This window comes from Triticum dicoccoides, chromosome 5A (genome assembly GCF_002162155.2).
Source record: "Triticum dicoccoides isolate Atlit2015 ecotype Zavitan chromosome 5A, WEW_v2.0, whole genome shotgun sequence".
NCBI lineage: Eukaryota > Viridiplantae > Streptophyta > Magnoliopsida > Poales > Poaceae > Triticum > Triticum dicoccoides.
The window spans coordinates 313,674,276-313,746,364 of record NC_041388.1 but is presented as its reverse complement, the minus strand read 5'-3'; the positions used below and the strand labels follow the sequence as shown (position 1 = coordinate 313,746,364).

The 72,089-nt window shown below is 44.1% G+C and overlaps 2 protein-coding genes, 2 long non-coding RNA genes and 1 pseudogene across 10 annotated transcripts; 3 read left to right on the top strand and 2 right to left on the bottom strand.

The window, feature by feature from the left end:
- The first annotated feature begins 27,955 nt into the window (after positions 1-27,955).
- LOC119299476 lies at positions 27,956-29,079 on the top strand (annotated as a pseudogene).
- Positions 29,080-32,933: 3,854 nt separating this feature from the next.
- LOC119301203 lies at positions 32,934-36,635 on the bottom strand. Of its 5 annotated transcripts, none has more exons than XR_005146953.1 (5): positions 35,947-36,635; positions 35,554-35,673; positions 34,592-35,460; positions 34,041-34,475; positions 32,934-33,908 (listed from the first exon to the last, which is right to left on the bottom strand). It is a non-coding gene; the product is annotated as an uncharacterized LOC119301203 (long non-coding RNA). The 5 variants fall into 5 exon arrangements; XR_005146952.1 differs by having other exon boundaries at positions 32,934-34,132; positions 34,374-34,475; XR_005146950.1 differs by having other exon boundaries at positions 32,934-34,475; positions 34,592-34,688; positions 35,201-35,460.
- A 1,498-nt stretch (positions 36,636-38,133) lies between these two features.
- LOC119297262 lies at positions 38,134-39,815 on the top strand. Its single transcript, XR_005145597.1, has 4 exons — positions 38,134-38,167; positions 38,587-38,801; positions 38,888-39,031; positions 39,713-39,815. It is a non-coding gene; the product is annotated as an uncharacterized LOC119297262 (long non-coding RNA).
- A 2,827-nt stretch (positions 39,816-42,642) lies between these two features.
- On the bottom strand, positions 42,643-46,677 carry LOC119301202 (SURP and G-patch domain-containing protein 1-like protein). Of its 3 annotated transcripts, none has more exons than XM_037578127.1 (9): positions 46,579-46,677; positions 45,878-46,267; positions 44,845-44,971; positions 44,621-44,727; positions 44,393-44,536; positions 43,875-44,012; positions 43,609-43,788; positions 43,138-43,316; positions 42,643-43,047 (listed from the first exon to the last, which is right to left on the bottom strand). In XM_037578127.1, the coding sequence occupies exons 2-9, from the start codon at positions 46,263-46,265 to the stop codon at positions 43,021-43,023; spliced, it is 1,290 nt and encodes a 429-aa protein (XP_037434024.1). In that variant the 5' UTR covers positions 46,266-46,267; positions 46,579-46,677; the 3' UTR covers positions 42,643-43,020. The 3 variants fall into 3 exon arrangements, with proteins under 3 accessions (XP_037434024.1, XP_037434025.1, XP_037434023.1); XM_037578128.1 differs by having other exon boundaries at positions 45,878-46,277; positions 46,579-46,670; XM_037578126.1 differs by lacking the exon at positions 46,579-46,677 and having other exon boundaries at positions 42,643-42,901; positions 42,993-43,047; positions 45,878-46,265.
- A 167-nt stretch (positions 46,678-46,844) lies between these two features.
- LOC119301200 (meiotic nuclear division protein 1 homolog) lies at positions 46,845-51,971 on the top strand. Its single transcript, XM_037578125.1, has 10 exons — positions 46,845-46,985; positions 47,500-47,580; positions 48,447-48,563; positions 48,913-48,951; positions 49,212-49,319; positions 49,392-49,454; positions 49,534-49,585; positions 49,748-49,792; positions 49,890-49,969; positions 51,665-51,971. Exons 1-10 carry the CDS (start codon positions 46,983-46,985, stop codon positions 51,698-51,700), a joined length of 624 nt encoding a protein of 207 aa, XP_037434022.1. The 5' UTR covers positions 46,845-46,982; the 3' UTR covers positions 51,701-51,971.
- The last annotated feature ends 20,118 nt before the right edge of the window (positions 51,972-72,089 follow it).

Sequence of the window (72,089 nt, the reverse complement as noted above, 5' to 3'; positions counted from 1 at the left end):
GCACACAAAGGCAGAGGAGCGGTGGGGCCGAGAGGGATGAGGGGCACGTCGGGGGGATGAGGATCCCCTGACGCGAACAATCCTACCATTCTGTCACTGACATGTGGGACCCATAAGCGTGGGTCCCACATGTCAGAGAAGGAAAGGTAGGGCAAGGCAGTGATAGCCACATCAAAGGATCCACGTCCACGTCGGGGGACGTCGTGCCATGGGTTGGAGCGGCGTCATGGGAATCGCGTGTGGGTGTGGCAGTGGTAGAAACAAGAAACGTGATGGTCACCGTGGTTCAACTTCCATGGACAAGCTGTCATGTCTGCTGACACATGTATATCAAAACTAGAGTGTTTATATTTCAAGCACGTGAACAAGTATTATTCTACTACTTTGGATCCATTGCAACGCACGGGCCAACACATTGGTAGTAGTAGTGCCCATCTCTATCTCTAGAGGCCTTCCCTCGTTCATCCTTTTCTCTCACAAGATAAACTACTCATACAAATGCATCTTGATGTTCCGTGGAACGCACGAGGATGTTTCCTTGGGGGTCTCTCCAGCGCGGCGTGGCCGTAGTTGCAAGTTGACACCCCTTGAGATGCCGACGTTGAGGGGCACTCGGATTTCCTCCGATGAGCAGGTAAGATGAGTTTGATCACGTAGTAAATGCATTCTAAAGACTACTTCCGTGTTCATTTCCTAATTCTCCCCCTGCCCACTGTTTCACAGGTTAGGCTCGGTGCGAGTGGAGATTGGCTTGCATATGTACGGGAGGGTACCAACATCAATTTGCACAACATTTACAACGGTGAAACCGTTCCTGTAGAACCTTTGTCCAACATTGGGATCAGCCATGCAACGGGCCACTGCATGAATTGGTATGATGGAACCACGGTGAGATTGAATAAGATAGCACGGACCTTGCACATGGCGGTCAAAGGCGGACCATGCTGTCTGCGGCCGATTTGTTGCCGTACAAGTAGGAAGACGCTGTGCTCCTTTCTAACCGCATCTTCGCGGTGACAAACCAGGGGACTTATTTTATGGGACACATCCTACGATATCTCCCTCTCTCCTCGTTTATTTGTTTTGAATCTTTTCGTTTTATAAGTTTCAAATTCAAATTTAGAGCTCCCCATCACATGTTGAGATTACAATGTTCATTAAATCGTTGTGTGCATGTATAGTAAAGAAACAAATCTCGAGTTTGGCACGAGTTTGTGCTGCAGGAGCACCACAAGCCCTGGCGCAGGAGTTACATTTCCCTCTCAGGGCCATCGGGACTGAGCTTCAGCGCCTTACTACACCTACCTTTGATTCAATAACATGTGGACCCGATAGGTGACTGGTCCACATGTAATGCTCCCGTAGGCAGAGGGGCAATGGGGCCAAGAGGGGTGAGCCGCAGGTCGGGGAACGTGTGGTTTCATGGGTTCGAGCGGCATCGTGGGAATCGCGGGTGGCTGTGGTAGAAACTTGATGCTCGCCGCATTTTAGGTGGCCCACATGTCATGCACACAAAGGCAGAGGGGCGGTGCGGCCGAGAGGGGTGAGGCGCACGTCGGGGGGCGTGGTGCCATGGGTTGGAGAGGCGTCGTGGGAATCGCGAGATGAAACGTGATGGTCGCCATAGTTGAACTTCCATGGACAAGTTGTCATGTCTACGGACACATGCACTACATACCGATCACTAGAAGGAGTAGCAGAGAAAGCTATATATGCAGATAAATAGTTCCTTATAGTCAAGCAGACCCACGCTACTACTCTGTTCCAAAGACATGCACACCATCGAAATAGTCCATCTATATCAATATACACCGAGAGGGAATAATTTTTTTTACAAGAGAGGAAATAGTTCATCCATCCATAATGCCCTCCTGCTGGTGCAGCATTTTCTTCTTCTTCTTCTTCTTCTTCTTCTTCTTCTTCTCTTCTTCTTCTTCTTCTTCTTGTTCTCATTCTCTGTGGGAGACGCCTTCGCAACAAGCTCTTTGGACCTTGCAGCTATCTCGAAACTCACACGGGCATTGAGGGCAGCATATTTTATCCGCTCATACGTCAAGGGATAATTCTCCCATCCAGACGGCCTTAATGCCACCGTCTCGTCACCCTTTTGAAGATTTGTACCAAGCACAAAATTTGCTACGTCGAATAGGGATGGTGTCTGTTTATCACAAACTTCTACAGGAATTTTGATTCTGGTTTGTAGGTCAGCGATGCTATTCAAATCAAGGTTGTACGGCTCCAGCTTCTGTTTGTCCCCTTCGATGGTTGCCCCACAGAAGTATACGTCCTCCCGAGACAAGAAATCATGAAGCTCACCTGGTATGGAGGGCGAGTGTATGATGTGGTACACCAAAACATCATCTTCGAGGCACAGCTGAAGGACGGCGGCGCGCTGGATCTTCCCAGGGGCATGCTCCGTGTACTCTGCGTCGAGACCGATGACCCTCGTCTCTACCTTTTCGAGGGAGTTGGATACATTGTTGATCCACTGCTGAACAACCCTTGGGTGGACGGTGACGGTGGCAACTATGCGCATCGAGCCTTCGACGAGGACATGTTGGACGCTAAAAACCTGCATCTCGATCTCTATTGCCATTTGGAACCGCTGGAATGGAGGGCTATGGTTTGGAGAATTAGGATTAGATGGCTAGTCTAACTGAAGTAGTAGATGATTATTTAAAGAGGTTAAAACAATGTGAACGCAGTGGGGTTTGGATGCAAATGAAGACGAAGGGGAGGTGAAGAAGCCGAGGAGAATCGGTTTCGATGGAGAAGTAAATGGGAGAAGTGGCGTGCGGGCAGTTGATTAGACGGCTAGGTAGACTAAACGAAAAGGCTATGCGGGTAGACTGATGAGTCGTACATGTTCGTGTACGTGCCCATCCTTCCTGATAGGTGGGACCTATGCAAACATATAAAAATGTGTCGTAGTTTTTTTGAGCGCGTGAGTGGGAGACACAACATTCTCTGGTTAAGGAATACTCCCTCCGTTTAGGTGAGTATAAGTCACCTTATGAAAATCAGGTTTTCCCAAAACCTATAGGCGTGGAGCATTAACTTCCTGCTCGATCCCCTCCCAGCCTCGTTAGCCAGCATTCTCTTCCTCTGCTGCCGCGTTCTACCTTTCCATTTTCCTCTTCTCAAGTGTGGAACGATCTGCATGTCATCCTTGATGCACCAGAACGACCACTGCATGCATCGCAGCAGAGCATTGATTGGGCATGCACGAGAATTTGGTTCTGCTCACAATATGGATGATACTTGAACGATGAAGTGAACAGGCATGCTAGCACGGGAGACCTATTTACGCTATACAATACTTGAGTACTCATGTACCTACTAGTAGTAGTAGTACAACTGTGGTACACTTGATGGTCAAAATACTATTCATCCGGTCCTCACAGTGAAGTGACAACACCCTGCGCTTGACACTAGTCCAGGCGATGTGTTCGGGTTACCAAAGTCAGCCTCACCCTGTGCACAGTGCAATCTGTCACCGCTGCTGTACAGCACATTGGCGCCTCACCTCGTCTCCCTCTCCGCTCCCATAGCACCACTCCATCTCCATCTCCTTCTCCGTCTCCATCTCACTGTGCCCCCGTGTGCCGTCGCCTCACTCGCCTCCCCCAGTACCACTATTCCCTCGCTAGCCGCTCCAGCACCGACATCCTTCTCCCCCGTAAATCAAGCCCCCTTCCAAACTCCACCGTGGTCGAACGCGAACCGTGCAACATCCATATGAGTTGCGATTGGAGCAATCTCCCCAGTGACATCCTCGACCTCTGTTCTTCGTGTATGGATATGTTGAGCGCCCTGCGGCTGGTTGCATGCTCGAGGGACATGCACACGGCCATCGTCGAAGCGAGGCCTAAGCTTTTCAAGACACCCTGCTTGCTGCTATCTGGTCTTACGAGGTTGGCTCACCATGATATGGAGGCGTGCATGATGCCCCTCGACTTCAATCCGATCTCCATTAGCCGAAACTTCTTTGCAGGTATGTAGTGGGTCGCCGTACATCATTTCCCTCGACATCGATCCGATCACCATCGCCCGAAACTTCTTGGCAGGTATGTACTGGGTTGGCATGAACTCCCATTGGATGGCTGCCTTCAGAGAAGACGGTAAAAAGTTGGTGCTCGCGAACTTCCAGACCTCCCATGAGATTATCCTTCCTCCGTTGGATTATATAGAGTATTACCATCGCGGTCCAAGTCATCTAGATTACTACGTCAGTTGGACGGACATTGTTTTGCAGAAGATTGTAATCTGCCAAGTGTCCACACGACATGCGAATTACACAGACTTCAAGCTAATTGCCTTGTTCAACCGTGGACTCGCCTATCTTTACGCCGGTGCCTTCTTTAGCTGGAGACAACTCGGCTCGCAGTGGATCATCGTCAAAGCTGATACACACTTCTGTGATGCTATTGAACACAATGGCATCATCTACGCAATCGACAAAGCAGATGGCACCGCGTATTGCTGGGACGGCGCGTGTAAGTTGTTTCCTCTCATGTTAATGATGACGCCATGACACTGTTTGAACTTTTTGTGATGATTGGCATATCTCTGTTTGAGCAAAATTTGAGTAGAACTATGGCAATGTATTAGAGACGCCGTAAATCAGCTATATTTGGAATGAGTTAATTCATATGATTGTGACCATGTCATTATAGCCAATTTGTACCCTGAATAATCAAATGGTTAGGAATATATGGATATTATCCTTATTTTACAGTAATCTATATACTAGTACTAAATATGAGTGTGATCAATGGCCATGTTAGTTTCCTCATTTTCATGATGTAGAAACATGCACCACACTGTTGGTTTCATCTAACCATACATTAGGGAAGTAAATGTGCATATGGAGAACTCTATATTTGGAAGTAGTGAAATCCTACAATGCTTACCATGTGTACATACCTATTTTCGCCCTTCAGCAATCAATGGCTAGAATAATATCCTCACAAAATTTTTGCCCATAGAACACGAGTATATAACAATGCATGGTCTGTTAGTTACCTTGAAGAATTTGTTTGTGAGGACAGAACATGATTACATAACATGCATGACATGGTAGTTTCCTGTGAAGAATTGATTGCGAGATAACATGAGTATAACCATGCATGGCACTTCTATATTTTCGAACCCAGTATACATTTCCCTGTATTTTCCTCCCAGTTCCAACAGGGACATATCAATGTTGTTTCTTGCATTATCCTACTCATACTCTGAACAATGCTGATCTTACATTAACAATGCATGTCCTTTTTGATATGATGTAGTGTCCCTACAGTTACTGCCCTTTGTTATCACACCACCTTTTCCAAAAACAGGGAAGCACAACTGGTTCCTCGCTCGATCAGACGACGGCAAAAGACTGATGATCATTCGGACACATGAGCCGGAAAAGTTATATTGCAAAAACCCCACTGTATACAAGCACCGTGTAATACGTGAGTATCCGGACAGTGGTTGTTACGTCTATGAGCAGGATACCAGCTTGTTGGGGCCTTTAGGATTTTTTAGTTGGAGGCGGGTAAACAGCCTTGGTTCACACTCTCTGTTTCTCGGACTCAATTATCCGATTAACCAGGAGATCACCGTTGGCAAGGACCTTGATGGCAGAGAGGCTCTGTTTGCTATGGAAAACTGTGTCTACACAGCGAGCCCTAGGAGTTCAGGAGCAAACTCCCCTGATTGTCAAAGATACAGCCTGCAGCCAAAAGAAGGTGAGAATGACAAAGGCATCCGAATTAACTTTGATCCTTGGATGTCTCAATTACGACATGCAGTGATGTGGTTCGAGCCTTCAGGTTAATAGGTAATTGGGCTGTTGCATCGAAAGGGTGGAGTACTGGTGTCTCCGGATCATTGGTCGCTGAAGCGGGGCTGCAAATTATGATGGTGTTGGATCATCTCTTTGAATGACTTTGTTGTCTTTGCTGCTGGTTCTGGATGGGTAGTTCTTTCTTTTGTTATGCATATTCCTTGTCATTTGGTCATCCTCGTCTATGTCACTCTTACTATGTAATAGTTGCTTTTGTTTAGAATGTCATTCTCGTCTGGATCACGAGAGTCTGAGCGCTGAGATGGGTGCGTTTTGGTGATGTAGCAAGACTTCTTATGAACTATCATGTCTTGCTGTTTATGTCAGTAGTAGTCACTAGTCAGTGTTTGAATGTTGTATATATTGTTGTTTCGAACTGTTTATTGTCTCGAACTACTGGTGGGCTCAATAAGGGCATCACCATTCTCCAGTGTTCAGAGTATATCTCCTTTTTCAAGTTATATAATTTGAGCTCAGTGTCTTTTCGATGATGTACACTTGTTTGGGCCAGTGAGGTGTCGTTGAATATGGGCCGAGTAGTAACGCAATGCCAAACAGGTCAATTATGACTCTCAGGCCGGGCTCTCAAAAGATCCTGAAAAAAAAGGTCGGGCTCTCCAAAAAGAATGAATAAGGACTCTTAGGCCGACATGTGGATGCCACCGGTGTTTTCGTGCGCTTGCGCACCGAGAGCATATTGGCGCGTGCTCGAAATCCATGCTACCTTTTCATCCGCAGTCTCCTGCCCCTCCCCCACCTCGAGAATCTTGATTCCTACTCTAGTTCCCCCAAATCCCCCTCATGTACTCCCTGTACTCAAGCGCACTATCATGTCGCCAGTCAATGCGGATCTCTGAGCCGGAGATCCTGAGGTCCGTCCTGCCTTCGGTCGCTGCGTGCTATCGCTCAACAGTGGCATGGCGGCGCTTGACGACTAGTTTGCCGGCAAAGTGCTGATGGTAACCATCAACGGCGACCGGCCTCCCGTCTCGCCGGATGACCTTGTCAAAGCTCTTGTCATTGCGCATGGCATCCAAATAAGTGACTTGCTTGTCAAAGTCTGTCCGCCACCGGCTGATTTCTTTGTCAGGTTCCGGACAACTTTCGACTGCAGTCGTGTGTTCGAATCTTCCTGGCGTTTTTTCTGCGATGGCGCGCTGGTGAGCTTTGATCGGTGGCACCCAGGATGGGGCTCGGTGCCCTCTGAGCTTGAGTTTTTAACAAAGCTTACCTTCCACGGCATGCCTCGACGTGCTTGGAACAGTGAGTCCATGAACGAGCTTATCAACGACCTTGGAGGTGAGCTCGTAAGTATGTTTGTTCCTCCAGATAGCTGGGCTCTAACGGTTATGGCATGGATGAAGAAGCCATCCACCATACCGAAGGTGAATGGTGTTGAGATATCGGTGCAGGAACCGGGGTTGTACTATTCGTCGCCACCAAGGCCGCCACGGACCACGTTAGGGATGTACCTGTATCGAGTGTTCGTGCATGTCGAAGAAGTGGTCAATCCATCAATCGAAGTCCTGTCGCCGCCGCTGGTGCCAGGGTCCGTCGACGACGTCCATTACAGGAGTCAACGTCAGACTTTCCTCGTGTTGCTCGGAACGATGGATGGCACATGGCCTACTCCATCACACGGCGGAGGCCACTGCTTCTTTGGGAGAAGAGGCAGGGCTGGCTGCCTGGATGTGCTCTAATTTGAGGTAACAATTGAATCTTGTCAGATACTAGTTAAATCCGAGCTATGGGTGTGAAGCACTGATATGCCAGTACATTTGATTGTGACCTATTCTAATTTTGTATCTGAACTTTTTTTAGAAAGGGTTGTACGTCAACTTAATGTGCTAGGAGAACGTATTGTGTTGTGTGTCTGTTTTCTTTGCACAACATTCAAGATATTTCCCCGTCATTGATAAAGACGATGAACCGTTATGTACGACTTCGTTGGTTTCAACATAGCCCTTCCCGTAGCGATCCACTGCTTCCATCCTGATTGTGTCGCCTGCGTGAAATTTTTATATGCAAGTTCAGTGTGCTATGATGTTCTATATGATTGTGTCAACTATATAAGTTTTTACCGAGCATCAGCAATGCATATGGCTGAAAGATGTATTTACGAGCATCGGCTGATGGGTCTCTCTCTCTCTCTCTCTCTCACACACACACACACACGCACACGCACAAGTGGGACCCATTGAATTATTTATTTGCTCGTGACAGCTTTTAATTAGGTTCCACTATAATCTAACTTTTTTCTTAAGTTATTAATTGAGCTCACTGACTTCAAAAAGTTGTACACAAGCCTTGTTTGGGCCTTTCCGGCGTCGCTGAATGTGAGCTGAGTAACCATGTTAGGTTGTACTGTACTACACAGGCCTTTTTCGCTATTTTTTAAATAATACATTTTTTAAATAATTTTCATAAATATTATGCTGGGTAAATTTTTTTCAAAAATAATACACCGTCGGCCTGCTGCAGGCCGACTAGGTCTAGTCGGCCCACAGCAAGCCGATTGGATTCCAGTCGGCCTACAGCTGGCCGACTGACCCCTGTCGGCCCACTGTGGACTGATTGGGTCATGTCGGCCCACTATGGGCCGACTGGAGCTAATTGGCTCGCTGTGGCCTAATTGTTTTTGCAAAAGTGTTAATCATGTATTTAAAAAATATGTGTATTGTGACCTCCTCCTCTTGCTGTGGGCCCACTGCTAACTAAAAAATATTTTTTAAAAAGTGTTAATCATGTATTTAAAAATTGTTAAATGTGTGTATAAAAAATGTTCCTTATCTATACAAAAAATGTGTGTATAAAAAATAGCTTTTTTTCAACATTAGCAATGCAACTGGGCCGACGGTTGTACACAATATCCGGGTCAACTTATTATTCTCTGCCCCGCTGGGCAGCAAACTTTTCTAGGAGGTATGCATTAGGCTTAAAAAGAAAATGGACTTTAAGAAATAATAAATGGGATGTAATTATAATAACTGGACAGTTACTATGCACCAAACACATAATTAGTTTGAAAAATATATTATTTTTGGAATTTGAAAATTTTAATTTCATTACTTGTTGCGCGCGCAATATTTTGTTGGATTTTAACGTAATACAACTTTATTTTGAAATTATATTTAACCTGACTAGAAATTTCGGATAAAAATATTTCGGATCCCATCAAAATGTGGGAATTTTTTTAATTCTGTTTTGAGCGGTTGTTTGAAATTATTAATCGTTGTCCTAGCTAGAAGTTGGGCTGTACTTTTAACAAACTATAAATGGATTGTAGTAAATTCCATTATAATTAAAAAAAATAGGCTATACATTCTTAAAAATCGCAAATGGGCTATATGTTCTCTGCCAAATCCGAGCTGTGGGCCTACTAAGTTGACGCGTACCAAGGGCTTTGTCAACTTAGTCAATATAAACGATTCTAGATGCAGTGATCGTACGATGTCCATCCAACGGCCATAGTGCTTCTTCAACCTCTGGTCTTCTTGCTCCAGCCGCTCAAAGCAGCGTCGGTCGTGTCGCGTGCTCCTGCCTCCCGTGGCCGGCTGTGATGCCGCGGAGGCCTCACCGCCCCGTACTACTCCCACCGCTGGCCAGGCCATCCCTCTACTCACCCACACCCCTTGTTATTCTGCGGTGACGGTAGCCTCACACCGCAGCCGAACCAGTGAACCCTTGTACTCCTCTCCGCGCGGGCTTCCGTTGTTGTGGCTTCCCCGGCTCCGCGTCGTCCCCTTCCTAGGCCTCGCCGTGTCCAGACCACCGCCTTGGTGCTCTCGGCGCGGCGTGGTTAACATGGTCAACGACCGACTTCCATCGGAAGAGTACTGTACGTGGAGAGGCTGACAGCTGGGTCCACGGCAGCCGCAAGGAAGTGCCTCCTTATTACGCGCAAAATAATTATTCCTCCACCTGACAGCGGGGACCCACAGGACGGGCCACCGTATTTCGCGAAAAAAATGATTCGCCCCCTGACTGCTGGGACCCAGGAGCTACATCTTCGCACGCAAGGAAGTGCGTTCGGAAAAAAAATGATTCGCCCCCCTGACTGCTGGGACCCACCAGCCCCCCGACTGCCGGGACCCACCAGCTACACCTTCGCACGCAAGGAAGTGCGTCCGGGCAAAAAAATGATTTGCCTCCTGACTGCTGGGACCCACCAGCTACATCTTCGCAGGCAAGGAAGTGGCTGACAGTCAGGACCCACCTGGTCGAAGCGTACGTAGCGTTGTCATTCTGGTCGCGAACGTGTACGTACATACTAGTCGATGTAGAGGCGCGCACGTGTCGTAGTAGAGGTGCACACGTGTCGTAGTAGAGGCGCGCACGTAGCATGTACACGTACGTACATCGGCCAGGGTGCAAGAAAGAAAATACGGCCACGTATGTGTACATATGGGCGGGGTCTCGAACGCCTACTCGCGCATACGTACGGCCAGGGCTCGTGTACATGGCTGGGTCGAAACAGAGAAACAGTGTCGTCATCGTGTTCATGGGGAGGCAACGGAATGCGTCGTGTTCATGGGGAGGCAACGGAATGCGTCGTGTTCATCGGGAGGGCTTGGACGGAACATGTGATGGAAACGAGGCCTGGCGTACCGCAGAACGGAGGAAACGGCCTTGTGTTCGACCGGCCACGTTTGAAACGGGATCCTGTTCATCGGGAGGGGTCTGGCGTACCGCAAAACGGAGGAAATGGACCTCCTACGGTCGAAATGGGGGTCCTGTTGATCGGGAGGAGTGTGGCGTACCGCAAAATGGACGAAACGGACTTGTGTTGGAGCGCTATGGTCGAAACAGGGGTCCTATTCATCAGGAGGGGTGTGGCGTACCGCAAAACGGGACTCCACGAGATACTGTTCATCTCCATCGTCGACCTCCTCCAGCCTCCACGGGCTCCTATTCATCCAGCCTCCACCGTGCGCTACTCCACCAGCTACTGTTCAACCACCCCTCCATCGTCTACTGTTCATCCAGCGTCCACACCACGGGGTCCTGCCGTCTACTGTTCATCCAGCCCTCCACACCATGGGGTCCTGTTCATCCACCCCTCCACCGTCTATTGTTCATCCAGCCCTCCACCACACTACGGGGTCCTGTTCATCCAGAGGCAACGCCACCGCTCACTGTTCATCCAACCCCCCTCCCCCCGCAATGCTCACTGTTCATCCCATCGATCGGCTTCATTTAGCAGTAGTAGCGAAGGAATCGCTCGATCGGGTTCAGTTAACAGCCATCGATCGATCGTCCGGGTTCAGTAACGCGTAGCCTGCAGTGCAATCACTCGGGTTCAGTTAGAGCCCAATGCCTCGCTCGGGTTCAGTTAGAGCCAACGCCTCGCACACATGCGCGTACGTGTACGTGAGAAACGCGCATCGCTCGGCCCCCGACCTCCCACCGTAACCGGGAACTCCCCGAAATTTTCCTCGCCCTCGCTTCTACCACGGTTCTTTCCGTCATGGACGGCCCAAAGAATGTCATGCAGCTGCGTCTCCGGCGCGCCCAGGACGAAAAGCCCATTTTATGTCATGATTTTTTGTCATAGAAGTAGGAGCCCACCACATCTATGATGATACCGGGTTTTGTCACAATTATCATCATAGAAGTGTCATATGTATGACAGAAAAAAAAATTCGTTCGGCCCAAAATGCCACGGATGTGTCTTTTTTTTGTAGTGAAGCGAGGTGTTTCATCAAGCCAGCTCTCGGCCACATTCAAAGTGCAACAAGCACGGTTCGCACAAAGATGCGCTGCAAGGTTTGCTAACCTGTTTACATGCTGAATAACAAAAAAAGAGGAAATATTACCGAGTGCTCCTATTTGTAAAAGGATCTGAGCCAGAATTAAGCGAGAATTGTGGCGAGTGTTCCATGCAATCAACTTCCATTATCACATGCGAGAAACCTCAAAGAGAACCAAATGTGTTGAAGATTGCTTTATCATATTTTTAAAATATAATAAGAGTGCAGACTCTCCTCCATCTGGTTCCTAGTATAGTATAGTGCATACCTCTATAGTAGTGGTACTAGTACTAGTAAACTTTGCGCTTGGCTGTTTGCCTCTTCGGGAAGTCGGACAATAATACTAATACTAGCATAGTGTATGCTTCTAGCAATCTGACACCGAATTAACTATTGCACGTCCACCGCCTGAGCGAGGGAGAGCTTGCATTAGTCAAAAGTTTCTCCTTCTCCTGCGAGCCACCGCGCGTAAGCTTCTCCCATCCCGCAAACTTCTCCTTGTTCGGCAAGTTAACGGGACACAGCAAAGTAATGCTAGTCCATACTGCCTCCTTTCCGGTTAATATGGCTTAATTTCAAATGAGATAAATACACTATCTGTCACTATATATTTGTAAAAATACGGTTAGTGGACTTCATAATATGCTCATTGCGCTCAATATATACATTTTCCGGTGTTTATACGGTCACTAGCTCACCCTGGCTGAGTATGTGTGTGCATGCACGTGTAGGTTGAGAACTTGAGCATGAACGTGTGTGTTTCATCGTGTGCTCGGACATGCATGCATTAGGACGTCGCGCGCGTTTTTGCGTCCATGTGTATGTGTGACTGTTGCATGCATGCACGAGGTTGTAGTCCCTTACATTCACATGTTCATAAGTCAATGCTTTGTCAAAACGTTGCATGCAAGGTTTAATCATTCGTTGTTCACGCATGCATTCCCGATATTAATATGTTGGTAAAGACAATTTCTTGAGGAAAACGGGCCCACGAATTGAGTACAAAGGAGACCAATAAGCCAGGATGGAGGGAGTACCAGTAGTGAACTGGAAGGAGGGAGTAGGTACTAGTAGTATAGTACTACGTAACAACGTGCAGTAACAAAATTCCTCTATGCGCATCCTGTCTACTCACGTGTCATGCAAGAAAATAGAGATAAGTACAAGTGAGACTCAGGAACGGTCATACACGTAGGGGGAGTACATGTAGGGGGCACTAAGGAGCAGTCAAATCACACAGTAAGTTAGTCGGAAGAAGCAACCATCTTTCACTCTTCAATGACACGTACGCAATATAAAATGGTTGATATGGTGAGAAAAAGAAAACCACTATATATAGTTATATACACTAGCAGGAGCCTAAGCTACAAGCCTGCTTGCTTGGGTTGCTCTCTTCACAAGCATAGAACGGCGCTGGCCACACCGCTGGTCACATATCCGGCCTGATCCCGCCGCTGGGGGAAGGGAACAATGTTCTGCATAGTCGCGGTCGACATCGGCGAGGGAGAAAACCCACAGTCGGTGCGTCCCAATCGGGGGTCTCCGTGGTATGGGCTGATGTCGCGTCCCAACCGCCCTTCTAGCTACAGCCCGACGCCCTAGGTAGTACATCTTCCTTTTGGAGCCGGCTTGCTCCACTGCCGCAGCTCCCCACGTAGCTCCATCTCCATGTCGATCTTTCTCTACTTCTACCGGCTTCTATTTGTGATGAGTTTATGTCTCATGAACTAGTGTCAGTACTATTATTCTAATCACACTTCTTCAATATCTTTGCCATCAAGGGTGCTCAGCTCAATTTTAGTGGAACTGCACAAAAGCATCGTATGATCCGAGGGTGCCAGCCGTCTTTCCGTCGACAGGTTCTACCTCGCCAGGAAATTAAATCTTGTTTAGGGTTTAGGGTTTAAGTCGTAGTGACCCCATCAGTAGTTTTTGTTTTGTACATGCTCTCACAACTTTTGTCTTTAGTTGTGAAGTAAATATTGGCTATGATCTGTGAATCATTGAGATGCATCAGCATGCGTGTTAGTTTTCCTTTGTATTTAATGGAGTGTTGTAACGGGGCAACCTTGGAGTAGGAATGAAAATGGAGAGGAAAGTTCCCATTTTTTCAGAGAAAAAATGGAAACAGAGAGAAACTAACGTTTCATTTCGTTGGATCGCGCCATCGAGCAAAACCAACATTTAAATCATGCCTATCGCGTTCGTGTCTCACCCTCCTCCATGGCTCGACCCCACACGGTCGCTCGGCATGCCACTCACCGCAAACCGAGTATACGATAACTTTCCCGCCTGCTTGTCGATGGATCGCGCCATGGAGTACTAGCACTACTGGAAGAGATTGACGAGTTGGGGGAGGATAGCTAGCTGTAGCACGGACTCCCATGAACTTTATACATGCATGTTGTGGCCAGCTATTGCAACCTTTGAACACGGAGCAGTCGCATGCACCGGGAAGCAGCGCGGGCGACGCTCTCTCGGACGGTGCGCCGCTTCAATGCCGGCACCAGTGAGAGGTCGCGTCCGCTCTGGCCGGGCATGAATGCGGCACTGACCGTTTCGGGCGAGAAGCACACGCGGGTGATGAAGAGGGTTCGGGTTGGTCAGGAGCAGGCGTGGCAGCAGTCCGCATGCCCGCAAATAAGAGATTGTGTACTTTAATATTGCTGCGTGTATAATTAACAACGTAAATAATGTGCCAGTTGGAGAAATATGATTGGAGATAGAGATGGAATTTTACGTAAACACGGATATGCATGTCTATGTCTTTTTTTTGCGGGAACAAACTTGTATTACTCACGTAGCCAGGCTACACTCGGAGTTACAAAGTTCGACAATGCCATCATGGCCTGTATCTAGCCAAACAGCGATACGACCACTAATCCTACCATAATGAGCTAAAGTATGACTGATAATGTTGTTGGTTCGTCGAACATGAGCAATACAAGTATTTCGGAGTGCCATGAGCGATCTAATCTCACGCACCAAAAAACCAAACCGAGATCTATCAAGATCTTCATTCCTAATCCTCACCATATTCGTAGCTTCAAGGCAGTCGGTCTCGATATTGATATTTGGAGCTTAGACTCCCCATGTACTTCATTATATTAATATAATTTACCGTAGAACGATTTTTCTACAGTGTGTGGGTCAAAAAAAGATTACTCCACTACAATGCGAGCGACAAACCCTCTTTGATGGCTAACAATTCTGCTTCCAGTGCGTTCACGCAATAACACAAGCTTCTACATGAAGAGAAAATTATAGCACCCCCATGATCCCTAGTATCATGCATGTACCAGCAGTTCTGTTCGCTGGCAAGAAGGAACCATCCGTATTCAGTTCTACCCAGCCATCCTCAGATGCATGTCTATGTCTATGTGTGTGTGCGCGACGACTCTCGCGACCTGGAAGCGGGGGCGTGTTTTTGATCGAGTTTTCTTTCTTGATACGTTAAAAAATTGTCCGCCAGTTTTTGCTTCTTTTTTCTTGGAACACGCGTATTCTATTTAAAACCATTGCTATGGAGATTTTTTACTCCATTGTATATATAGCCTCTTGTTTGATAGGGTTTCTCGCGTCTCTCTCTCTCACCCTCTCCATATCAAAACAAGATGACAGTGTCCACTCTATCTCTCTCCTCATCGGTGGTCACATATCCGGTTGAATCTCTTCTGTTGCGGGAGGTGAGGAGGTGCAACATTGACGTTGTCGCCGTCTGCGATGGAGGAAGCCGATGCGCACCGTCCTCTCAGAGCCGGCTCTGGCACAGTCGAAGGTCCTCCGCGCCCTTGTTCACTGCCGTCGTGTGGGCAGATCCCGCCTGCCCGCCTAAGCGACATCTCGCCCACCTGAGGTATAACTTCTTGTACTTGTCCAGCTCCCCAGGTCGCTGAATGCGGGTTTTCTTCTATGCGACTACTCCCCAGCTCCCCATGTATAGTAGCTAGGGTTCATCGGCTGGTCCAACATCACCTACTATTATAGAGGAAATGCCACTCAAAAAGTTGTCCTGATTTATGACTCGGTGGAGGTATACATGTTGTTTCGACAAAAAGTACATGGTGGTTGTGCGGTAATTGTCCATATGCTCCTATTGTTGCTGCTAATCTAATACTATCACTGGTTAAATGAAGAAATGCTTTTTTTCTCGGGTATCTTGGTTTAGTTCCCATCAAGATAATCATGATACTTCTGTTTGTTGGTGTACTTTTCATTAATTCTTATTGACAATTGAGATGTCATTGTTAATCTTGTACCACTGCCAAAACAAAGTAACAACACTATATCCATTTTTTTATTTTTGCAAACAACGATGCGTATCTCCATACCCAGACATGCCTTCCTCAATTTTAGTGGAACTGCACAAAATTGGATGGCCATTGTTGTTCCACCTCACTGTCCTCTGCCACGTGGTTCTTCCTTCCTCGAGCTTGATTAATGAGAAGAAACAGACCGCAGTGAGGATTTGTTGAACTTCATAGGTGCCTCGCCCAAACTTGATGCCAAATGGATGACGCATCACCACGATGACCTATCGATGCTCATGGTTGTGCCTCATGGTTGCGTCGGCTGGTGAAGCAGATCGATTTTTGACGAAAAACAAGTTGTCTTCCATCAGTGCTCTTTGCTTGGTTGCGTTGGAGACGCAGTCATCTTTCACATTGGTGCAATTTTATCACACAATTGGCTATGAACCAAATGTTTCCTCGAAGTAGGATCGACGTTGGTACTAAGAGCATAAGTTTTGTATTGATTTCTAAGCCTTCTCACAAGTTTGTCTTCAGCTCCCCTGTAATTTTATTTGTCCAACCATTAACTTTGATTAAAAAATTGTGTGGACTAAAACTCGGATGGACGTAGTAGCCCTCCATTTTTTATTTACTCCGCATATTAGATTTGACTGAAGTCAAACTTTGTAAAGTTTGACCAAGTTTAGGTCGAACACAACAAACCATAATTATTGAGAGAGGGCAAATTGTACATACTCTCAAACCTTTCTGATAATTGAAATTAAAATTCTTTATTTGTACACACTCTCACATGTTTCCGATAATTTGGCGCATGTGTGGTTGTTCACTTAAGAGAGGGTAGTGTACCGCACGCCCCAGACAGGAAGTATGACCAGGACACGTGGATCGTTAGTTCATCGGAAGTAGTAGTTTTATTCACTAGCATGTTAAATTAAGAGTTCTGTTTCGTACTTACACAACTTAAAATGATTGTTATGGAGAGAATAAGAAAACCACTCCACTATATATTAGTAGTATACACGAGTACTATATGGACGCAGCTTCATTGACTTAGTGCACCTGCCTTTGGGTTTATGACAGGTGGGCCCAAAATGTGGCTGGCCCACCTATCATACAGCCAAAAGCAGGTGCAGTTAAGGCACCAGAGCTCAGTCCGTACTACAATATATATGTAGTACTATATAAGCTGGAGCCTCAGCGCTTGTTCGCTAGAGTTTGCACTCTCCACACTCTCGCCGCACTACATATATATACACGCTGGAGGCTCAGTGTTCCTTTCCTAGGTATGCTATAATCACAGTCTCTCACCCAGTCACCCTCTTCACCAGATCTAAACAAGACTGCGTTGGCCTCTGTCTCTCTCTCCCCCCTCACAGCTAGTGAAGGAGGCGTCCGGATCCCGTCGCACTGGGAAGGGGAGGAAGTGCAGCGTTCACTCTATCGGCTTCGGCGAGGGAGGCAATCCACTGTCGGCTGCGTTGTTCTCTTTCACCCAGCGCTTGTGCGGGAGGACCACCGACCCCTTCTTCCTCGCTGTTGTATGTGGTGTGGGCAGATCGGGCCTCTCGCCGCACGCCTTGCCACATCCCGACGACCCTAAGGTATAAGTTTCTTTGAAACTATCATTGCTCTAGCTGCATGCGGATCTTTTTCAATTCTGTAGTCGAATCTAGGTCTTGGTTCAAAGAGGAAAGAAGGGTGCGGTGGGGTGGAGCATGAATCTAGGACGTGGTTCAATGAGGAAAGGAGGGAGGGAAAGTAGTATAGACTGGCTACCCAGCCGCTTTGTTGGTCGAAAAGGAAAAAAAGGGGTAACCCAGTACACACGTCTATAAGGAACTGATCTCTTTGTTGAAAAGGGAAAGAAACTAGGGGTCGGGTAGTTTGTGCAGGACTAGATTTGCTGCCCTCACATAGGAAAAAGGTTCAAAGAGAACAAATATGGGACCAATGCATCACCCATTTATACGTGTGGGCGCACATGGTCCTGGCATTTCCCATGTCCCATGTCCCATACAACTATTTTACTGTTGGTAATCTAAGAATGCTGCTGGAAAATTGAAGCAATGCCACTGTTAAAAGTAAATTACATTCTTAATGAATGTTGTTTTAAGAGAATGTCTCTGTTAATATGAATCAATGCAACCGTTTTAGAAATGCTATTGTCCTACTTTGTTTTCCATCAAGATAAGTTAGATGCTTCTTTTTGTCGCCGTTTGTTTCATCTCCTTTATTGGCCAGTAATTATTTCCTTTTTTGCCTCTGTTAAAACATGGATATCTATTCAACTTGTTGTTATAGCAAACTTAAATGTCACACTGGCAACTTTGCTTGATTTCAGTGCAACTGCACAAAACGAGATTGAATTTCCTATTCGTGTTGGTAGATTCGTATTTTATGTTGGTTGTCTCACGAAAGGTCAGTACAGGCCTTCATACACATGATTGTGCAGTGTGCTTTGAGATGATGTGCTACTTGTATTGGTACTGTTTTAAATAAATGTTGAATTGAAGCTATTGTATTGCTCTCTTTTCCCATTAAGTAGTGAACAAAAATGGAACCAACCCAGACATGATGCGTGTTGCTTTGTTACAACAAACTCTGCATCACCCCCTTTATAAGTAGATGGAAGCACATGGTGTTGTTGCGCCCACTCTCCCCTGGAACTGTTTATGCTTTTTGTTAATCTAATGCCACTGGTAAAATTAAGCAATGCCACTCTCATAATTAACTATTGAATCTTAGTTCAAAACTGCAACACTTGCTAGGGATTGGCGGAATTACTATTTTTGTGGCCGCGTGTTTCATCCTCCTTTATTTTGCCAGTAATTGATTCTTTTTTTGCCTCTGTTAAAACAGGGATATCTATTCAACTTGTTGCTATTGCGACATTTTGCTTCGCTACACGAAACACTTATGTTTTAAGAGTGTTTTGTGCAGTTCAACTTGAATGGCACGCCGGCGACTTTGCTTAATTTTGGTGGAACTGCACAAAAGGAGATCATGGATTTTCATATATGTGTTGGGATTTCTTTCAAGTCCTCCACGCGAGTTGTTTCAAATCTTGGTCAAGAAAGGTCAGTACCAACTTTCATCCACATGATGTTGCAGCGTGCTTTGAGATGTTGTGCTACTTGTATTGGTACTGTTTTGAATAAATGTTGAATTGAAGCTATTGAACTGTTGTCTTTTACCATTGAGTGGGCAAAAAATGTTCCAACCCAGACATGATGCTTGTTTCTTTGTTACAAAAAAACTCTGCATCACCCCCTTTATAAGTAGATGGAAGCACATGGTGTTGTTGCGCCCACTCTCCCCTGGATCTGTTTATGCTTTTTGTTAATCTAATGCCGCTGGTAAAATTAAGCAATGCCACTCTCGGAATTAACTACTGAATCTTAGTTCGAAACTGCAACACTTGTTAGGGATTGGCGGGATTACCATATTTGTGGCCGCATGTTTCATCCTCCTTTATTGGCGAGTAATTGATTCCTTTTTGCCTCAGTTAAAACAGGGATATCCATTCGACTTGTTGCTATTGTAGACCGGATTTCCATATATGTGTTGAGATCTCTTTTAGGTCTTCCTCACGAGTTGTTTCAAATTTTGGTCTTGAAAGGTCAGTACCGACTTTCAGTATCGACTTTCCTTAGAATTAACTACTGAATCTTAGTTCAAAACTGCACCACTTGTTAGGGATCGGCGGGGAGTACCATTTCCGTTAGGGATCGGCCGGAGTACATGTTTAAGAAATGTATTGTTCAGATAATGTCTCTGTTATTATATATCAGTCACAGTGTTTACAAATAGTACTATCCTGCTTTTTAGTTCTTTCTACATGTTTAACCAAGGTATTGTTAAGATAATGTCTCGGTTAAAATGAATCAGTCGCATTGTTTTAGGAATGGTACTTTTCTGCTTTGTTGTTCTTTATACATGTTGAAACAAGGCATTGTTAAGATAATGTCTCGGTTAATATGAATGAATCACACTGATGGAGAATTGCTACTCGCTTGCTTTGTTTCCCATTAAGATAAGGTAGATCAGTAGATGTTTTTCTTCTGGAAGTACAAGTCATCAACCGTTATTTCTCAGTAATTGTTTCCCTTATACCTATTGTTGCTTACAGGGATATCAAAATTAAATCTCGATTTTATTCCGACTTTAATTTTAGTTGAACTGCACAAAAGGAGCCAATGTGTCTAAGGCAAACTATTGCATTAGTGGGTCTAGTTGGTTTTACCACTTTGCAGAAAGAAGCAGTCACTGTTTGCGCTACATTATAGAAGGAATGATTGAGAAGCTTTACAGAGTATTAGTAGACACTGGTGACATGGCTAGTCTGCAGAGAGCATAGGCAACTCTACAACACATGGAGTGCACTGGGCAAAAAGTGCCCAAACAAGTACAAGAAGCCATGATAGGACTCCAAGTCCGTCAATATCATTCTAAGCAACAATGATGGGGCATCTGGGTATGGTAATCTATTTACCGTACTTTCAGTTTGTTAGTCCACCGATTGGTGGGTTGACACTGGGGCCAATATTCATGTGTGTGCTGATGTGTCTTTGTTTTCTTGCAACATATAAATACGAAATCCACAGGGATGTCAGCTTAATTTTAGTGGAACAGCACAAAATGTTCAGATGGTTCGTGTCCTCCATAATACTTCATAATGCACAATACATCGAATGGTTCTCTAATCATTCGTTGTCACCTTGAGCCACCAGACTATCAGATGACAAACCCTGCCCATTCCACAATCATAGGCATTACATATTTTGAATGGGAAAAGCTTGTCAAAGTTTAATCATTGATGTTAGCAAGAAGACATTAGTTTAATATATTGGAATTGGAAAACCTTGTCAAATTTTGCTCATTGATGTTAGCCAGAAGACATGCATTTGATATTTTTGAGTGGGACGTCCTATGATGTGAGCAACGCTGATCGTTTTTTCCTATTCCTGTCTTTAGTTCAGAAGTAAATATTTACTCTGCTGAGATGCATAGTCACATGAATGTTGGCTTGTGTAAGGTATTTTAAGAGTTTGTTCTGAATGTTGTGTATGTAATGACAGGCCTTGTGAGTTTGATTGCAAAGTTGAGCTTGGAATGCTGTGGCATGCGACATCACGAGCTGTTCACCATGCCTCCTGAGAATAATGCTTCATATTGTTTTGCATGTTGAGCTAATGCTTATGATTTGCATATTAAGAAGATCATCCTCTTCTGTTTTTTCTGTGCTTAAGAAGTTCATTGTCTTATGTTTCATTCATAGCCTATACGACAACTCGGGTAGGTTAGAGGTGAAATCATATGATCTTCCAACCAACTCATCATCTTAGGCCGTGATTGGATCGTCGTTTTCCAACCAAAACCGCTTGTAAAACTAACACTTGAAGATGGTCTCGGGTGAAGCGTTTGGTTGGTCGATTTCGACTAATAAAATATACACTTGTCTCTCAAATTACACGTGTAACTCGTCAGTTTTCGTTACAGACCCCAGACCCTCGGTTTCATTATGCATGTATTTTACGCGTTGTTTCCGATGACGAGTAAATTACACTTGTATCTTAATATAGGTGTGAAATAAACCAGAGCTCCCAAGCGCAGCTTTACCGTTTCATGTCGTCTCAGTCTCTCGAATGTGCTCATAGGTGTCCGATGATCCTGGCTTCCTGAATGAGCAGCGGGCGCTGTATCAGACCATCCCTAGGGCCCGCGAGGCCCTCTCCGTCATCCTTGGAGTTGTTGCGCTCGCCGTGGCGCCGAGCATTGTCAACATGGTCAATGAACATGAGGATTCAGGAGATGATTTTATTTTGACTGGATGACAGTAGGGACCCACTAGGGCCATGGCCGTACGTACGCAAGTGCCTCCTTATTATGTACAACTATATCTTTTTTGCTTCCTCCTGGTTTCCTGACATCATGGTCCCACACCATTGTCAACCCATGTAGTCAATAAACGAGAGAATTGCACAAGGAGCGGCCGATAGCTGGGACCAAGCAGCTCGAGCAATATGTGTGTTTTTGAGGTGTGAGCACTGCAGAGTTTTTCTTGAGCGATGTTTTCGTTGTTGTTCAGAGGAGAGCAGGGTATTAACTGGGTAGGCTGTGGCCCGTCTAGCCTAGGCCAGATATCCAGCCTAGATATTAATTTTTTTCAAACTGAAAATGGCTAGCCCGGCTATACTTTTTTTTGAGGAATACCCAGGCAAGGTCAACTTGTTATTCTTCGCCCCGCTGGGCTGCAAATCTTTCCTAGGAGGGATGCATTAGGCTTAACAAAAAAATGGGCTTTAAGAAATAATAAATGGGATGTAATTATAAAAACTGGGTTGTAACTATAAAAAATGCACCAAACACGTAATTAGTTTATAAAATATTATTTTTGGATTTTGAAAATTTTAATTTCATTAATTATTGCGCGTGTAATGTTTCGTTGGATTTTTACGTAAGACAAATTTATATTGAAATTGTATTTAATCTGATTAGAAATTTCGGGATAAAAATATTTCAGATCCCATCAAAATGTGGGAAATTTTATTGAATTATGTTTTGCATATTTGGTTGAAATTATTAATCGTTGTCCTAGCTAGAAAATGGGTTGTACTTTTAACAAACTGTAAATGGGCTGTAGTAAATTCCACTAGAATTCAAAAATGGGTTGTACATTCTTACAAATCTCAAATGGGCTATAAGTTCTCTGCCACACACTTGTGGGCCTACTAAGTTGACGCGTCCCCTAAAAAATTTGAAACGTATGCAAGGCTTTATCAACTTATAGTCAACACACGGTTCTAGCAACAGTGGCCGTTGGATGTCCATCCAACGAATGTCGTGCTTCTTCTTTAATCTCGGATATTCTAGCTTCACCCGCCCAAAAAATGATTCCTCCCCCTGACATCTGGGGCGCACCGTTTCGGAGGCTGACCTATGGGCCTACTAAGTTGACGCGTATCGAGGGCTTTGTCAACTTAGTCAATATAAACGATTCTAACTACTGTGACCGTACGATGTCCATCCAACGGCCGTCGTGCTTCTTCAACCTCTGGTCTTCTTGCTCCAGCCTCCCAAAGCAGTGCGGGTCGTGCCGCCTACTACTGCCTCCCGTGGCCGGCTGTGCTGCCGCGGAGGCCTCACAACCCCCTACTACTCCCACCGTTGGCCAGGCCCTGCGGCGACGGCATCCTCACACCATAGCCAAACCAGTGAACCATCGTACTCCTCTTCGCGTGGGCATCCACTGTCGCGTCTTCCCCGGCTCCACGTCGTCCCCTTCCTAGGCCTCGCTGTTGTCCACTGCCTTGGTGCTCTCGGCGCGGCGTAGTCAATGTGGTCAATGACCGACTTCTATTGGAAGAGTACTGTACATCGAGAGGCTGACAGCTGAGTCCACGGCCGCAGCAAGGAAGTGCCTCCTTATTACGCGGAAAATAATTATTGCTCCACCTGACAGCAGGGACCCACCGGACGAGCCACCGTATTTCATGAAAAAAACATTTCCCCCTGACTGTTGGGACCCACCAGCTACATCTTCGCATGCAAGGTAGTGCCTGACAGTCGGGACCCACCTGGTCGAAGCATACGTAGCGTTGTCATTCTGGTCGCGAACGTGTATGGTCGATGTAGAGGCGCGCATGTGTGGTAGTAGAGGCGTGCACGTAGCATGTACACGTACGTACAGCGGACAGGGTGCAAGAAAGTAAATACGGCCACGTACGTACATACGGGCGGGGTCTCGAACGCCTACTCGTGCATACGTACGGCCAGGGCTCGTGTACATGGTTGTGGTTGGGTCGGAATGGAGAAACTGCGTCGTTGTTGTGTTCATGGGGAGGCAACGAAATGCGCCGTGTTCATCGGGAGGCAACGGAACATGTGTTGTTCATCGAAAGCCAACCGGCTTGGACGAAACAGCCGATGGAAATGAGGCCTGGCGTACCGCAGAACGGAGGAAACGGACTTGTGTTCGACTGGCCACGTATGTGTACATACGGGAGGGGTCTCGAACACCTACTTGCGCATACGTACGGCCAAGGCTCGTGTACATGGCTGGGTCGAAACGAAGAAACAACGTCGTCGTCGTGTTCATGGGGAGGCAACGGAATGCGTCATGTTCATGGGGAGGCAACAGAATGCGTCGTATTCATGGGGAGGCAACAGAATGCGTCGTGTTCATCGGGAGGGCTTGGACGGAACAGGCGATGGAAACGAGGCCTGGCGTACCGCAGAACGGAGGAAACGGCCTTGTGTTCGACCGGCCACGTTCGAAACGGGATCATGTTCATCGGGAGGGGTCTGGCGTACCGCAAAACGGAGGAAACATGCCTCCTACGGTCGAAACGGGGTCCTGTTGATCGGGAGGGGTGTGGCGTACCGCAAAATGGGGGAAATGGACTTGTGTTGGAGCGCTACGGTCGAAATGGAGGTCCTGTTCATTAGGAGGGGTGTGGCGTACCGCAAAACGGACTCCACGGGATACTGTTCATCTCCACCGTCGACCTCCTCCAGCCTCCATGGGCTACTGTTTATCCACCGTCGACCTCCTCCAGCCTCCACCTACGACTATTCATCCACGGGCTCATGTTCATCCAGCCTCCACCGGCTACTATTCAACCAGCCCTCTCCATGGGGTCCTGTTCAACCACCCCTCCATGGTCTATTGTTCATCTAGCCCTCCACTAGCTACTGTTCAACCAGCCCTCCATCGGCTACTGTTCAACCAGCCCTCCACAGGGTCATGTTCATCCAGCCCTTCACGGGGTCCTGTTCATCCACCGGCTCGATCGATCGGGGTACTGTTCATCCAGCGGCAACGGCCTCTACTATCACGGGTTCATGTTCATCCAACCCCCACCAGGAACTGTTCATCCAAACCCCCAACAACGCTCACTGTTCATCCAGAGGCAGCATCGATCAGCTTCAGTTAGCAGCAGTAGCGAAGGAATCGCTCGATCGGGTTCAGTTAACAGTCATCGATCGATCGCTCGGGTTCAGTAACGCGTAGTCTGCAGTGCAATCGCTCGGGTTCAGTTAGAGCCCAACGCCTCGCTCGGGTTCAGTTAGAGCCCAACGCCTCGCACACACACGCGTACGTACGAGAGAAACGCACGTCGCTCGGCCCCCGACCACCCACCATAACAGGGAACTCCCCCGATATTTTCCTCGCCCTTGCTTCTACCATGATTTTCTCCGTCATGGATGGCCCAAAGAATGTCATGCAGGTACGTCTCCGGCCTGCCCAGGACGAAAATCCCATTTTTTGTGATGATTTTTTTCATAGAAGTAGGAGCCCACCACATATATGATGATACCGGGTTTTTTCACAATTATCGTCATAGAAGTGTCATAAGTATGACAGAAAAAAATTTGTTCGGCCCAAAATGTCACGGATGTCTTTTTTGTAGTGAGGCGTAGTCGGTTGGCAATGACCTTGACTGCCAACTTATATAGAACCGGGCAGAGTGATATTGGACGATATTGTGAGATACTCTGGGGGTGACGTACCTTAGGGATCAGTGTAATTGACGTGTCGTTGAGCCCCACTGGTAGTTCACCTCCGTTGAGAAAAGCCAACACCGCTTGAGTTACTTCATCTTGTAGCAACTTCCAATGACGCTGGAAAAAACCTGCCGTGAAACCGTCCACCCCGGCGCCTTGGAAGGCGCCATTTGAAATAATGCTCGGTGGACTTCAAGTGGCTCGTACGGTTTACATAACAGTTCGTTCATCTCCGGTGTGTCCCGGTTTGGAACATGCGATAATAACGCTTCAGTGTCTCCAGCACCTTGCGTCATATAGAGTGCCTGGTAGAATGCTTGGATTTCTGCCTTATCTTCCTCTTCATTTGCACAGGTAGAGCCATCCTCTCTTTTGAGACCAACTATCCAGTTGGTGCGTTTTCCTCGTCTAGCTTGTGCTTGAAAATATGTCGTGTTCTGGTCACCGTCACGGAGCCACGGAACTCGGGATGCCTCAACTAGACTTCTTTGAGCCTAAGGGCTTCTATGAGTTTCTTCATGATGCTTATCTCCTCGTTTGATGGGCCTCGCCCCACTGAGTGTTGACGTAGCTTGTCAAGTCGTTTCTGAAGGTTACGAACAGTTCTTGTCAGGATGCCAAATTCGCGGGCTCCCCAGGGTTCAAGCTGATGTTGTAGAGCCCCCAACGAGTCCATGATGCCCTGCAGTCCAGGATTGCGGGTCTGCTCCCGCCAGGTTTGTGCTATTAAAGGCTCATAATCCTGATGCGACTGCCAAACATTTTCATAACGGAACTGCTTGGCTCCAATCGGCCTCTGTGAGAATGCGTGGTTTCTGAACTCAACAATGACAAAACAATGATCGGACTCCGCCGCACACACATGCCGAACCCGCGTATGATCATACCTCTGCCTAAACTCATCCTTGGCAAAGGCCCTATCAATCCTTGCTTTAACATTTGCGTCTCTAGGCTGACGATTGTCCCAGGTGTAAGCAACACCCGACCGCCCCAAATCTTGGAGCACGCACTCACTGGTGACTTCCCGAAAATCTCTCATATGCCTCTCAGGGCGCGCTGATCAGCTAAAGTGCTCGTCTTGATACAAAGTTTCGTTGAAGTCGCCTATGCACATCCATGTTGCATGAGGAATGGCATGTAGGGTTCTTAGAAAACGTCAGCTGTGATGACGGTCTTCTGCTCTCGGCGCTCCATGAAACCCCGTTAACCTCCATGCATTTGAGCTCGGTAAGCCATCCCGGACCAAAACATCAATGTGGCTCTTACTGTAAGATTTAAGTTCCACATCCACTTCTTTAGACCAAAACAACCATATACCTCCGCTAAGACCGTCACTATCCACTGCAAAGTTGCCTACAAACCCTAGAGTATGCCGCAAATCCTCCACTCGATTACCTGTGATCTTTGTCTCCATAACAAAAACCAGCTCAGGCCCTTCTTTCTTCACCACATTGCGAAGCTCTCGAACTTCCTCGGGGTTTGCAAGCCCCCGATAGTTCCAGCTCAAACAGCTCATTACGACTGGCAGGGCTGACTAGCAGCACCTACCGAGTTCTCTGACGTCATTGGCGTATCTCTTTTCTTTTTTGGCGCACATTCTTCTTCTGCGCCCTCAATGTTGTCCTCTCCACTTGCTGGCGCAGGATCACGCTGGATTAAGGCATTGGTGTGGGTTTCCACATGTTCTTCTGTTGTCAGCAAGGGCATAATCACCTTTCTGTAGACCTGATTCAGAGGGCCACCTTTCCTCTTATTCCTGCCATTAGTATTCTTCTTCTTAGGCGAGGTGACCTCCGGGTTGCCATCTCGCGTAGAGCTGGATTCAGGAACTTCATTCTTTCCTCCTCTTGATTTTGCATTAGTCTGACTCGCCCCCGAGTTCCCATTTGAAGATGTCCTCTTTTTGTCTTCCGGTGCACGGAGACTAGTTTTGAAGGGGAGGTCGCCGTTCTCATCTCTAGTCCCCGGCATCGGACAAAGCAGATCCGAGTGACCCAAGCAACCACACGAAAAACAGAAGTTCAGGACGTTTTCATACTGTATGTCATACCAATCACGGCCGCCTCTAGCCGCTGAATCTATGAGGATCCACCTTCGCAAAGGTTTCCTGACATCAATTGTGACTCGTGTCCTCAAAAATCCTCCCATTGGATCAAATTGCACTGATTGAGCATTCTTATCAATTTGTTTTGCCACTGACAGCCCCCGTTTTTTGTTCCGAAGATTGAAGGGCAAGTTAGGAACCCTGGACCACAACTACAGCCTATCGAATTGTAATTCAGAAGGCTTCATGCAATCGGAGAACTCGGATAGGATGACTGCGTGCTTACTGATATGCCATGGGCTGCCAACCCACACGCGATCGCGACCACGCTTAGCGGTGAATTCCGCCACAAAAATATTTTCCCCCGCCGGCCTAAAGGTCGGGCCTTTAGGGTTCCCCCAAGCAGGACGAAGAGCATTGCAGATCGTTTGGATGTGGAACTTGTGTCGATGTAGAACTTTCCCTGTCAGTGACCACATCGTCGGTTCATCATTGTCGACATCGCCGATCACTAGCGGCGTGGCTTCCTCTTCCATCAGATCCATCTTGCCCATCGCCTCCTCCAGCCATGCCCTTGCCGTCCGTGGCGAGAGGGCGCCTGCCTTCTCCTTGCCAGCGTCTGACGAGTCCATCCCAGCGCTGCCCCGGACACGCCCCGCCGATCGAGATCGGTCGTGCGCCGCTTTTTCCCCTCGAAACCCTAATCGCCTGTCAGGAGGTTCCTCGTGGCCCACCTCTTGTACATCATATATATGTGCCTTTGCACATGACTAATACATGGTACAATTCCCACAACATACAAGAGGTGCCAAACTCAGGCGCCACTGTTGGGTGGCCTTCTTGATGAACTGGCTATTTCATGTCTGATGCGAGTTCCTCGAGTCAAGCACCTAATGGCATAATCTTCGTTTAGGTTGTAAAAGATGAAGCCGACTTTTATACGGGAATTATTATTACTCACTGCGGAAGAAATTTGGCATGGTAGAGGAATGGGTTCATGTCTTCAAAAGGGGTCGTGATCAGAACGTATCTTGGCATGCCTTTGATCTAGTGCATCAACTCTTGAAGTCGCTTCCTCCAGTTCCACCAAAGTATTCGGAAGCCGTGGGATTTGGTTGCGCGGTTCTTAGTGACTGCTATTTGTACTTATTTCATGGCAAAGACTCAATAAGAAGATCTACGAGACATGTTATATTTTACAATACTCAGACAAACAAGTGGCACCCTGCCCCAGATATGCTACAAAAGCGATATTTCTATAAGGATATGATTCTCACAGCCAGATTGTGAGCGAGGTCTATCTGCTGACATCAAACATGTGATCAACCACTTGTAATGAACTGGTTGCAGGCTTATGGATTCTGATCATTTCTTTTAACGGTCGTTTTTGTTTAGTGGATTGTCGGGACACCTGTAAGCTACAGTAATAGTTTATGATGCAAACACACAGACACGGGATTGTGGACAAGATTCATGGACTATACACGCCATCTGAGCACCTCATGGTCTTTTGAAGCCGTGGCTGCTTTGGTCTCACTGGATGGAAAGCCCTGTGTTATCCGTAATAACATGAGCATTACCCTTGTTGATGTCTATGACCCACCAACGCTTATTGAGATTGATAGTACCTGCATGTGGGAGACTTTTGCCCGGGAGGGCCAGCACAGGTCTTTTATGGCAAACTTGTGGTAAAAAATTGCAAATCATCATTTAAAGATTAGAATTGTATAATTTTTGTTTTGCAACCCTTCGCCGAATCTAGATTTGGTCCCTCTTTTTTGCGGGGCTAGATTTGGTCCCTCAACTCCGAAATCGGAAACTTGCACCCCAATTACTGAAACCGGACAAAGTTCATCCCTGGACTCGGTTTTGACTGTTTTTGGTGCCGACACACCCCCGTTTTGGCCGTGTTGGCTCAAATTCACATACTTATGAAAATTCGTGAACTTCTTAAAAATGTACCTAATTTTTCAAATCCATGTGCTTTTCCTAGTTCTTGTAACTTTCTAAAATTCATGTACTTTTTCAAATTCACGTATGTGTTTTCAAATCCATGAACTTTTTTGAAATTCGTGTACTTTTTCCAAGTTCGCTTTTTTTCAAATGCACATGTGTTTTTTAAATCTTCATGAATTTATAAAAATTACATGAACTTGAAAACAGTACACACACTTGAAAAAATATGGGAATTTGAAAAAAATACATGAACTTGAAAAAAAAGCGTGAACATCAAAAAATAAATGGATTTGGAAAAAATGTATGTGAATTTCAAAAAGTTCATGGATTTGGAAAGTGCATGGATTTGAAAAAAAATATGCGACCTCGGAAAAAGTACGCGGATTTGAAAAAATGGACGAATTTGAAAAAGATATGTAGATCTCAAAAAAGTTCATGATTTTTAAAAAATATACGTACTTGAAGAAAGTACGCATTTCAAAGAAGTCCTTGGATTTAAAAAAAACGTGATTTTGAGTTAGTATGGTCAAATCCAGGGTGAGTTGGCACCAAATACAGTCAAAATCGAGACCATGGATGAACCTTGTCCGGTTTCAGTGGTTAGGGGCGCAAGTTATCCGGTTTCAAAGTTGAGTGACCAAATGTAGATTCGGCCAATAGTTGAGGAATGAAAAGTATACTTTTCTCTTTAAAGGCCCATATTTTTCAATGCCAAGTGCTCCAAGTTTGAATATGTGTGTTTATCAAGTGGAAACATGTTCAAATGTATTTATTTTTTGGTGATAAAGATACTTAGTTTTTTATGAAATGAATAGAAATTGAACATATGACATTGAGCTACTAACTTATTTTTTTATTAAATAAAAAACATATGAGATTGGAAATTAAATGAATAGACATTAAACAAATAAATTGAGCTACTGAAATAATTTCAGCAAATAGAAAAACAAAAACATATGAGATTGAGCCACTGAAAAAGAAATCACTAAATCAAATAAAATATCACGATTTCATTTCCAAGTGCTTCGAGTTTGAATATTTGTGTTCGTCAACTAGAAGCATGTTCGTATTTGTTTTGTTTTGCGGGGAAGATAGTCAGATTTTTCAATAAACATATAGATTGAGCCACTGAATTTTTGTATTAAATGAAAAAACATATGAGATTGGCAATTAAATGAATAGAAAATTAAAATATATGAGATTGAGCCACTGAAATAATTTTCATTACATAAACAAAAAAATTTGTTTCATTGCCAACAATGCCAAGTGCTCCAAGTTTGAATCTGTGATTTTTCTTTAAATAGATAGAAATTAAATCATATTGATTATATAAGCCACTGAAATAATTTTCATATTAAAAAAATGGTGGTTTGTTATGGAAGGGCTTCGAATCTGTGTGTCTGTGATTTTTTTATTAAATGAAAAAACATATGAGATTGGCAATTAAATGAATAGAAAATTAAAATATATGAGATTGAGCCACTGAAATAATTTTCATTACATAAATAAAATATGATGGTTTCATTGTCAAGTGCTTCGAGTTTGAATATTTGTATTTGTCAACTGGAAGCATGTTCGTATTTGTTTTGTTTTGCGGGGAAGATAGTCAGATTTTGCAATAAACATATAGATTGAGCCACTGAATTTTTTTATTAAATGAAAAAACATATGATATTGGCAATTAAATTAATAGAAAATTAAAATATATGAGATTGAGCCACTGAAATAATTTTTATTACATAAATAAAATATGATGGTTTCATTGCCAAGTGCTCCAAGTTTGAATCTATGTGTCTGTGATTTTTTATTAAATGAAAAAACATATGAGATTGGCAATTAAATGAATAGAAAATTAAAATATATGAGATTGAGCCACTGAAATAATTTCATTACATAAACAAAAAAAATTGTTTCATTGCCAACAATGCCAAGTGCTCCAAGTTTGAATCTGTGATTTTTCTTTAAATAGATAGAAATTAAATCATATTGATTATATAAGCCACTGAAATAATTTTCATATTAAAAAAATGGTGGTTTGTTATGGGAAGGGCTTTGAGCCAGAGCAGGCCCATGGTGCAGCGGCCTGTTATCCTTCCACCGTTAGAAGCGGACAGTGAGCGCTGCTCCGTGAGACCAGCCTAACGCCGTGTGAAATTTCTTGAAAAAATTTACCAGGAAACGTATTCGTGGCAAAAAGACAAAAAATTCCTATGTGTAGAAAAAACTATTTGGATGGATTTTTTGTTCGGACAATATTTCCTTCACCACACATACGTTTCCTGGTATTTTTTCAAGAAAATTCACACGGAAGTAGATCGGGAACCCTGGTTGATATCCCAAAATCTTAGTTTTTTTGGATATTTTTTACATTTAATATTACCCAAGAGCTCCTGAATATTTTCTAGACCTGACTGTTTATATCACTATACGCTGGTTAAGGTAACAATATCAATCTTTTTTCCTAATAATAAAGCATGGGTTGACTCTATGGGTTTACCGTCACAATACGCTTCTTTCCGTAAATTTACGCTTTCAGTTTTTTTCACCTATATTATTTTCTACATTCGAGGTGGTATTATTAGTAGGTATAGATTTGAGGTGGTACTAAAAATTTGTCCATCTAGAATAAGCCGTACGTTGTCTAAGCAACGTTCAACTGGGCCGATTTTGTTTCGGTGTAGCAATGAACCAGGCAAGTGGGAGCTTAGATAGAACTCAGAACCTCTTCTCCTGTCCCACCTCGCTTCTTTAGATCTTTCTCAAAAAAAAAAAAAAAAACCCTCGCTTCTTTAGATACAACTAGCACAAATGCCCGTGCGATGCAACGGGAGAAAACAGGACCTTAAGAAAACATGGATGAAGATTGCCGCCTTCTATTTCTACACGGTTTCCTATTTTCAAAATAGTAACTGCTTCAAAGTTATTCAATCAAATACTAATGGGTTATCCCTATAGAATTTTTTTAAAACAGTTTCCAAGTTATAATTCACTTCTGTGATGCTTAGATTAGAGTACGTATAAGTATGTGCTTCGTTGAAGAGAAAGGGCGGGGAATGAATGTGCGTCGAAACAAGCGCTAAAGTTTCTCTCTCGCATCGTGTCTCTCCCCCGACCCCTATGCGCTTCATCAATCCATCGGCTTCACAAACTAATGCTTAAATTGTAAATCAAATTGGAAGATCAAATGCAAGCACCATGGAAGAGAAGCGAATGAGATGACACAAGAGCTAGCTAGCTTTTGTTTTTACGGTAAAAACCACTGTAATTGGGCCAATGAACCCTGAGCTTTTCTCAATGTAATCTCATAAACAGTGTAACTATTATTTGATACCAATAAAGGAACCACCATCACCTCCCCTAAAAGAAGCAGCAGACTGCCCACGAATTTTCATACTTTTGCATGTTCCACTTCAACTATCTGCTTTTGATCCTTCATCAAGAAACACGTTCCTCGATACCACTTCCTGAAAGTTGGAACAATATCACGGGCATAGGCAATACATCACTATTACTTTGTGAAAGTTTCTGCTGAACTATCCTTACTGTATGTTCTAAAAAAATAGAACTCTCATCCCTGTACCAGAAAAGCAGGAACACCAAGAAAGAGTGAGGTATAGAAAAAAAACATGTCGATTATTTTAAGTAACCAACAAAAGGGTCATGGGCAGCAAATATATATAGAAGCATCTCAAGAAAAGAAAAAGATGCACAACAATAAATAAATAAAGCTAATTTGTAAAATATTGGCAGCAAATGTAGAATATTAATATTTGGCACTTTATATGACAATGAGAAAATAAACCAGGATGGGTCACCTCAAATAATTTGACCGTATCATCTTCATTATGGTTCAAATGAGAAAGAATAGAAAGGCATTAAGCAATAGAATTATTAGTCAAATTCCAGTACAAAGTATGACTACCGCATCTTAAAAATGCACATCTAATAGCTTGTAAACATGGCCAAATTGATGCCTGCTAATTTCGCATATCTTTTTCCAAGCAATACAATATTTCTTTTCGCATACCTACAGTGCATATATTATTCACAAGAGAATGAGAGAAGACCATGATCTCCCCAGGCTCTGCATGTAAGAGGAGCAACAGACCTAATTGAACTACAGCTTGTTGACCGAACATGTGGCGGGTCGTGGGTGATGTTGGCGCCTGTGCTCTCCCAGGTGAGGCGGTGAGGAGGCAACGACGGCAGCGCCTGTTGAATGGCGGCCGTGGAGCTCCAAATTGGAGGAGGAGAGGGTGGTCTCCATTCTTGCTCCATCGGTTGGTAGCCATGGAGCCCCAATTTAGGGTTGAATGGATGTTGGATTCTGCCATACTCATCGAGAAAGATAAATGCAGTGTTTCGGTTGGACTGAACTCGGGAACTGTCTAGCTGTCAAAATTTGTGATGTGAGCATAACCATGGACAGATATAAACTGAAAACCAATACAGTTTATTTTGTACGAGTACGCTTTGAAAAAAAATGCACACGTAAAGAGGGTCCAAAGTTGATGATGAGAGACAAACTAATATACCCCTATTTGAAGTATGGTCATGGAAGCAACCTGCATTGGCAGGGTGTGCCATGGTCCAATAAGTATGACCCTTACGAAAATTGGTAACTGAACAATGCAAGGAATCTATGAACAGTGCATATAGAAATTTGAATGATATATAAATGAAAAATTATCACTTACTCAATAGGTCCAGTGAGATACGATGTAGCACTTTGGCAGCCAAATTATCTTGCAAAATGCAAATACACTACATAAATTATTGGATTTGCCACCTGAATAGCAAATTCAAGTTAGAATTTTATGTCGACAAACACATATCGGTTCCGGTAGGTAATATGCAGTGAAGACTCCGTGTTGCAAACGTATCACACAGCTGCTACATTGCCATTACGAAAGGACAGCAGAGTAGAGCTAGCAGCAACTGAAAGTCTGAGTACTAAAACTATCTACCCTCTGCACCACAGCTAGCTGTACCATGTGAACTATTTGCTACAGAGTTAATAAGTGTCTCACCTACACGAACATGAGTTGCATCCTCGTTTGATTTACTCCATGATCCCAATCCAATTACTTCACTCCTTGAAGCCACAACGTTTCACTTCCTGACATAGCATCCTGTTCATCAGTCATGTTCTTAGTGTACTGTACATTTGCCATTTGCTGAAGAGTTTCTACATGGTACATCAATTTAAACTTCAGACAGCAAGAAAGTTTCGACATAGACAACAAACCTCAAGTACAAGAAGCTCAATACCCAATCCTTTCGTCGGTTGATTAACTATGTATTGGAAAAGGTATTTAAGCTCCATGGAAAGATGCTTCTTGTAGCTGTTCAAGTTTATTGGTTCAGAATAGAAGCATGAAGATAAAGATTGAAGATAATAAACAATTCTAGGAAGGATAACACAAGAACCCCAGTGATTAGAAGGTATATAGAACTATTGCTTTCATTTTCAAAGCATTAGGATTGAAGACTAATCCAAATAGCCGTAATTATCTAATGCGATTAACAAAAATAATAACAAAAATCTGTAGTCTTGGCAAATCGGTGATATTTCGGTGTACACTTCTATAGATAAAAGGTTAATATTTTCTTATCATTGGACATTTGGATTTAATCTACATGCTTGCAAATTCAAAACAAAATCAACGTAGCAATTTTCAGGAACCGAGCAAAGGCAGATCGAGTGCATCTTTAGTAGCACGTACGAACTGAACAAAACAATTGACAGTAGCATCGACATTGCTATTTCTACAGCACCACCTAAACAAAGAAACCCGGATAAATTCTAATTTCACCGTGTTTTGCAATATAAAACCACAACTAAATTAATTCTAACTTGTTGGAGCCTGTAGTAGTCAGAGCTTGTCGTCGACCACGTTTCCCACATCAGAGCACACATCCTTGAGATCACCAAACGATTTAGCCAGTGGCTCATTCCCGAGCACCTTGCCTTCAAACAACAGAGACCACCATGTAGGCTCCCTTGATTGCAGACTTGAGCCCCCCAATTTCTTCTGCAAACCTGGCTTCGCAGACCCAAGGATCACAACTATCGAAGTGGGAGCTTGAGAGGATGGCTTAGGAACCAAATGCACCCTAAATTATTATACAGAAATTGGTTTATTTATGGATGTGCCAAAAAAAAAGCTAACCACAATACTTACAATACAATAGTTATGAAATTCTTACACAGGGAGGAAGCATGCAAACAATGGCTACCCTTCATCGCAAGTATTTCTTCGAGAATATCCAACATTTTCCATACTGAGCTCCTGTTGATTTTAGAAAAGCAAGATAGCCGTTCTTCTCCTGTTTGAAAAGGCAGTTCTCATAAATATAACAAAACGAATACAACTAACCAGGAAGTACTTGTTTGCTTGTGCAGTGATTGAGAGGAAATACACCCTTTTTTAAGGAGCTATGGGTCTCAGTCCCCTATTTCCAACAAACGCTCAACCTATTAGAACTAACAAGATTATTCGAAGGTTGCAAGCTAGTCACGCAGTAGAAAACTGGCACGGGAATGGAAACCAATATTCTTTTGTCGGTTGTCTGGAGCTAACAAATTAGGATTGTCCTCACCTGCACTCCCAAGAACGTCAGGATTCAGACTGCCATACCGCCGCTTGCAATGCTCAAATGTTGCAGGTTTCACAGGGCACATCCAATTGCTGCAACCAGAGTGTGAGATGGCCAACAACATGTTCCGGCCATCCAAGACAGGCAGTGTGGTATCGAGCTCGGTCCAGTGATCGTCCAGACCAGATCAAATGAGAGAGGGAGGGGGCAGCCTTGGGGATCAGCCGGGAGTGGGGAAGGGGTGAGGAGGGTGCTGGTGGGGGGATAGAGAGGAGCCATGGCGGGGGGCGGAAGAGGTCGCTGCACCTCGTGCCGTTGGCCATGGAGGGAGGGCGGGGGAGAAGAATCACCCAGATCCAAGCCCGCAACCGCGCGCCTCGGGAAAGCCAAGGCTCGATCCGGACGAACTAGCTCGTACCGAGCTCCGCCGCCTCAACAGGAGCTCACCTCCCTGCCCGTCGGCCGGTCACCGGAGCTGCCATCGCCGGCGACCGCCTCCCTCACCTTGTGCCCCTTCTCCTTCCTCTCTTTCCTCTCTCCCTCATGCCCTGGCTCCATCTTTCTTTGGATCAGCAGGACGCCGTCGCCACGGGAGCAAGACGTCGCACCCGCCCCCATTTAGCTCGCGGCACCGGATCGAGGCTCGTGCGGGGTGGGGCGCCTCCTGGCGGCTGGGATCGGGAAGCGAGGGAGAAAGAGGACCGCGGATTGAATCCGTGAAACTATAGGGTTTTATTTGTAAAATTTCTGAACGAAACGTCTTTCTCACTTAAGAAAGGACTGCGGGTTAATTTATCAGAAACAGCAGGACTTTTCTGTAAAAAAATCCGACGACGTAATAAAAATCTTTCCCTACTAATAAAGCACGGAGTGCTTCTGCCCGTCCGTCGTCGCTATCGATTTTGCATAAAAGTCCTTCAGTTTATTCGAATTCAACCCGCAGTCCCTGTTTAAGTGGATACTATGATATACGTCGTTCTTACAAAAAGGACCCTGCATTTTGTTATTCGGTTGCTAGCGAGCGAGACGAGGTGGAGATCAAGGTTGGCCGCGATGCAGACGATGCCCGGCGCGGCGGCTGCGATCTCCGGCCAGATCCGGTCGAGGAGGCGAGGCCGTGGCGATCTAGGAGGCGCGGGAGGAGCTCCAGCGGCGGAGCTTCAAGTCCAAGTACATGGCGGCGGCGTTCCTCGCCAGTTCCGAGCGAGATGGGGCTCCGATGCAGACGATGCCGGGCGCGGCGGCGGCAATCTCCGGCCAGATCCGGTCGAGGAGGCGAGGTAGGGGCCGGATCCTATTCCGGGGGCAACATGGAGGCGATCTACAAGGCGCGGGAGGAGGTCCAGCGGCGGGGCTTCAACTCCAGCGGGCCCCTTTTCGATGGACGGGACCGCCCACGTCGCCAGCAACTCCCCGAAGGCCGACAGGGCCTCCTCCTCTGCGTCCTCGACCGACTCGGCCTCCCGGCGCTCCCGGCCGCGGAAGGGGATTCACCTGCGGCGGCGCCGGTGACTATTGTCCGCTCAGAGAGGAGAGGGCAGCTAAGGCAACGACAAGGGCGCCGGTGAAGACGTGCAGGACCTCACACTGCCGTCGGGGATGTCCTTCGCGGCGATTCTCTCCCAGGTGAGCGTCCCACGCACACACATCCCGTATACTTGGTGTTAATTTCTTAGTTTGTCCACTGCAAGTTAAGATGTGAACAATTGCGAGTACTGTCAGTATGGAACGGTTGAAGTGCAGAACAAGTGGAAATCTGTTCATGTGTCTACGCTGCAGGTTTGGAAGGGGATCACTGATGGGGAGCTCGATGTGCTGGACACATTTGAAGAAGAAGAGTATGTGAGGGAAGTTGTTGGCATCTCACTGACCGTAAGTCCATTCGCCGGCCTACGTCTCTGCTTCAGCTCATGGTAGCCGGATTCATGTCGAGCTGCAAAATTCAGTGGAATGTTTAGTTCAAATCAGTTATCCTGACACCCCTTTTCATGATTGAGCCTTCTGTTTTGGAGCACACAGATAAAACTGCTATCAATTGGTTTTGTTCTATCATGAAAGACCACTTTTCGTTTGGCACTTAGAGAGCAATTCTTCACTAGACTGTTCCACGAAAAGAGGATTGAGTACTTCGGATTTGCAGGATTCGCGGGATACAGTGATCGACTATGCATACATATGGGGGAATGTAGATGATCCTGGCCTCTATAGTGAATGGGATTTTGATGTGAGTATTTCCCTTCATGCTAATCGTAAGCATATTTGGTATATTGATTGAAAGGCGGACAAACACTGCCACTATCTAACTAAGCAAAGATGTTGCTATGAGAAGCAAAGCTGTTGCAATGTATCTTTATTAGATTACATGTATAATGCTACTATTTGTTAAACAGTCTCCATTTTCTCAGCTGGCCCAATACTTTTGCTGATCAGAATTTTGGTACGAAGAATAACATCACTAATTTACTAGCTCTAAGAAAATCACATGCTTGATTTCCTGAATATGTCCCTATGTGCTGCCAACCCGTATATGTTGTTTGGTAATGTCTTATTTTCTTTGGATCCCATGGGCATATTTCAGTAGTATCCATTCAAGCACTGACCTGTACTACTATGCTGCTTCTCCATCACTTCTGGTTCGTGAAGGTCGACGGCTCTGCCGACGTGAGGGATCTCAGGTCGCCGTCGCCCTTTGGGAGCTCCCTCTCCTTCCTGCCTTCTTACCGTGGTGCCAGGGATCAACGTCCAGACGCCAACACGATAGAGCTATTGTGCTGCTGCCTCAGGTTGTCCAGGCGCGTCATCGGTCCCAGCTACCCATCATCAAGATCCGACGTCCTTTGTCCTTTTTTCCGATTGATGTGAGTAAGCCTCCACTACCCGCTTCCAACTCTGTAAAATTTGCTGTTGTAGTTGGCATGAGAGGCGCCTTGATGCAAAGCTACAGGTTTACGTGGGTGTTGCTGGCTGCTTCCCTCTTGCCCCCTGGCCAGCAGGGTCCTCCATGACCAGGGCCCCCAAGCTAAGGAGTAACATGCTGCAGCTTCTGCCCACCACCATGTATGAGACATCGAAATCTAGGAAGCTGCAGGTTTGTGAGACACTCATGCTCACCATGTGTTCTCTGAAATGCTCCCATGTAGATATATATAAATTGATGTTTATATATTATAAGCATTTGTAAAATGTTCATGTACAATGTAGTATGCAACAATAAATCACATCTCCCAGCAATGGCTACTTACCATTACTCTTATCACCTTAGACTAAGTAGTAGTATGAATTAGATGACTCGGCACTTATGTTTTCGTAGTAGGTTTTGTGTCCTTCGCGTACTTACAGTTCAGAGATAAATTTGGTACATGGCTGATTGACTTTGTTCGTGTGGATTACCAGTTTAGCAGCAATGATGGACTTTGTTTATGTGGAGTACCAATTTAGCAGCAACTCTGTTGTAACTTTGGCAACACAACCAACATCAAGTGTCACACTGGTAGTCTAGGGTCCATCATGTACGTGTAGTTCATCGTCCATTTCTGAATCACCAAGGATTGATTTTATTGACACAATATTCTCTACATGTTGTTTTCTATTAGGTAAAAACAATTATTGGCTCCTCATGTAATCTACAATAAGTATCCCTTTTGACACTCATTTAAGTAGAATTTTTTATTATTATTGTGGAAGCAGAAACACACTTCAGAAGGATTTCATGTAGTATGTACTTTGAGTTTTCAGAGTCTATTATTGACATGGATTTTCCTTCTGCTAGAGAGGCTGGTGCCAAATCTACATCAGAACAACGGCAAGTTAACAAACGAGGAAGCTGGAGTTGTACTGTGACTATTGTTAGATCTGTTTTTGCACTTCTGAATTTTACTTGAAATGAATCTCGAAGGTACAACTCCTGCAGAGTGCTAGCGCCCACCTACAGATGACAAGATTTTCTTCTTCTGAATGTAATGAGGCATGATCCACAAACTCTTCATAGAACTTTGAAGCAAAATATTGATCCCCTGCATGCATATATGATTGCGAACCAATTATTTTTCAATCCGTTCCTTTTTACCATAATATTTTTCTGGGTGATGTAACATAAGTATATTATTGGTACAATTAAGTGATATCATTAGTACTTCCTCCGTCCAAGAAAGCTTGTCCCTCAAATGGATGTATCTAGCACTAACTTGGTGCTAGATACATCCATTTGAGGGACACACTTTTTCGGACAGAGGGAGTACTTGATTTATCTGGGCATAAAAATGTCTGGGATAATAGCTCTAGCACTCATGCCGACAATTTGAAAATGGTAGGACTACCTTTACCTTTACCCATATAGAAGTGATAATCCCCTCCCCCTACATATATAGCGTTTTTTTCCCGTTGCAACGCACGGGCATTTTTGCTAGTAAAGATAAAAAGGTAAAGATAAAGATTCTACCGGTTCATATACTTAAGCAGTTTGGAGGATCAACAAGAATAATTGGGTACCCAAGGAAAGGAGGCGAAAAAGAATTAACCCAACAAGGAAACGAAGGAACACCGAGAATGGATCGAAAGGAGCAACTATCCCTGATTTTAGGTCGGATCAGGATCCGGCGAGGCGAGCTGGCGACGGTAGCATCAGCAGCGCGCCGGGCCATGGCCCATGACAGCACCACCTAAGACTGTGGCGGTCGGGAGCACCAGGCCTCCGCCCACTGCAGCGCAGATCCCTCTTCTCCTCCGCCTCTACTGCTCAGCCACACCACCACCTCCTTCTCTCCCGTGGTGGGTTTCCTTTGGGTACGCAACGTTAGGCAAGGCGGCGTGGCAGGCTGGTTGCAGCGGCGCGGCGACTTTCCCCGCTGGCTGATCTGGGGCGGCGCCGAAGGAGAATCCAAAAGCAGCTCGCGGCTGCTCTACGGCTGGCCGGGGGGAGAGCTTGGCAAGATATACCGAGGGGCTCTACTGCCTCGAGCATGGCATACAACCCGATGGCATCATGCCCAGTTAGCTTCTTTTATCTTTCAATTCTTGCATTTGTTCGTCTTTTAGTTTCAGAGCTTACAAAATCTTAGATGTTGCTTACAAAAATTGTGATACAATATTTTGATTGCGGACTGCATATATTCAGCAAGTAGATGCATTCCTATGCATGCATATTATTCTGCAAGTAGATGCCTTCCTGACTGAATTGTATGCCATGATCGAAGTTCAGTGCTATTGAAACAGAAGGCCAGATGATGATTGATTTGGTATTGCCAATCTCCCATTTAATCTCAGAATCTAGCCGGTTACTCGCCATGCATTATTTTTTCCAGTGTTCAAATATATCCGTCAATCTTATAAAGGACCAAAATATACGACTCAGTAAGTATGCTCTAATAATATCAGTTAGGAAAAATGCTTGAAACAATTGCACCATGAATACTTGAAATAACTGACAGCAGTATCTTGAATACATATGTTGTGTGAAATAGATGATTTTGTGCCAGCTAAAGTATTGACTTATGATGATTTAGCTTAGCTTCACCAGTAAGTTGTTCTTAATGCGTAAGAGAGAGAGAGAGAGAGAGAGAGAGAGAGAGAGAGAGAGAGAGAGAGAGAGAGAGAGCGCACCGGGAAAGAGAGTGATTCGATGATAAAAAAGTCCAAAATGCCACAATATGCATGGACCATCGGAATAGATCGACCCGCGGCAACTAACTAACCCGGCAAAGAAAGGAAGACACCTATTTGTCATGCGAGTTTTCTAAAAAGTCATAATCAGTGTTTTTCCAGCTTGGGTTAAACTTATTAGTGTTTGTCCAGCTTGGGCTGAAATTTTAATCAGTCCAGCTAGCTCTTGCTACGTACTTGATCCAGTGTACAGATCAATTAAGACATTTCTCTAAATTGGCTTTGCATGTACCGCAAAGTAATTCTGTTGATGTGTTTCTTCGTCCAAAAATACCGACTGCTGGGTCACACATCATGCTCGTCAAACATATACTACAACACCGACACCACCTTGTAAGATTTGAGGACCCGGTGAAATCAAGCAGACACCGCCATGGAGCGGCGATGTCGCATGAAGTCCATCGTGACTTGGTGCATTGTGTATGTGCGCTTCTACTCACCAAAAAAGGATAAAGCCTCTCAGAAAATCCATCCATTTGCACGTATGTACATTGTTGTGGCCAAAAGTACCAACCAGCAAGTTTGTCCGGGATAAAGGATAGCCACAATGATGGTTGGATACCCGTGTTGAAGATATATTTTTTCTTCCATGACAACGCACGGACATGTTTCATTAAAAAAAAAACCTCGACATCACTCCCCGCAGATGACGTCTATCAATACAATTCATCGTAGTGCCCAAGAACTCGCAAATTCAGGGCCCAGATTTCAGTTCCTTTAGCATTGCATATGTAAGTTACTCCATTCGCCTAAGTGTATTGTGTCTTCTGTACTTTGGGTCAAATTTTGACCATCTATATGACTAATAAAATATAATATATATGGTACATTAACTAATAAAATATAAAGTGTGTCACAGACATTACACTGTGATAGAGGTTATCACAGTGTAATGTCTGTGGCACACTTTATATTTTATTAGTTAATAAATCTATGGTCAAACTTTAACCCAAAATATGAGGCTGCCTAATAAACCCTGACAGAGTAGCTAAAAAAAGCAACCAACAGCAACTACAACCACACACACGCTTTGCACTGGCCAAAATAAGAAGCAGTATAATCAACTGAAGGAAGTCCCAGCAGAAAATCCATAATCACAAAGTTACATTGTCCACCAACAGAGGTAGAAATACATCACCATTTGAAACATCAACTTTGGCATAAAACACCACCGTAGGACACATTCGTAGTAGTACTTAAACAAACACTAAAACAGCAAAGCTACTGCAGAACCCCAGGAAGCCCCAAAGCTGTGGCATTCCAAGTTACTTGCTGAATAAATCAACCTCTGGGCTTCTTGCTGATGAACAAAGCTTTCAATACTGTTAGTCATTTCCCAAAGCAGCAGTTAGTTCTGTGAGCAAAACAGTGCAGCAAAATTGGTTTCTTACGTCTCCCCCCAGCTGACCTCCCCTTGTATCAGTAGTATTGTTTCCTTGGGTTGTTCTGCAGGAAATATCACAACATATATGAGACAAAAGTATATAACAGATCATTCATTAAAGAAGAAGGTCATGGCTTGGCTGGGCAGTATACCAGTGGGTTTGGCCTATGGCGGTAGCCTAGCATCATTCGCTTCTTGTATTGCTCGTAGATGTCATCTTCAGATGACACCTCACCAGGTTGGATAGCACCAACACCAAGGTGGTCCTGCTTCACATCTCCAGCCATAATGGGATCTGCACGGCCACTTCTCTCGCTGCCAAGACCCTCACCTGCACAGTAAACTACATTTAGCACCTACAACTGAATTGAGTACAATATCATACTAATAAGGTCACTGAGCGGAAGTGTTCAACAGGGCGGAGGCTAGCGGGAATGCATGCAGACATAAACTTAACAATTCACCAGCCACCCAAATGGATTATTAGGAAATACGGGATTCATTGTTTCATTTGGATTTCTTGTTATAAAAGAGAATCCAACAGGCCAAGTAAGACCCTAATGCCAAACAGGCATTTACTAGAACTGGAACTTTGGTGTTTAGTTTTCAATTTGAGGACTAACCTTCCCTCCAGCCCATCTTAGAGAGAAGCTTGTGCCCAATATTATCGGCCTGAATCTTAGCCTTCTCTGCAGCTTCTTTGGTAGCCTTTTGTGCTGCAGCATCATTACAGCGTGCCATGAACTTCTCGAGTTCTTCTTGAGGAATGAAGTCCCCCATGTGGTGTCCCTTCTTAGGAGGACCTGGAAAGAAAGAAAAGATGAATAGTAAATATCAAGTCTCTACAACCTTGCATCAGAGCGACGAACAATAAATGTGAAAAATGTACCCTGAATAAGGCATGGAGGTGGTGGCATTTCGTCTTTTGACTGCCTTGGTGGTCTCTTCCGTTCTTCCTGTGCAGCTTTCTTCATGTAGAATTCCATCAATGCTACTGGATCTGAGGGTGCAGACATACTTTGACCACCTGTAAAAGTATGTGAACAACTAAAATTTACGAAACAGAAAAAAGGATCGAACTGCTAGATAAAAGACATATCATCTTCTGAAGAAAACTATAATGTAGGATGATAACAGGATATAGAGTTCAGTTGTTCACATAAAGGCACATCATAATATGTCCATTCTATGCATTAGGCCACATGAATACTACAGTACAGAGCATGTCAAAAAACTCAGGGAAGAAAATCAGATGACAATTAACTGGCGGAGCAGAACTGCGAACTCAAGAGAACATTACGTAACATGCGTACCCAACCTTGGAATAGTGTGGAAGCAATCAAACCAGAGTAGCACGCAAGCTTAAGAAAAGGAAAGTGATCCACAAAGACACCTCAAGTAACTTACCATGACCAGATGAGCTTCCCTGGGAAGAACTACCTTCATATGCACCATATAAAGCGGAAGCAGGCGTTTGATAGTTAGATCTTTGTTCAAATGAGCTTCTGTGTGCACCAGTATGTGCTATGGAGCTTGCAGTGCTTGAATTAACTGCATTTTACCAAGAGCATATGCCATCAGAACTTGCATAGATGATAAGTGATACCAAAAGTAATGATATTGTCTGACACGAACCAATTTTTGAAGCCTGAGCATCCTTTGTCTGAGCATGCACCTTTTCCTCTTCAGCAAGCCGAGTCTCATAATATTTGTAGTCTGAACAGTTTTTATCAAACAGAAACCTGCAAATAACCAAGGTTAAGAATTTATTATTGCAATAGTTAATGATGCAATTTTGATCTCCAAATTTAATGTAAGCATTTTTTTTGCGTTGATAAGCAAAGCTATGGCCGTCATACTTGAATGGTGAATCTCCAGGATTCTTCTGGCGTGTAATATCCTCAAACTGTCTCCCATTTTTGGCAACAAAGCTTGCTAATTTGTCAGCAACCTGCCTCACTGTCATATCATTTGGTGGTGCTGAGGCTGCATGTCACTTAAGAACTCATTAATATCAAGCGCGTGAACAAGGGAATGCAAATTACTGCAGTAGCAGTAGCGCCATATTTCCAACCCTTTCAATCAACATCCTTCCCAGCCATGTCGATACAGTTAATCTATAAGCTGCAGCCATAAGAAAAACCAAAACCTTCACAACTTTCTGCTGCTAATAGCATTTGGAACATATTACAGGTGCTGAGAACTGATGTCCATATTAGACAAGCTACTAATGTAAGGATGGCTAGGCAAAAGCAGAGTTTCACTGGTAGTGTGCAATGTAAATTGATTTTATTAGTTAAATAATAGGAGTTGGAGCATATTACAGATGCCGAGGACTGATGTCCATATTTGACAAGCTACTAATTTATGCATAGCTAGGCAAAAGCAGAGTTTCACTGGTGGTGTGCAATGTAAATTGATTTTATCAGTTAAATAATATCAGTTGGAGCATATTAGATGCTGAGGACTGAAGTTCATATTTGACAAGCTACTAATTTATGCATGGCTAGGCAAAAGCAGAGTTTCACTGGTGTTGTGCAATGTCAATTGATTTTATTAGTTAAGTTGACAGGTAAGCTTTAAATACTATGCTGATTAAAATATCAGATAAGCAGTGTATCTTTGTAAGTATTGCAATTCTCAGGTCAAGAGCCAAGAAACAACTGTTTTTTGCACCAACATGTTTAGCTCAGAATAAGTTCATCACATTTGAGACAATCTTGATCACAATTGTGCACATGTGCATAGAAGATACAACATCTCTAATGTTCAAAAATATTTGTCAAAATTCGAAGCCCTTATAGCTACTACCCATGGTAAGGGCATATGATCTCAGAGAGTATTCATAAGAAAGAAATACAGTAATAGCAGCAAATGAAACAAAATGATTACCAACAACCCTAGCTGGGGCAGCAGCTGAGTGAGCATCAATGGATTTGTGCCGCTTCGCATGATCCCCCCTCTCCACACCGGCAACGTCATCGTCGTCGTCCTCCTCGGCTCCAAACTTGACAGGCACAATGGGGATCTTGTTCTTCTTGAGGCTAAAGGCCAGCTTCCCGCCCGACAAAACCGAGCCAGCCTTCTTCACCTCGAGCGGCCTCTTGTTTGCCGCAATGACAAGGGGCGTCTTAGGGTTGACAGGCTTGGCCGGCGCAGAGGAGACAGCACCAGCGGTGGTGGCGGGGGCTGCGGGCTTCTCCTTGTCCTGCATCTCCTGCTGCATCTGCTTGAATCTCTCCATGAAGGAGCCGTCGTTGGCGAAGAGGCCCTTATCCATGGCTACACAATCCTTTAAGCTCCAATCAAGACACCACCATGGTGGTCACACAAAAGCTAACAGGTCTACGGAACATATAATCCACCGAAATAAACCCTAGACGATCATCCTTATTTATTTACTTCCGGAAGGAGGGGAATCTAGCCTCCCCCTCAGAAAAATTCCAACAAATTTATAAATCTACGAGCAACGACCGGCCGATTCAGCCGAAACTTGGCGCGCAAAAAATGGGGGGAAATTCATCGACGGAGATGCTAGGCCTCGAATCGCTGGATCGGATCGGGCGGGAGGGCGGATGGCAAGGGAGAGTTACCTGATCGAGAGAGACCGGACGGGGGAACCAAACCCTAGATAGGAATTTGGTGCGATGGGTGGGGGTGGGGGTGGGGAATCGGGGAGGAGAGAGAGAATAAGACGATGGAATGATGCCGACTCGGCTCCGCGTGGCCCGTGGGTGGGAGAGGCAGAGACAAGTCGGGTTCCGGGCCCGGGCCGCGGGCCTGCGTCGGCGCAGCCCAGGAACCCAATTCCTAGGCAGGCCGGGGTCCAAAAGCACCCTCGTCTAGAAGCAAACCGAAACCGACCCGGCCTTCCCCTCTCGCTCTCGCGTCTCTCGGCGGGCGTTCACTCTCCGGCGACGCGAACCTCCCGTCTCCGGCGACCGGCTGCCGCCCCGTCCTCCCTCTCAACCGGCTCGGCGGTGCTCCATAGCTTGCCATGGTGAGTTCCTTTTCCTCCCGCCTCCTTCCTTCAGCCTCGCGCGCCAGTCGCCGCCGAATTTGGTCGGGGCAGCCGCTCGGTCCGTGAATCGGCTGAACTGGAAGCGAAGTTCCCTCTTGCGCGCGAGGTAGTTGGGTTGTACACTGAGGAGTCTTAGATTGGAGAAGTTGGTACATTTCGGACTGTGAATCTTCCTTCCGACACTAGGTTTTCCGTTATCACGCTGCCGGCCATCGTATTTAAGGTGCATTTTGCAGCTTACAGCCATATAATTCAGTTTAGCGTAGCATACGTGCTGCCACGGCAAATCTCAGACTGTCAGTTGCTTGTGGGTCACTGGGTATGCTGCTGGGTGCAGTTGGGGTTTACAGTGCCATGGGGCTGTGTTGGGACTACATTTCCTACGACAAATTTGGAATTGCGCTGACCTTTTCTTATATCTGCAAGCATCTTTATATGCTGTAAATAAATAAATGGATGATGTTTAGCTGATTATTTTCCGTACCATGCTTAGTCTAAGAAGAGGGGCCTTTCCTTGGAGGAGAAGCGGGAGCAAATGCTTCAAATATTTTACGAGAGTCAAGACTTCTATCTGGTAAGATCTTCTGTGGAGATTTCGTTATACTATTCTACCTCAGTACAGCAAGATTAGCTGTTTGCAGTGACTGCTTTTTGTTCGGAAGCAACAAACTCATGGGTTATTTTCTTTCTGGTGCTAATGTGGAAGTTTTAGCTTGAAGATGTATTGACAGGTCTTTTATGTAGTTTAATTATACTTTGGAAAGTTGGTGATTGAAGCAAGCTAGTGATATGCCAGATGCCAAGCTAATTTCTGCAGTTCATTCCTGTTTTCGCGCTATGTATTGATTTTAAACTATCAAATTGTCACCTCATCTTACATTATGTATTTTCCACAAGAAATCAGTATCTGTTTCCAGCTACTCTTCACCATTAATACCTGAACCTACAACTGTATATATTAGTGCTAGCAGTATGTATAATACTCCAGAGTTTAGGTTAAAGTTGTAGGTTCAATATGCAGATGCAGTGTCATCAATATTACACTGATGGTTAAAGTTTAGGTTAAAGTTGTAGGTTCAATATGCACAATTGCACATGTAGGTTCAATGTACACTGATGGAGTACTATATACAACTATATACCAGTGTCATCGTGCTTTGATGAACTGTTTTCAGTGTACTTAAAGTTTAGGTTTGGATGCTCATGCAGGCATGCCGCCTTTTGGTTTTTGCCTTACAAACACTCATTAATATGTACTCCCTCCGTTCCTAATTACTTGTCGCAAGTATGGACGTATCTAGATGTATTTTAGTTCTAGATACATCCATTTCTGCGACGAGTAATTTGGAACGGAGGGAGTACATAGTTATTTTTTCTCTGTGTAGACTGTTCAATATGTTTTGGTGTTTCATACATCCCTAACTCTCTTTGCCCTTTCAGCTTAAAGAGCTTGAGAAGATGGGTCCTAAAAAAGGAGTGATCAGCCAGTCTGTTAAGGATGTTGTGCAAAGCCTGGTGGATGATGATCTTGTCTTGAGAGACAAAATAGGAACTTCTGTAAGTTCTTCTGCTTATCAGTTATTGTAGAATTTCTGCTTATATGTTTGTGTAGCATGAATGGGAAAAGAATAATTGTCTTCACAATTCCCGGTCATGTAGCTATTTGCATATAGGATATGCATTAAGTTGATCTATCTTTAATTCACAAAAGGTTTATCGACTTATCATGTTCTTCAATGATTTAGTTAAGATACATTCTTCAAGATATTGTGCATGAGTGGAACATACTGTAACTTTGCATATTGTGTGCATCACAAAGAGAGGGCATGCCAATTGTTTGTTTAACTTACATTATCATCCATGTGCCTCTAGTTTCTAGTTTCTGAACTTATTAGTATCCTTGCAGGTGTACTTTTGGAGTCTTCCCAGTTGTGCCGGAAATCAGGTATTTCTATGATAAAGTGAACTCTGCTCTTCTTTCATTGCATAATGTCATTATTAAACTTTGACTTTGCATGTATGTATGGTTGGACTTTCACGACAACCGACAACGCATGATGATACGAATTAAGTCCATCACCTGTAACTTCTTAAGGGCGACTTATAACAGTGGTGCAGAGTAGAAAAATCTCAATAAATTAGTACTCTTTCTAGTATGTTAGAATAGAGATTCAGGCTAATCCTCTTCTTTGAATTTGTTTTTAGCTGAGGACTACCTACAACAAGCTGGAGTCTGACCTTTCAAACTCTAAAAAACGTTACATGGAGCTTCTTGAGCAGAGAGACGACTTGAAAAGAGGCAGGGAAGACACTGTAAGTTGTTCTCCATCTCCTCTATTGAGCTGTGCAAGAAGGATGTAGATCAACTCATGTACATTCCTCTAGGATGAGAGAGAAGACGCTTTGGAGGAGCTGAAGGCTGTAGAGCTACGCCATAAGAAGTTAAAGGTTCATTTACATCTGTTAATCTCTTAATTAGTTCTTATCAGTGCCATGTGCTGCTCAACAAATTCTGTACTCATTTCAGGAAGAACTAGCTGCCTATGCTGATAGTGATCCATCTGCACTAGAGGCGATGAGTATGAGATCCATCATTCCTCATTTTACTGTGGGCGTTGGCACTTGGACATCTATTATTGTTTTGATACATCACTCTGACCGTGTTTCCATGCAAACATCCCATTTCATCTAAGTTCTTGCAGTAAATTACTTTATTCTAAACTGTATGGTGATGATTGCAGAGGACGCTACTGAGGTTGCCCATTCGGCAGCTAACAGATGGACAGGTACTAGTAATTCCACTTGTCAACTTCGTGAGAAGTTCATATGCTTTCGGCTTGCCTATCATCACTTAGGCTAATATCATTTTGAATGAAACTTCAGACAACATCTTCACTTTGCAACAATGGTGTTCAACTACATTCCCGCAAGCAAAAGAACAGCTTGAACACATGTACAAGGAGGTACGTTTTCTGCCCTTGCACTGGTGTCACTGTCATCTACTCCCTCCGTCCCATAATATAAGAGCGTTTTTGACACTAGTGTAGTGTCAAAACGCTCTTATATTATGGGGCGGAGGGAGTGCTATTAATACTCCCTCTGATCCAAAGCAAGTGTCGCAGTTTTGAACTAAGCTTAGTTCAATCTTAATTCAAAGATGTGACACTTACTATGGATCGGAGGGAGTATTAAGTATCACATATTTACAAAGGAATTTGCTCTCAGCCATTGGGTCAGCTGACCCCAATAACCCGATAGCTAACTTTGGATCAGCTCTATAACTATGAGCCAATAAACCATGTCCATCTGTTATTTGTTTTTGCAGCTTATCTCTCCTATAAATAACATAACAAACTTATGACTGCCATCAGGCATAAAAAAGGCTGCGACTAACCCATCTTCATGGACTAGATGTGGCTTGTGTCATGTATCTTTTATCCATGGAGTAGTGGATCTAAGTGAGGAATTGTGTTTATATCCCTCAAAGCCGCTTGCCCACTTAATTGTGAAGGCCCTGTTTGATAGCAAAGTATTTTCTAAGTATTATGAGAATACTACAGTTTTTTAGATTACCATGGTTTTAGTTACAACGAGCTGTTTGGTTGCCACTATAAACTACGGTTTTAATACTGTGGTATTTAGGAAACCATGGTTTTTTCTCTGCATAAAAAAAGAGACCTCTGGACCTCTTTTTTTAAAATGGAGCAGCCGTAAAAAAACGAGGGGACACATCATTATCTCTTCCCCCACTATCCGCAACAATTCCCCTCGCTTTCATGCCGCCATTGCCACCGCCTTGTCGTTTCTGGAGTTCTCCCTCGGCGGCAAAATTGTACGAGGCGTCGCATGGCTTGCCTCTGGTACCTAGAGGCCATGCATGGCATGTTTCCACATGGGGTTGCAATGGATCGCAGCTACCTGGATGCATGGATCTCTGCGTTCTTATGCATGATACGGCCAACCAGGTAGAGCAGCGCTGTTCTTAGGCCGGTCTGTTGCTGGATGCAATGGCTAGCCAGCTAATAGCTAGAAAACAGGCTTGTTTGCAGTGCTAACAGCTAGTGAGCTAATTTTACGTCACTGTACCAAACAGGTCCTCTGTATCACAAATACTCCAAAATACTCTGTTATGTCAAAATTGTGGTATTGTGTACCTACTGACTAAATTACTGTAGTTTTCAATACTTTGGTTTTTATAATACATTGCTATCAAAGCCTTTTTGTCCAGTAGAGCTCCTTCACCGTATGTGTTCAGCTTGATCAATTTAAGTGTTCAAGAAACAGCTTGATCGATTTAAGTGTTCAAGAAACTAAGAGTAAAATGGCATGCCATGCTGCCCGTCATAATCAAATAGGACACCAGAATTCAGAAGCTCCTGCCATCCTTTTACTAGTTTGTGCTTGCTAGGAGATGGAAACATGTGTGTAAAGAATTGAGTGTTTCGAAGGTGAAGATAGAGTAGTTTTGATTGATTGATTCGATTGATGTCACACGTAACAACTACTAATAAAGTTTGAGATTTGGCTTCTTCATCCTGGGGAGAAGCGTGGGCTTGTTTGCACCCTCAGCAATCCATATCACCATGTCCTCGACAAGATGATTTTATTTCAGAAACCGGTTCTGCTTTCTTCTGACGTGTATTGTCGTGAAATTTCAGGTGGGCATAACTGAAGACTTTGAGTATCTGCAGTAAGGCTCAACAGCCTGCATATGCCCTATTGCATCATCGTGTGTAGTCTCCCTCAGCACGTGGTGTTGGATCTAGAGTAGTTCACCCAAAATTGGTGAGAATCACCTGTGCCGTTGGCTATTTAACGTTTGTGCAGATGATGCCATTATCGCACATGTTCTGTTATGTAAAGGTCAGATGCCTTGCGTATCATTGTCGTCAGGAGAGAATGTTCACTACGTTAAAACGGTGCTACAAGATGAATTTGGTACATGCATATAAGAGATTAGCAATCTGACGAGGGAAAGTAGAAGAAGGATCTGAAATAAGAAGAGACTAGAATGACACGTAACTAACACCACCTTGCGAAATGTAGAACGGCACAGGCCTCTCTTATTCTATATGGAGGACGTTTCCGAATAGAAATAGGCCTTCTCTCCAATATTCTTTCACACCCTGGCCGCAAGAATCTGGATTTTGTCTTTTGCGTTGTTGTCATGTTTTGGTTACTAGTTTTCTAAGGCTACGTTAGGAGTAGTATTTTATCTTTTTAGCACAAAATACTGCCTGCTAGAAAAGAAAAAAAAAGCGTTATCCATTGCTGTGACCATTTGAGGCTTAGTATATATATATATATATATATGAACAAAATTCTGTTATCAAGTTACAAAGGGGGCAAAAAAGGTGGCTAACCACCCATTTTAGCAGTAATTCGCAGTAATACGAAACAAGTACCGGAGCTGTTTTTGGCTTTGACCTCGTTGCCCACCATGAATTACTAGTGCATCAGGAAGATACTGCACGATTTTGCAAGCATTGCAGATAGGCCAAAGACCGTGTCATGCTGGAATTTCTGAACATTCAGCGCTTTGACATTTGTTCTCAGAGAACATTCAGTGTCTCGTGCTGAAAATAACACCAGGCTTAATTATTCATTTCGATCCTCTCCTGTGGGGGCGACTTTCTCTCTGGTCTCCATCAAGTGTTAAAGTGCAAGTTGTCGCATGAGGGGTTAACACGCGAATTTCATTGGTTCTTCCCTTAAAAAAAATGACATGGGAATTTTGTAGTAGTTGAATCTTATAGGAGATTTTCCTATGGTGTCATTTAGACCGTAGGTTGGCAAAAATAAGCCCTCTGGTATGAAAAATAGTGGGAACAGTTAGGGAGTACTCCCTCCGTTCATAAATATAAGATGTTTTTGGATATTTTAATATGGACTACATACGGACTGAAATGAGTGAACGAACACACTAATATATGTCTATATACATCCGATTCAGCACAAAGTTAAAACATCTTATATTTGTGAACGGAGTGAGTAATTTCCTAGCTGTGTGGTAGTTGGTTCATATATAAGCTTAGCCTCATGTCAGTTTTTCCAAAGAGGGCGTGGCTTGGTTTTAGTTCCTTCTCGGTCTCATGAAAAGGAGCACTATCATTGTAAGATTGCAGACAAACTGTACTACAGAGGTTGCTAGCTTGAAACGTACGCCTTCCGTGCAATTCAGCCTATTCATCTGTAGCAACCATACTGAGTACAACCTTGAACCTTGCTTTCATTCAGCCTATTCATATGTTGCAATCTGTACGCCTTCCGTGCAATCCAGCCCATACTCCAGAATAAGGTCGGGAGGGGCTTTTCGTGAAAGCTGGGAACTATGGTATATAATTGTTTGATTGTTCTTCTTTGGATTTTGTAAAAAAAAAAGTCATGTGCCTGCTACTATAAATCCGAGGAAATAACATTTCAGTTTTTGTCCAAATATCTGGAAATGAATATTTATGCGGATTATAAAGTATGTATGAACATGAACATCAAGAGGACTAACTAATGTTTATGATAGTGTATAATTCCTCTACTAATTAATGTGATAATGTCATTTTATCCATAAATCAATATTACAGTATCTTGTTCAATATTTGTACCACTATATTCTTAACCTACTAAGTAATTAAGGACTTATGTAAATTTTCATCTTCCCGCAGATAAAGTTATATATTTCTATAGATTAAACTGGTGCTTAATTGTCGACTCACCTATTTGGTCACTGTCTTTTAATTCCCCACACCTTGTGAAGAATTACTCATGCTTTGGAAAGTATTACCTAATGTTCTTTGTAGAACAAGCTTGATGTGGATGTGGTTGATAAATTGCAAAGGCAACTATGACAAGGATGTGGTCACTATCTAATTAACAAGAATCAGTGATATACTTTTTGCGTCCTGAATCAACTAATGCAGTCTAGTTTCTTATGATGGGGCAACGAAAGAAGTCTATAGGGGTGACTAGATGAAGGAAGACTCACACTGAGCACAAAGAGCTGATAAAGTGGTAAAAGAGCTACACCCTCGAGAGGAATTGATGGGAAATCTGTCATAGCTTTTGTGTGAAGATATACATACAAATTGCGTCCTTGAATTTCAGGTTTAGGTAATTTTTACACACTTGGAAAATCCTAGGAGAGAGAACATAGAACGAAGAAAATATTGAAGTGTCAAAAATGATAGAGTCATTATCTTGGAATATCCATGAATATCCGGTTTTAAACAATGGTGGAATGAGTGTAAAAAATATATACACTCATCAACCTTGTCTTTCTTACACACAATATTTGGATATTTAGACAAGAAAATTACGAATATCTTTGATTTCAGTGTTTTTGAAGTAGTTCACCAATGATTATCTCTCAAACCATGTGTATGCTCAAGAGGTAAGGATGATATTCATACAACACCAACAGTATAATATTGAAGTCTTCCTCAAAAGGGCGAAGGATGGGAGGGCAATCATCCACATGTGTTGCACTACAGTTGCGCACATCTTTAAGATTCGCCTTCTGCCTCAGCAATTTTTCATATGAGATCCATCTATGTATTTACCATATATGATGCCACTTTTCAAAAGTTTTAGTTGTTACATGTGAAGTGCTTCTACGGTACATGATTATTGGTGCTTGCATACTTTGGCACTATGATGTCAATTATATGAAATCATGGTGGGCATTTGCTGCATATGAAATGTGTTGTGTGTTGAATATAAAATTATGGTGAATTTGTTGGATATGGAATGTGAATTTGATTATTGTAACGATTAAATAATGAGCTAAACCTGCTATTCTGGTCATTGCATTTCACAGGGTTGCATATATCAGAGCGCGTGCAATGAACACATGCAACACATACGATTATGACACAGACAATGTGTGCGGCTACAAACCAACACACACGATTTTGACATATATATGACATTGCGTGCGATGGATAAATCAACACCCACATTCCCTACAACAAAATCGTGTGCGATGAATAAAAACACATGGTAGTGCTTCTCCATGCACGTGCGATGAGGTGTACAAACACACACGATTTCTACATTTTTTTTGAAAAGGGGGGACTCCCCGGCCTCTACATCAGAACGATGCATACGACCATCTTATTAAACAAATAAATAGGTTCCGACAAGGTCTTAATAACTCCAAAAGATAATAAAAAAGAGCTCACACGGAGCCAAAAGGGCTAGAAGACAAACTAACCAAATAAAGGACGCCACAACCAGCTGGCAAAAGAGAGATAGGTAAACTACTTGCCTATCTTATTACATGACCGCCATCCAAACCGGTTGAAGATATCCCGAGCAATCATCTCCCAGCAGATAGATCCAGTAACCAAACGCTCCCTGGCCTCCGTCGGAGTGAGTAGCGACCAAGAACGGATCAACGCCGTGGCTCGGAAAATAACCTGCAAAAAGTGAATGTGTGTTGTGTTGGGTTTCGTAGTAATTTCAAAAATTTTCCTACGCGCACACAGGATCATGTGATGCATAGCAACGAGAGGAGAGTGTTGTCTACGTACCCAACGCAGACCGACTGCGGAAGCGATGACACGACGTAGAGGAAGTAGTCGTACGTCTTCACGATCCAACCGATCAAGCACCGAAACTACGGCACCTCCGAGTTCGAGCACACGTTCAGCTCGATGACGATCCCCGGACTCCGATCCAGCAAAGTGTCGGGGAAGAGTTTCGTCAGCACGACGGCGTGGTGACGATCTTGATGAATTACAGCAGCAGGGCTTCGCCTAAACTCCGCTACAGTATTATCGAGGAATATGGTGGCAGGGGGCACCGCACACGGCTAAGGAATCGATCACGTGGATCAACTTGTGTCAACTTGTGTGTTTAGAGGTGCCCCTGCCTCCGTATATAAAGGATGGAGGAGGAGGAGGCCGGCCAAGGCAAAGGTGCGGCCAGGATAGGGAGTCCTACTAGGACTCCAAGTCCTAGTAGGAGTCCACCAAGAGGGGAGGAAGGGAGAAGGAATAGGAGGAGAAGGAGAGGTGGCCGGCCCCCTTTTCCCTAGTCCAATTCGGACCAAAGGGGAGGGGGGGCGCAGCAGCCTTTTTTCTCTTCCCACTAAAGCCCATCAAGGCCCAATACTCTTCCCCGTATTCCCGTAACCCTCCGGTACTCCGGAAAATACCCGAATCACTCGGAACCTTTCCGAACTCCGAATATAGTCGTCCAATATATCGATCTTTACGTCTCGACCATTTCGAGACTCCTCGTCATGTCCCCGATCTCATCCGGGACTCCGAACTCCTTCGGTACATCAAAACTCATAAACTCATAATATAACTGTCATCGAAACCTTAAGCGTGCGGACCCTACGGGTTCGAGAACAATGTAGACATGACCAAGACACGTTTCCGGTCAATAACCAATAGCGGGACCTGGATGCCCATATTGGCTCCTACATATTCTACGAAGATCTTTATCGGTCAGACCGCATAACGACATACGTTGTTCCCTTTGTCATCGGTATGTTACTTGCCCGAGATTTGATCGTCGGTATCCAATACCTAGTTCAATCTCGTTAACGGCAAGTCTCTTTACTCGTTCCGTAATACATCATCTCACAACTAACATATTAGTTGTAATGCTTGCAAGGCTTATGTGATGTGTATTACCGAGAGGGCCCAGAGATACCTCTCCGACAATCGGAGTGACAAATCCTAATCTCGAAATACGCCAACCCAACATCGACCATTGGAGACACCTGTAGTACTCCTTTATAATCACCCATTTACGTTGTGACGTTTGGTAGTACCCAAAGTGTTCCTCCGGTAAACGGGAGTTGCATAATCTCATAGTCGTAGGAACATGTATAAGTCATGAAGAAAGCAATAGCAACATACTAAACGATCAGGTGCTAAGCTAATGGAATGGGTCATGTCAATCAGATCATTCTACTAATGATGTGACCTTGTTAATCAAATAACAACTCATTGTTCATGGTTAGGAAACATAACCATCTTTGATTAACGAGCTAGTCAAGTAGAGGCATACTAGTGACACTCTGTTTGTCTATGTATTCACACATGTATTATGATTCCGGAAAATACAATTCTAGCATGAATAATAAACATTTATCATGATTATAAGGAAATAAATAATAACTTTATTATTGCCTCTAGGGCATATTTCCTTCAGTCTCCCACTTGCACTAGAGTCAATAATCTAGATTACACTGTAATGAATCTAACACCCATGGAGCTTTGGTGTTGATCATGTTTTGCTCGTGGAAGAGGCTTAGTCAACGGGTCTGCAATATTCAGATCCGTATGTATCTTGCAAATCTCTATGTCTCCCACCTGGACTAGATCCCGGATGGAGTTGAAGCGTCTCTTGATGTGTTTGGTCCTTTTGTGAAATCTGGATTCCTTTGCCAAGGCAATTGCACCAGTATTGTCACAAAAGATTTTCATTGGACCCGATGCACTAGGTATGACACCTAGATCGGATATGAACTCCTTCATCCAGACTCCTTCATTTGCTGCTTCCGAAGCAGCTATGTATTCCGCTTCACATGTAGATCCCGCTACGACGCTTTGTTTAGAATTGCACCAACTGACAGCTCCACCGTTTAATGTAAACACGTATCCGGTTTGCGATTTAGAATCGTCCGGATCAGTGTCAAAGCTTGCATCAACGTAACCTTTTACGATGAGCTCTTTGTCACTTCCATATACGAGAAACATATCCTTAGTCCTTTTCAGGTATTTCAGGATGTTCTTGACCGCTGTCCAGTGATCCATTCCTGGATTACTTTGGTACCTCCCTGCTAAACTTATAGCAAGGCACACATCAGGTCTAGTACACAGCATTGCATACATGATAGAGCCTATGGCTGATGCATAGGGAACATCTTTCATATTCTCTCTATCTTCTGCAGTGGGCGGGCATTGAGTCTTACTCAATTTCACACCTTGTAACACAGGCAAGAACCCTTTCTTTGCTTGATCCATTTTGAATTTCTTCAAAATTTTGTCAAGGTATGTGCTTTGTGAAAGTCCAATTAAGCGTCTTGATCTGTCTCTATAGATCTTAATGCCTAATATGTAAGCAGCTTCACCGAGGTCTTTCATTGAAAAACTTTTATTCAAGTATCCCTTTATGCTATCCAGAAATTCTATATCATTTCCAATCAGTAATATGTCATCCACATATAATATCAGAAATGCTACAGAGCTCCCACTCACTTTCTTGTAAATACAGGCTTCTCCAAAAGTCTGTATAAAACCAAATGCTTTGATCACACTATCAAAACGTTTATTCCAACTCCGAGAGGCTTGCACCAGTCCATAAATGGATCGCTGGAGCTTGCACACTTTGTTAGCTCCCTTTGGATCGTCAAAACCTTCTGGTTGCATCATATACAACTCTTCTTCCAGGAATCCATTCAGGAATGCAGTTTTGACATCCATTTGCCAAATTTCATAATCATAAAATGCGGCAATTGCTAACATGATTCGGACGGACTTAAGCATCGCTACGGGTGAGAAGGTCTCATCGTAGTCAATTCCTTGAACTTGCCGAAAACCTTTTGCGACAAGTCGAGCTTTGTAGACAGTAACATTACCATCAGCGTTAGTCTTCTTCTTAAAGATCCATTTATTCTCAATCGCTTGCCGATCATCGGGCAAGTCAACCAAAGTCCATACTTTGTTCTCATACATGGATCCCATCTCAGATTTCATGGCTTCTAGCCACTTTGCGGAATCTGGGCTCACCATCGCTTCTTCATAGTTCGTAGGTTCATCATGATCTAGTAGCATGACCTCCAGAACAGGATTACCGTACCACTCTGGTGCGGATCTTACTCTGGTTGATCTACGAAGTTCAGTAGTATCTTGATCTGAAGTTTCATGATCATTATCATTGGCTTCCTCACTAACCGGTGTAGGTGTCACTGAAACAGTTTTCTGTGATGAACTACTCTCCAGTAAGGGAGCAGGTACAGTTACCTCGTCAAGTTCTACTTTCCTCCCACTCACTTCTTTCGAGAGAAACTCCTTCTCTAGAAATGATCCATTCTTAGCAACGAATGTTTTGCCTTCGGATCTATGATAGAAGGTGTACCCAACAGTTTCCTTTGGGTATCCTATGAATACACATTTCTCCGATTTGGGTTCGAGCTTATCAGGTTGAAGGTTTTTCACATAAGCATCGCAGCCCCAAACTTTAAGAAACGACAACTTTGGTTTCTTGCCAAACCACAGTTCATAAGGCGTCGTCTCAACGGATTTTGATGGTGCCCTATTTAACGTGAATGCGGCCGTCTCTAAAGCATATCCCCAAAATGATAGCGGTAAATCAGTAAGAGACATCATAGATCGCACCATATCTAGTAAAGTACGATTACGACGTTCGGACACACCATTACGCTGTGGTGTTCCGGGTGGCGTGAGTTGTGAAACTATTCCACAATTTTTCAAATGTACACCAAACTCGTAACTCAAATATTCTCCTCCACGATCAGATCGTAGAAACTTTATTTTCTTGTTACGATGATTTTCAACTTCACTCTGAAATTCTTTGAACTTTTCAAATGTTTCAGACTTATGCTTCATTAAGTAGATATATCCATATCTGCTCAAATCATCTGTGAAGGTGAGAAAATAACGATATCCGCCACGAGCCTCAATATTCATCGGGTCACATACATCGGTATGTATGATTTCCAACAAATCTGTTGCTCTCTCCATAGTACCGGAGAACGGTGTTTTAGTCATCTTGCCCATGAGGCACGGTTCGCAAGTACCAAGTGATTCATAATCAAGTGGTTCCAAAAGTCCATTAGTATGGAGTTTCTTCATGCGTTTTACACCGATATGACCTAAACGACAGTGCCACAAATAAGTTGCACTTTCATTATCAACTCTGCATCTTTTGGTTTCAACATTATGAATATGTGTATTACTACTATCGAGATTTAGTAAGAATAGACCACTCTTCAAGGGTGCATAACCATAAAAGATATTACTCATATAAATAGAACAACCATTATTCTCTGATTTAAATGAATAACCGTCTCGCATTAAACAAGATCCAGATATAATGTTCATGCTCAACGCTGGCACCAAACAACAATTATTTAGGTCTAATACTAATCCCGAAGGTAGATGTAGAGGTAGCGTGCCGACCGCGATCACATCGACTTTGGAACCGTTTCCCACGCGCATCGTCACCTCGTCCTTTGCCAGTGCCCGCTTATTCTGTAGTCCCTGTTTCGAGTTGCAAATATTAGCAACAGAACCAGTATCAAATACCCAGGTACTACTGCGAGCATTGGTAAGGTACACATCAATAACATGTATATCACATATACCTTTGTTCACCTTGCCATCCTTCTTATCCGCCAAATACTTGGGGCAGTTCCGCTTCCAGTGACCAGTCTGCTTGCAGTAGAAGCACTCAGTTTCAGGCTTAGGTTTAGACTTGGGTTTCTTCTCTTGAGCAGCAACTTGCTTGCCGTTCTTTTTGAAGTTCCCCTTTTTCTTCCCTTTGCCCTTTTTCTTGAAACTAGTGGTCTTGTTAACCATCAACACTTGATGCTCCTTCTTGATTTCTACCTCCGCAGCTTTCAGCATTGCGAAGAACTCGGGAATAGTCTTGTTCATCCCTTGCATATTATAGTTCATCACGAAGCTCTTGTAGCTTGGTGGCAGTGATTGGAGAATTCTGTCAATGACGCAATCATCCGGAAGATTAACTCCCAATTGAATCAAGTGATTATTATACCCAGACATTTTGAGTATATGCTCACTGACAGAACTGTTCTCTTCCATCTTGCAGCTATAGAACTTATTGGAGACTTCATATCTCTCAATCCGGGCATTTGCTTGAAATATTAACTTCAACTCCTGGAACATCTCATATGCTCCATGACGTTCAAAACGTCGTTGAAGTCCCGATTCTAAGCCGTAAAGCATGGCACACTGAACTATCGAGTAGTCATCAGCTTTGCTCTGCCAGACGTTCATAACATCTGGCGTTGCTCCAGCAGCAGGCCTGGCACCCAGCGGTGCTTCCAGGACGTAATTCTTCTGTGCAGCAATGAGGATAATCCTCAAGTTACGGACCCAGTCCGTGTAATTGCTACCATCATCTTTCAACTTTGCTTTCTCAAGGAACGCATTAAAATTTAACGGAACAACAGCACGAGCCATCTATCTACAATCAACATAAACAAGCAAGATACTATCAGGGACTAAGTTCATGATAAATTTTAAGTTCAATTTAATCATATTACTTAAGAACTCCCACTTAGATAGACATCCCTCTAATCCTCTAAGTGATCACGTGATCCAAATCAACTAAACCATATCCGATCATCACGTAAGATGGAGTAGTTTCATCGGTGAACATCATTATGTTGATCATATCTACTATATGATTCACGCTCGACCTTTCGGTCTCCGTGTTCCGAGGCCATATCTGCATATGCTAGGCTCGTCAAGTTTAACCTGAGTATTCTGCGTGCGCAACTGTTTTGCACCCGTTGTATTTGAACGTAGAGCCTATCACACCCGATCATCACGTGGTGTCTCAGCACGAAGAACTTTTGCAACGGTGCATACTCAGGGAGAACACTTCTTGATAATTTAGTGAGAGATCATCTTATAATGCTACCGTCAATCAAAGCAAGATAAGATGCATAAAAAGATAAACATCACATGCAATCAATATAAGTGATATGATATGGCCATCATCATTTTGTGCTTGTGATCTCCATCTCCGAAGCACCGTCATGATCACCATCGTCACCGGCGCGACACCTTGATCTCCATCGTAGCATCGTTGTCGTCTCGCCAATCTTATGCTTCCACGACTATCACTACCGTTTAGTAATAAAGTAAAGCATTACATCGCGATTGCATTGCATACAATAAAGCGACAACCATATGGCTCCTGCCAGTTGCCGATAACTTGGTTACAAAACATGATCATCTCATACAATAAAATTCAGCATCATGCCTTGACCATATCACATCACAACATGCCCTGCAAAAACAAGTTAGACGTCCTCTACTTTGTTGTTGCATGTTTTACGTGGCTGCTACGGGCTTAAGTAAGAACCAATCTCACCTACGCATCAAAACCACAACGATAGTTTGTCAAATAGACTCCGTTTTAACCTTCGCAAGGACCGGGCGTAGCCGTACTTGGTTCAACTAAAGTTGGAGAGGCAGTCGCCCGCAAGCCATCTCTGTGCAAAGCACGTCGAGGGAACCGGTCTCGCGTAAGCGTACGCGTAAGGTTGGTCCGGGTCGTCTCGTCCAACAATACCGCTGAACCAAAATATGACATGCTGGTAGGCAGTATGACTTGTATCGTCCACAACTCACTTGTGTTCTACTCGTGCATATAACATCAACATCATTAACCTAGGCTCGGATGCCACTGTTGGGTTTCGTAGTAATTTCAAAAATTTTCCTACGCGCACACAGGATCATGTGATGCATAGCAACGAGAGGAGAGTGTTGTCTACGTACCCAATGCAGACCGACTGCGGAAGCGATGACACGACGTAGAGGAAGTAGTCGTACGTCTTCACGATCCAACCGATCAAGCACCGAAACTACGGCACCTCCGAGTTCGAGCACACGTTCAGCTCGATGACGATCCCCGGACTCCGATCCAGCAAAGTGTCGGGGAAGAGTTTTGTCAGCACGACGGCGTGGTGACGATCTTGATGAACTACAGCAGCAGGGCTTCGCCTAAACTCCGCTACAGTATTATCGAGGAATATGGTGGCAGGGGGCACCGCACACGGCTAAGGAATCGATCACGTGGATCAACTTGTGTCAACTTGTATGTTTAGAGGTGCCCCTGCCTCCGTATATAAAGGATGGCTGAGGAGGAGGCCGGCCAAGGCAAAGGTGCGGCCAGGATAGGGAGTCCTACTAGGACTCCAAGTCCTAGTAGGAGTCCACCAAGAGGGGAGGAAGGGAGAAGGAATAGGAGGAGAAGGAGAGGTGGCCGGCCCCCTTTTCCCTAGTCCAATTCGGACCAAAGGGGAGGGGGGGCGCAGCAGCCTTTTTCCTCTTCCCACTAAAGCCCATCAAGGCCCATTACTTCTCCCGTAACTACCCGGTACTCCGAAAAATACCCGAATCACTCGGAACCTTTCCGATGTCCGAATATAGTCGTCCAATATATCGATCTTTACGTCTCGACCATTTCGAGACTCCTCGTCATGTCCCCGATCTCATCCGGGACTCCTAACTCCTTCGGTACATCAAAATGCATAAACTCATAATATAACTGTCATCGTAACCTTAAGCGTGCGGACCCTACGGGTTCGAGAACAATGTAGACATGACCGAGACATGTCTCCGGTCAATAACCAATAGCGGGACCTGGATGCCCATATTGGCTCCTACATATTCTACGAAGATCTTTATCGGTCAGACCGCATAACAACATACGTTGTTCCCTTTGTCATCGGTATGTTACTTGCCCGAGATTTGATCGTCGGTATCCAATACCTAGTTCAATCTCGTTACCGGCAAGTCTCTTTACTCGTTCCGTAATACATCATCTCACAACTAACATATTAGTTGCAGTGCTTGCAAGGCTTATGTGATGTGCATTACCGAGAGGGCCCAGAGATACCTCTCCGACAATCGGAGTGACAAATCCTAATCTCGAAATACGCCAACCCAACATCGACCATTGGAGACACTTGTAGTACTCCTTTATAATCACCCATTTACGTTGTGACGTTTGGTAGTACCCAAAGTGTTCCTCCGGTAAACGGGAGTTGCATAATCTCATAGTCATAGGAACATGTATAAGTCATGAAGAAAGCAATAGCAACATACTAAACGATCAGGTGCTAAGCTAATGGAATGGGTCATGTCAATCAGATCATTCTACTAATGATGTGACCTCGTTAATCAAATAACAACTCATTGTTCATGGTTAGGAAACATAACCATCTTTGATTAACGAGCTAGTCAAGTAGAGGCATACTAGTGACACTCTGTTTGTCTATGTATTCACACATGTATTATGTTTCCGGAAAATACAATTCTAGCATGAATAATAAACATTTATCATGATTATAAGGAAATAAATAATAACTTTATTATTGCCTCTAGGGCATATTTCCTTCATGTTGTCCTGTTAAAAACCAAATCATTTCTGCAATTCCAGAGAGCCCACAACAAGGCGCAAACTCCTACGCGAATATGTCTCGCTAACTCGGGCTCTATCCCGTTAAGCCACGTTCCAAATAATGTGTTGACAGAACTCGGTGGAGTAATATTAAAAGCAATATGGACCATCCGCCATAAAACTTTGGCTAGCGGACAATCAAGAAAAAGGTGTTTGATCGTCTCATCCCGATCACAGAAACTACACCTAGTAGGTCCTGTCCAATTACGCTTTGTTAAGTTGTCCTTGGTTAAAATAACTTGTTTATGGACAAACCACATAAACACTTTGATTTTCAAAGGAACTCTTGTTGGGGGACGTAGTAATTTCAAAAAGGGACATTTACATCTGTGCCCCTAACTCGAACCCACTACTCAGTTTTGCCCCTAGTTTTCGGGTATGCTCAGTTTTGCCCCTCTGCCGTCAGTGCCACTTATAGAAATGCCCCTCCGCTCCGTTTCTGTCCAGTCAAGGCTGTTTGACCGCTAACTTGCCGTCAGTTTGACATATTTGCCCCTCTTTCTTACATGTGGGCCCTCTCTTACCTTTTCGCTTCACTCTCTCTCTCTCTCTCTGCTCTTTCTCTCGCTCGACCCTAACCCTAGCTCTCTCCCCCAAATCGCCCCTCACTCGAACCCTAGCGGCTTCGATCCCCACCATGGAAAACTCTAGATCAATGGCGGGCACGGTGGAGATTCGGTGGACCTGACTCTTTATGTGAGCCGTGCTGTGATTCGGAGCCAACCGTTGTGGATGGAGGTCGACGGTGGTTGCGGCGTCGGCGGCGGCCATGAAGGGAGCACAAATCCGAAGGGGTAAGTGCAGTACTTTCAGATTTGAAGCCTGCTATACGTATTGTAGTTCGATTTGATTCCTAGTGTTCATCTGCATTCGTAGTGCTCATTTGGTTCGATTTTTTTTTTCTGTTTTTCATTGTCATTCGTAGGGTGGACTATATATGTTTGGATTGTAGAATGGAAACAACTCTTCTAGTTCCTGCTGGTACAAAAGCAGGGAACACATGATTTTCATTTCCTTTGGTAGTGGAGAGCACACTAAAGTTTGTGCAGTTTAGATCTCATATCTGTGCTAAATACCCGTGGGGAATACATGATGTAGTTGAATTCAGGTACTGGGATATTGATAGTTCAGTTTGGGTCCCAGTCCAATGTGATGCTGAGTTAGAAAAAATGTTTAGAATTCATGCTAATTTCCCAGTCAAATTGGAAATCAATGTCATACAATGAAAAAGAGGACTGACAGAGAGCAGTGGTAGAAAATCAAAATCTACTAGTTCTAGAGGTAGGAGCAGAATATCCAAGGGGAGAAAAACAAGTGTTAGCAGTCAGAAGAGAGCTTCAGATGCAGGAGAGAGCTCTATGCAGGTACCAGGAACACCATCAGAGCAAGTGCCTATTTATGCAGGTCCTACTCAGAGCAGAGATTCTATTGATTCAAATATTGAGGAGGGACTTCCTGATGACTGGCCTACAGATGATGAGGATGAAAGGCTTTTCCCTCAGTTTGTTACAAAACAGAAGGCCAAGAAGACAGATGATGATGGGGATGAAGATTATATGCCACCACCAGAAGGAATGTTTGATGAGCCAGGTGAAGATGAGTTGGAGGAGGACCAGGACATGGGATATAGTGAGGATTCTGATGATGGAAGGCCAGATGTGCAGTACAACAGAGATGATCCTTCTTTAAAAGAAGGAACTATATTTTCCAGTGCTTTAGACTGTAGGAATGCACTAGCTACATTTTCAATTAAAACTCAGAGTGAGTATGTAGTAGACAAGAGTGATCCTACCAGGTTGACTGTTCATTGTGCTTATAAGAGGTGTAGATGGAGGATGCATGCCTCCTTAATGAGAAATAGCTCATTGTTTCAGGTACAAACAGTAGGTGTATATGTAGTTACATTGCAAATATTTTACAGTTATTAATTGCAGCAAGTATGTCTGACATGTAATTAAACTTTCAATATTGTAGGTCAAAGTGAACCAGTCTGCACATACTTGTCCAAGTGTAAGCAGAAGGAAAAGACTGAAGTCAGCTAAGTGCAGATGGGTTGCTGATGTAGTGAAGCATTGGGTTTTAGAGGATTCAGAGGTTGGAATTACAGAGTTGAAAAAGAACCTGAAGAAAAAATATGGCCTGCAAGTCCCATACATGAGAGTGTTCTATGGAAAGCAGATGGCACTGGACAACATTTATGGTAAGTGGACTGACTCATTTCAATTGTTGTACACTTACAAGGCAAAAGTTGAGAAAGCATCTCCTGGAAGTGTAGTTAACATTGACAAGCACACTGTAGAGTACAAAATAGCTGGAAGAACTAGACAAAAAGAGTGCTTTAGAAGAGTGTTTGTTTCTTTCAAAGCATGCTGGCAGGGTTTTTTAGATGGATGTAGGCCCTATCTTGCAGTAGATGGCACAACACTGAATGGCAGATATAAAGGCCAACTTGTGAGTGCATGTGCAGTGGATGCTTGCAACTAGATCTTCCCAGTAGCAGTAGGAGTTGTTGAGTCTGAAAATACAGATAGTTGGACATGGTTTTTCCAGAATTTAAAAGAACTAATAGGACATCCACCAGGTCTTGTCATCCACACAGATGCATGCAAAGGACTAGAAACTGCTGTTGAAGATGTATTCACAGGAGTTGAGCACAGGGAATGCATGAGGAATTTGGCAGCTAATTTCTCCAAAAAAATTAGAGGAATTTTTTTAATGATAATTTGTGGCCCTGTTCATTGACATATAGCATGAAAAAACACAATTATCATCTTAGACAGCTATACAGCAAACCTGGTGTGAAAGAGTACCTAGAAGAGCATCATAGCAAACTATGGGCTAGGGCCTTGTTCAATGAAATATGCAAAGTTGATTATGTCAATAACAATTTAGCTGAGTCATTCAATTCCAAAATTAAGAAGTGAAAGGGGATACACATTGTGGACTTGCTTGACAAAATTAGGCAGTTCATAATGGAAAAGTTTGACTTGAGACAGCAGATTGCAGCTGGGACATACAATGGGCACATCATAATCCCAAAAATCATGATTATGCTTCATGCAAAATCAAAAGACCTTGATATGTCCATAGTGAAAAGAAGCACATTTGAGGCAGAGATTACTGCAATTGACAAGGAAAAAAGAGAGTGGAGATATCCTGTTAATTTGCAAACACATACTTGTAGTTGTAGAAAGTGGCAAATAACAGGACAACCATGCATACATGCATTGTACTTTATCACTTCAATGAGAGGTCCAGTTAGTGAGATTGATCAGTATGTTCATGAGTATTTCTCTGTGGCAAATTCAAGGCTACTTATGCTGATAATCTGCCACTTCTGGAGGGCAAGCAACAATGGGATGTTGTAGACCCAGGATTTAAATTGAGTGCTCCATTGCAAAATAGGCCACCTGGTAGACCTAGGAAGACAAGAATTAGGGCTAAATCAGAGGGAAAAGGACTTGGAGGAAGAAAGAATAAGTGTTCAAGATGTGGGAAACATGGGCACAAAGGCATCCACTGCAAAGAGTCCATTGACCCTGCATTTGGAGAGGAAGAACATTGGGGTGCTGATAATGCTGATGATGAACCTCTGGCTAAAAATGATGAAGCAACTGATGTTGCTACTGATGCAACAACTGCTACTAATGAAACTATGGCATATGCTGCTACTGATGATGTAAATGCAAATGCAAGTGTTGGAGATGATGCAAATGCAGATGCAAATGCAAGTGCTGGAGATGCTGCTAATGCAAATGCAACTTCTGCATATGCAACAACAGTCAGTAGTGCAGTCAGGTACTTTTTTGGTTTATTTTTGAAGTTATTTCCTAACTTCTTCAATGTTTGCTAACTGACCTCTCCCATTTATTTGTGACTTTGCAGCCCAAGAAAGAACTACAAAAGACCAGCTGAGAGGGGGCAGTCACCACTTAAGAAGAAGTTCAAAATTGCAGAAGAGGAGATTATAGGTTCTGTCACTGGAAGCAATAATCCTACCAGTTCTTCTACTCCAAACAAGGCTGTGAGCAAAACTGTGAGCACCAGGAGGAGTTCTAGGCTCTCTTCAAACCCAGCTTGCAATACCAGGAGCAAGAAGAACAAGTAGATGTGGTAGTACTTGTAATGCTGTGAAAATTTGTTGTGGGTGTGAAAACTGTAAGGTCATGTACTAGATTTGAAGTTTTTTGTGGCACAATGTTGTGAACTCTCTTATGTCTCAATGTGATCATGTCCTATGTTTGGTCCAGCTGCTAGTGTGCCCATCTAACTGTCAAGTTTTGTCACATTACTACTGCACTGTCAAGTTTTGTCACATTACTACATTGCTACAAAATGGAACACAATATACTCAAAATAGCAAACTCATTTCCAGTTAAAACTTGTCACATTACACCAGATGAAACTCATTTCCAATGTGCTCTAATTAAGATAGCTCACACAACAAACATTACATTTCATTACAGACCATAATCCAGCTAGTATGGATTCTTAAACCACTCAGAAAAAACTGATGCCAAAATGCTAATGCAAATTACTATGAGAAATCCCCATGTTTGTATAAGTTCATTTCTCTTCTTGATCTTCAGCTTGAGTTTCTTGTTCTTCTCTGTTAAGTACATCAACCTCCTCTCCAAATGATGGGACTTTAGCCAGCTTTTCTCCAATCCAGCATGAAGTTCCTCGAATGCACGAGCAACACAATCTGTGGGGGGGGGGGGGATCAATCCAAACTACCCAGTCGCATTCATCAGGGAGCTGCAGAATTATATCTTACATTATACAACAAAAATTTGGCAAATAATGAAAGCAAAATGAGAGGACATACAGAGTGGGAATGAGAGTTAATCCCTTACATCTAGGGGGCAGCCTAAGAATCTTCTTCCCGTGCTTGCACCTCCCCAGGCGACGTGACGAGCGGGGATGAGAACGTGCCCTGCGCACCGCCGTGTCGTGCTCATCTCCAGCCCAGAGAATGACGGATGGGGGAGGTAGAACTCGGATTGAAACTGAACAATCCCAACACCATCGACCTAAACGCAAGAAATCCCCAATCTAATGAACCCTAATTGGGACAGAAATCCCCCCAGATCGATCCACCGACGAGCCACACTTACCTCGCAAGCCACCGACGAGCTCGACGTGGACATGCCGCCGCCCTCCAAATCGACCCACCGTCGGCCTCTGAATCATGTTGCGGTCGATCTATCCCCTCTCTAAATCGAGTCGTCGAGAGGTTGAAGAAGAGGAGAGAGAGAGAGTGAAGCGGAGCGGAGGGGCATTTCTATGGGCCAGGGCAAATATGTCAAATTGACGGCAAGTTAGCGGTCAAACAACCTTGACTGGACGGAAACGGAGCGGAGGGGCATTTCTATAAGTGGCACTGACGGCAGAGGGGCAAAACTGAGCATACCCGAAAACTAGGGGCAAAACTGAGTAGTGGGTTCGAGTTAGGGGCAGAACTGGAATTGGCCCTTTCAAAAAATTTCCTACGCACACACAAGATCATGGTGATGCATAGCAACGAGAGGGGAGAGTGTTGTCTATGTACCCTCGTAGACCGGCAACGGAAGCGTTGACACAACATAGAGGAAGTAGTCGTACGTCTTCCCGATCTGACCGATCCAAGTATCGAACGTACGACACCTCCGAGTTCTACACACGTTCAACTCGATGACGTCCCTCGAGCTCCGATCCAGAAAAGTGTTGAGAGAGAGTTTCGTCAGCACGACAGCGTGATGACGGTGATGATGTTCTACCGACGCAGGGCTTCGCCTAAGCACCGCTACGATATGACCGAGGAGGAATATGGTGGAAGGGGGCACCGCACACGGCTAAGGAACGATCACGAAGATCAACTTGTGTGTCTAGAGATGCCCCCTTGCCCCTGTATATAAAGAAGCAAGGGGGGAGGCCGGCCGGCCCTCTATGGGCACGCCAGGAGGAGGAGTCCTCCTCCTAGTAGGAGTAGGACTCCCCTTTCCTACTCCTACTAGGAGGAGGAAAGGAAGGAGGAGAAGGAGAAGGAAGGAGAAGGATGAAAAGGAGGAAAGGGGGGCCGGCCCCCTAGTCCAATTCGGTTTGGGCTAGGGGGCCGCGCGCCCTGCCTCCTCTCTTCCACCACTTGGCCCATGAGGCCCATTACTTCTTCCTCGTATTCTCGTAACTCCCCGGTACCCCCGAAAATACCCGAATCACTCGGAACCTTTCCGATGTCCGAATATAGTCGTCCAATATATCGATCTTTACGTCTCGACCATTTCGAGACTCCTCGTCATGTCCCCGATCTCATCCGAAACTCCGAACTACCTTCGGTACATCAAATCACATAAACTCATAATACAATCGTCATCGAAACTTTAGGCGTGCGGACCCTACGGGTTCGAGAATTATGTAGACATGACCGAGACACGTCTCCGGCCAATAACCAATAGCGGAATCTGGATGCTCATATTGGCTCCCACATATTCTACGAAGATCTTTCTCGGTCAAACCGCATAACAACATACGTTGTTCCCTTTGTCATCGGTATGTTACTTGCCCGAGATTCGATCGGCGGTATCTCAATACCTAGTTCAATCTCGTTACCGGCAAGTCTCTTTACTCGTTCCGTAATACATCATCCCGCAACTAATAATGCTTGCAAGGCTTTAAGTGATGTGCATTACCGAGAGGGCCTAGAGATACCTCTCCGACAATCGGAGTGACAAATCCTAATCTCGAAATACGCCAACCCAACAAGTACCTTTGGAGACACCTGTAGAGCACCTTTATAATCACCCAGTTACGTTGTGACGTTTGGTAGCACACAAAGTGTTCCTCCGGTAAACGGGAGTTGCATAATCTCATACTCATAGGAACATGTATAAGTCATGAAGAAAGCAATAGCAACAAACTAAACGATCAAGTGCTATGCTAACGAAATGGGTCAAGTCAATCACATCATTCTCTAATGATGTGACCCCGTTAATCAAATGATAACTCATGTCTATGGCTAGGAAACTTAACCATCTTTGATTCAACGAGCTAGTCAAGTAGAGGCATACTAGTGACGCTCTGTTTGTCTATGTATTCACACATGTATTATGTTTTCGGTTAATACAATTCTAGCATGAATAATAAATATTTATCATGAAATAAGGAAATAAATAATAACTTTATTATTGCCTCTAGGGCATATTTCCTTCAGTCTCCCACTTGCACTAGAGTCAATAATCTAGTTCACATTGCCATGTGATTTAACATCAATAGTTCACATCACCATGTGATTAACACCCATAGTTCACATCGTCATGTGACCAACACCCAAAGGGTTTACTAGATTCAATAATCTAGTTCACATCGCTATGTGATTAATGCCCAAAGAGTACTAAGGTGTGATCATGTTTTGCTTCTGAGAGAAGTTTAGTCAACGGGTCTGCCACATTCAGATCCGTAAGTATTTTGCAAATTTCTATGTCAACAATGCTCTACACTAAGCTACTCTAGCTAATTGCTCCCACTTTCAATATGTATCCAGATTGAGACTTTGAGTCATCTAGATCAGTGTCAAAACTTGCATTGATGTAACCCTTTACGACGAACCTTTTATCACCTCCATAATCGAGAAACATATCCTTATTCCACTAAGGATAATTTTGACCAATGTCCAGTGATCTACTCCTAGATCACTATTGTACTCCCTTGCCAAAAATAGTGTAGGGTATACAATAAATCTGGTACATAGCATGGCATATTGTATAGAACCTATGGCCAAGGCATAGGGAATGACTTTCATTCTCTCTCTATCTTCTGCCGTGGTCGGGTTTTGAGTCTTACTCAACTTCACACCTTGTAACACAGGCAAGAACTCTTTCTTTGACTGTTCCATTTTGAACTACTTCAAAATCT

Bases quoted from the DNA above. Each gene is read 5' to 3' on its own strand.
- LOC119301200 (XM_037578125.1), top strand. The intron at 47,581-48,446 runs GTAAGATCTTCT...TTGCCCTTTCAG, and splicing joins AGAGTCAAGACTTCTATCTG to CTTAAAGAGCTTGAGAAGAT. The intron at 48,952-49,211 runs GTATTTCTATGA...ATTTGTTTTTAG, and splicing joins CCAGTTGTGCCGGAAATCAG to CTGAGGACTACCTACAACAA.
- LOC119301202 (XM_037578127.1), bottom strand. From the start codon at position 46,265: ATGGATAAGGGCCTCTTCGCCAACGACGGCTCCTTCATGGAGAGATTC. The intron at 44,972-45,877 runs GTAATCATTTTG...AGTGACATGCAG, and splicing joins TGCCCCAGCTAGGGTTGTTG to CCTCAGCACCACCAAATGAT. The intron at 44,013-44,392 runs GTAAGTTACTTG...ATACTTTTACAG, and splicing joins GGGAAGCTCATCTGGTCATG to GTGGTCAAAGTATGTCTGCA.